Consider the following 71,257-nt stretch of genomic DNA (forward strand, 5'->3'; position numbering starts at 1 on the left):
GTGAAAGAAGATAAGATGAGAAACAAACAAAGGTAAAAATTTTGAAGAGGAGCTCCAGATTACTCTCTCCCTTGTTTCTGCAATTAGTCCCATTCATAACAATTGGGGAGGTCTAAGTAGTTATTTTTGATGATTCCCTGAAACCAGATATTCTCAGTTTATGATGACCTGCTTTTCTACTTCAGTCTTTAGTATATTCTTCAGTGGAATGGAAAATTATGTTCTTTTCTTTTGGCAAATCTTACTTTCTCAGGGGACAGGACGAGAGGGAATGGTCTCAAGCTCCACCAGGGGAGGTCCAGGCTGGAGATCAGAAATATTTTTTTCATGGAAAGGGTCATTGGACACTGGCAGAGGCTGCCCAGGGAGGTGGTAGAGTCACCGTCCCTGGAGGTGTTTAAAAGACGTGTGGACAAGGTGCTGAGGGGCATGGTTTAGTTGTTGATAGGAATGGTTGGAATCGATGATGCTGCGGGTCTTTTCCAGCCTATTGATCCTGTGATTCCGTGAAGCTTTTGACATGGTTCCCCACAACATCCTTCTCTCTAAATTGGAGGGATATGGATTTGATGAGTGGATAAGAAACTGGTTGGATGGTCGTATTCAGAGAGTAATGGTCAATGGCTCAAAGTCCAGATTGGGATCTGTGAGTAGTGGTGTCCCTCGGGGGTCTGTACTGAATCACACAGAATCACTAGTGCTTTGGAGTGCTCCCAGTATGTGACTCAGCTGTTTCATTGAGAGATGATTTCTAGGTACTTTGAAAGGAAACAAGCGCTCAACAAAAGAAACTCAGCCAGACCAAAGTATTTTTAAAGGTAATGTTTACCTTCAGAACGCAGCAATAAAGGTTAAAAAAAACCCAATCAACCACAATATATCTAAAATCTTCAGTTGAGAATGTACAAAACAAAGTCATAATAAAAAGAAAATTCCTTTACAAAGTCTCAAAGTGAATTTAAACAGTAAACATGTATGAAAGCATGGAAAATCTAAAATAAGTTGTTTGCATATGTTGAATAATAAATTACAATTCTAAAAAAAAATAGAGAAATTAAAGCAGTAACCATTCTGACTCAAGCAGAGAATCCTTCATAGCATCTTTCTTTGGGGCAACGGCATTAATAACAACTATAGGTCCTAGCTTAACAATTTTCAGTAGCACCCAGTACTTTCCAGGAGCTGAAATATAAACTGATAAATACCTCCCCCAACCCTAACAGTGACAGCAATTTGAGAGATTTTTTTTTTTCCTTTTTGTTTTTGCTAATGGCTAAGAGAAAACCTATCCAACCCACCCATCAATACAAGCATGTATATATATATGTCTGTTTAGAATGCCCTTCTTGGTAAGTGTGTATTGAAATTAGAAAAAGAAGAGAAGATAAGAGAAGATAAGATAAAAGTGGTTTCCTGCCAATGACCAGATTAGCTCATTCTTTAATTGATCCTATCTATCCTTCTTCTGCACTAGTTCAGAGAAGCCTGATACAACACTCCCTACCCCCTGCAAATTACCCCAAACAACTCTAGCAGGGAAGAAGCTACCCTAAGGTGCTCATGGATGGATTTTTCCCTTGTGCTTCTAACATTGTCAGGGCTCTGGGTTGTGGTGCAGCACAAATCTTTGGGTTGGCCAGGTGGGGACTGTTCTCCTCCAGGATTGCATTTGTCCTGTCTGCATGCAAACACCAAGACGACGACCCTGAGAAGTCCTTGGGGTGTAGACAAATCCCTGTATGTAGTGTGGATAACCCAGGAGACTTTATTGTGGACTTCCATTTTCATCTTATACAGTTCTCCTTTGTTCTCCAGAATCTCCTATTTCTTTGTCTTCGAGTTGCCAAAGGTGACAAAGACTACTCCCGGCTCCTGAAAACTGCCGTTGGTGCGGAAGTCTTCAGCTGGGCTCTTCATGTATCTCCGAAACACCGGTGAGGCAGATACCTCGTATTGGGAATGAGAGGCCACATCACACGTGGAAGAGGTTTGTGTCTCAGATTGCTTGGTGACCGTGGTGGATGAAGTGATGATTTTGTTTCCAAACTGGTCCATTTCCTCATACTGCTCCATGACAGTCCGGGTGGCTCCGTAGAGCTTGGACCCATCGGGCCCTGTCTGCAGCTCCAAGATGCTTTTCTGCCTCCGTGGATTTTGCGGGCTGGGTGAATTCATGGAGCGGTAGTCTGAAAAGCCTCCTTTCATCCCACAGTGACAGCTGCCTTTGGAGTTGTCCAGAGGGCCGGAATTGCCAAGGGTGTGCTGCTTCATTGAGCTTAGCCCAGTTTTTGTTTGCATGGTCTCTGATCTCTTCTCAAAGGAGGTGGTGTCACCCCCAGCAGACTCTGCTGATGAATGGTTAAAGGAGCTACAGCTGTCCTGAGCAAAAGCATCCCTCTTCCCTGCAGTGTCAAGACAGTCTGGTGAAGAGATGCCCCGTGGAGATCGTCCTGTCTTGGGTGATTCTGCTGGTTTCCTGGCAGCAGACTCGATAGAAATGTAGGAAGGTGAGGAGGGAGAACTGACACGAGATTGAACGAGACAGGGGACATCAAGCTCTGCCTTGGTTGCCTCGGGCTTTTCTGCCACCTTTTCTCCCCCCACAGGTGCTGTTTCCCCTGCCTCCAGTGTGCTTTCCTCCTGCTTGGCTTTGCTTGAGACAATACTGATTTTACAGATATTACTGCTGCTCACAGAGCTTTGGGTGTTCTCCAGAGACTCCTTGAACAGCCCTGAGAGCCCAGCGATGTCTGACTCAGACTTGAGACTAGAGACAGAATAAAGAGCTTTCTTGATGGCCTCCTCAATGTCCAGGAGCCGGGCAAGTGTCTGCTCTTTCAGGTGAATGATCTCAGCACTTGCTCGCTCCAGGTCCTCAAAAACCAACTCCACTGACGAGACACTGTCAGTGTCCTCCTTTGCCAAGGTCTCAGCCCTATCCTGTTGCTTGGCTTGCTGGCCTTTATGACGAACAACCCAGTCAGGGACCTTCTCAAAGAAGCTCTTCAGAGCTTTCACATCCACTTTGCTTGTCTCCTCCTCAAACTCCTTCACCCGAGTCAAGATCTCTTGGAGCTCCTCCTGCCTCCTGAGGTTCTCAAAGATCTCCATAGCCTCCTTGACATTGCCTTTCATGATCTCCTCTTTGTGTACTGACAGCCTCTTCCGACGTTCATCTTCTGTTTCTCTCTTGTTTTTCTCTCTCATAACAACTGCTGGCTTCTCCTCCTCATCCGGACATTTCAATTGCCCACTATTCCCCTGCTGCTGCTCCTCTGACTTCATTGACTGTTGGTGGAAGGACACTGAATGACACATTTGTCTCCTCTCATGCACCTGCTGTGTGACTCTCTGACTATTCCATGATCCATAAGAATTAGACACAATTTCTCTTTCCACCTTGGATGAGGCATGTTGTGCAAGGTCATCTCCTCCCTTTGGAAGAATAGTGTGGCCCACAGGGGAGGTGCTTGGCATGGTCTGTCCTGGCACATCAAGCGTCTGTTCCCTACCAGGACAGATTGGGTGTGATACTGAAGAACACCCATTCTTCTCTTGGCACAGATCTACAGGCCTCTGAACCACCTCACCTGGACATCTCCTTGGAGATGCTGCTTTCCCACTCATCATTCCCTGCTCAGCTCCAAAACTAATCACTCCATTTTTTATTGGCTTAGCACTACACGATTCCACTTTTCCTTGTCTTCCTTTGCTTGCCTTGTACCTTTCCTCTGCCATTTGAAGAGGAGTTTTGGGTTTTGGCAGCTTTCTCTCAGGGCTCATACTCTGAATTGCGACAGGCTGGTCCACAGATGTCTCCAAAGTGGAGCATTTTGTCCGAACCTCCTCATGGCCCAGTTGTTCACATACTTCCATGCAACTTAATCCCAGGTCTGTGGGGGGAAGCTTTGGCTTGGTGATCTCCCTCAGACCTGCAGGTTTTGGAGGCAGGGGTGGAGGGATGGGTTTGGTTGATCTACTCACGCTGTTACATGCAGAAGCATAATGTGGCTCATGTAAAAGGTGCTCAGGTTTTGGAGGGGGAACAGGTTTTTTCCTGGGTGGGGCAGTAATTTCTGGTTTTGGTGGAGTCCTGGGCTTCTCTGCAGGGTTCTGATCACTGAGTTTGCAGGACAGAGAAGGAGGGGCAGGAAGAGGGGTCTGGAGTGGTACAGAACTTCCTGGAGCTTCATCTTTGCTGGTTGGAAGGGCACCTTCTTTTGTTGCTTTACTTGAGGGTGGGCAATGCTCTGCTTTCATCACAGCAACTGAGGGAGGAGGAGGAAAGTCATTATCAGCAGGCGAACCTGAAGCCACTACAGCTGTCTGGTTACTAATGACTTGAGCCTCATTTTTCTTTTTATACACAGAATAGGACTGCCCTGCATTTCTGTATATCATAGCGGCTTTAAAATCCCCTCTGGAGATATTAACGTTAGACTTTTCCAGCGACTGAAGTGTGGCTTTTAAATTACCTCGGACAACATCCTCCTTTTCTACCAGGTGCTGTTCTGTGGTGGCACTTTGCAGTGCTCTGATAGCTGTCTGTACATCCCCTCTGACAATAACATCTCTTTCTTCTTGCACTGATTGCTCTTTGTAATCAGACTCAACAAAAGGGTTTATACAGGTTTTCACGGGTGTGGCAGTATAAAGGCCATCCTTAATGCTAAGATCTCTACTAGGCACAACTTGGCTTTCCTGGCTCAACAGTTGTCCTCCCTGTACTTCCTCTGAAGCACTGACCTTTTTGTGTGATGCTATGCTCTTCTGAGACATGCTTGTGTGGGTCTTGGATGCCTCCTGGACTCTAGTGGTGGTAGTCCTGGTGGCAGTACTGGTGCTCTCCTGCATGCTGGATGCAGAGCCTTGTTGGTGTACAGCTGATTGAAGAGTCACTGTCTCCTGTGTGCCTGCTGCCTGCTGCCTGCAGGCCATGTGGACCTCCTCCCTGCTCTTTTGTAGCTTGCTCTGGACATGATGTTGAATGTTTTTTGCTTCTGCTGTTGCTAGCCTCAGGCTATGCATTGCAGCCTGAAGATCACTCCCAAGAGCCTTTTCTTCTGGCTGCATCTGGCTGACTTCCCCAGTGACCAAACGCTGTGGCTTCCCATCCACTTCTTCCCTCTGAGCCATCACTTGGGTTGGAAATTTGCCTTGCATAATAACTTTGGGTTCTTTCAAACTGCCAGTGGTGGGTTTTTCTTTCTCTACCTTCTTGCTGACATCTGCAACCCTTTGAATTGACTTTGCAGTCACTTTAAGTCCTCCCGATAGAATTTCTTCTTTTCCCATCGCTGTGGGCAGAGGCTTCCCAACACATTGCACTCTGGTGCCTGTCATACCTGCTGCACGCACAGCTTCCCTCTCTAACATACTCTCTTTGCCCACGCTTTCACATGCAAATAACTTTTTTGCTCCCTCCATAGCCCCTGCTTCACCTTCTGTGAGTACTTTCTCTATTTGTTCTTTATTTGGCAAGATATGGATCTTAGCCCCCTGCACAAACTTTGAGGCACTCTCATCTGTCCCCTGCTCTGCTTGAGAAGAGATGAGGGACTGTATTTCTGACTCCTGCTGGAGATTCTTCAGATAGTGTAGATCTCCCTTCTCAATGCAGCTTGCATATAGCTGGACATTTCCCTTCTCATTGTCCTCACGCTTAATGGTTGAAGCTGCTTTCTGCTCTTGAGAAGAAGCCAAGAGGTTCCCTATTGTTGACTTCACATCCCCTTTGACAACTTTCTGCTGGATTGAATGGAACAGGAGGGAGTAGAGAGTCATTTTCACTGATCCTGACTTTGTCTCTTGTAAGACCATCCCCTTTTTGATGGAAGTGTCTTGACTGAGGAGACCCTGTAACGCCTTAGCTACATTTCCGCTCAAGTCCTCTTTGCCTTTTACAGCTTCACTCTGGTCCAGTAGCTGCAATGTGCTTACTTTGACCTTGCCCTCTTTGTCTTCCTCCACTAGCACACTCTGTGCTTCCACATTGGTTCTGTGCAGAAGCTGGAGCATTATCCTTTGCAAATGGCCTCCCACAATTTCCTCTTTCAGGATCTCTGGAGCACCTGGGCTGCTGAGCTGGTACTTCACCATTTTCACGCTCTGCATATCATTAGCTTCAATGAGGATCCCATCATGCTGAATAGCCTGGCAAGTGCAGAGTGTCTCTAAAGTCTCTTTCATGGTCCTTTCTTTCAATTCTGTTTCTATACTACCTTCAGAAACGCTAAATTTATCCAAGGGTGTACTCTCAAAAAGCCATGTTGTACTTTTCACATCTGCATGAGGGATCGGTTCTTGGGCCCCGGTGCTGGACATAGTTTCAGGGTCCTTAAGGGTGTCCATTGGTTGGGTTTCAAACAACCAGGTGCAGCGTTTTACATCCCCTTTCTGGCTGTCCTCTCTCTGCACAGTACTGATAGATGAACTTCTTTCTGCATCCCCATACAAGGAGTCCACAGGCTGGTTTTCAAAAAGCCAAGTGGATGTTCTCACATCACCTCGCTGAACGTCACTGACACTGACCATCCTCACATACTTCTTTTGGCCCACTTGCTGAGACTCAAAGAGCTGCTTGTTGGACTGAACATCTCCCCTCTGCACATCATCTACTGTTCTGGGCACAGACATCTTTCCCCCTGTGAAGGAGTCAAGAGGCTCTGTCTCAAACTTCCATCGGGCAGCCTGGACATCTCCTTTCTTGATATCCTCTTGGGTGACAGCCCTAATCACAAACACCTCTTCTTCCTTCTTGATCTGATCCAGGGGTTTAGTTTCAAACAACCACCGGGCACCTTTCACATCACCTTTCATAATTTCTTCTTTCTGCACTGATGTGACTTCATGGTATCGCCCCTCTTTGTCCTGGATTGCATATAATGGTTGGCTTTCAAAGAGCATTGTGCAGGACTTCACATTAGCTTTGTTCATGGTTTCTTTCTGAATCTTTTGGAGTTCTGTCTCATCCACTTTGTTGTGTATTTGGTCGAGGGAATAGGTCTCAAATACGAATCTTTTGCCTCCAACATCTCCTCCCTTGACATCCTTCTCTGGAGGGATTTCCTGGATGCCCTCAGAGCTGTCCTTCAGGGAGTCCATGGGGTAGTTCTCAAAAAGCCAAGTGAACTTGTGCACAGATCCAGCTTCAATCGTCCCATCATCCTTCTGGGTTGTTGGTTTGGTGGCTGTATCCAAGGGCTTAGCTTCAAAGAACTCCTTCACTCTGGACACTTTCCCAGATTGTATCTCCACACGACTGGAGTACCTCATGGTTTTCTTTCGGTCAGCTTCACCAGCAGCAATGCTGCCCAGGGGTTCAGTCTCAAAGAGGTGCCGGACGGTTTTGACATCAACTTCCTGCAATTCCTCCTGACTGTACGCCTTACTGACTTGTAAATACTGCTCCTCTTGGCCTTTCAGGGAGTCCAGGGGCTGAGTCTCAAACATCCATGTGTATGACTTCACATCAGCTTGGGGCACATCATCCTTTTCCTGCTTCTTTTCAGCCTTCTCGTAGAGGGTGTGCATGGGCTGGGTCTCAAAAAGCCACCTGCAGGTTTTCACATCCCCCCGCTGGGAGATCTCCCTTTTCACCGAGGGATGCTCCTCACCTTGCATGGCTTGGTGATGAATGACATCCATGGGCTGAGTTTCAAAGAGCCACTTCGCTGTTCTGACATCACCAGCCACCACCTCCTGCTTTGTGATCCCCCTTATTATATCCACTTTCTTGATGCTTTCATCAAACTGATCCAGGGGTCTGGTTTCAAACATCCATTTGTAGTTCTTGACATCCCCACTGATGATTTGCTCTCTGCTTACAGATGTGACTTCATGGAAATTACCAAAGCTATCCTTGATGGCATATAGAGGTGTTGTCTCAAACAAGATTTGATTTGCTTTGACGTTGCCAGCTGGAATCTTCTCCTCTTCTTTAGTGGTGGGCTCAGCATCAGCCTGCTTGATGCTGTCTAAGGGGATGGTCTCAAACAAGGTCTTAAAAGACTTCACGTCCCCTTTTACTACCTCTTCCATGGCGGTGGCTGGAATTTCTTCCTCAAATATTTTGGAGATGCTGCCAAGGGGACAGGTCTCAAAGACATGTTTTCTTTGCTTCACATCTCCCTTCTCCTCCGCGGAAAGCTCTACTTTCTTTAGCTGCCCCACTTCAAAATTGTCTTTCAGGGTTTCCATTGGCTGGGTTTCAAATAGCCAGAGTGTAGATTTCACATCACCTCCAATGACTTGTTCTTTGGCTACAACACTTTCTGAAGATTCTCCTTTCAGAGAATCAAGAGTCTGAGTCTCAAAGAGGATTCGCTGCTTGCTGACATCTGCCCCTGTGACAAAATCTGTTGAAGCCTTGAAATCCTGTTCTTCAACTGTGATTTCTTTTATAGCATCCAGAGGCTGAGTTTCAAATATCCACCTAGCTCCACTGACATCTGGCCTTCCAATTTCTTCCAATGAAATCCCACGGATTATTTGCACTTTGGAAGTGTCCTTGTTGATAGTATCCAGGGGCTGAGTCTCAAACAGCCAGCGAGCTGTTCTGACTGCATTGCTCTGAATTTCTTCTCGGCAGACGGACTTGATTTCATGCATGTTCCCAGTTTTGTCTCTGATGGCACAGAGGGGCTCTGTTTGGAAAAGCCTGATAGTCTTCTTAACATCGCCTTTTAGCTCTTGGATTTCTGACTTGAGCTGAAGGATGCTTTTCTCCTCCACTGAGCAACAGCGTCCTATAGCATCCAAGGATTGTGCTTCGAAGAGCTGTCTGGCACCTTTCACATCACCTCCTTGGACAGGCTCCTTGAGAACCGCCTCCTGCACTTCAGTTTCATCTGAATACAGTTTGTTTAGTGAGTCTAGTGGTTGGGTTTCAAACAGCCACCGGGCAGTATGCACATCCCCTCTTGCAAGGTCTGCTTCTGGTAACTTGGCTGATGTTAACATACTGTCTCCATTGATTGACTGGCTTTCAAACCTCAGGGAAGTACTTTTCACATCCCCACCGGGAATGATCTCTTCATCTGTCAGCTTCCTTGTGGCTTGATGGTCCCCAATGGAGTCAAGTGCCCAGTTCTCAAAGATCCAGCGCATGGACTGAACCTCTCCTGGAAGAACTTTGTCCAGGTTCACAGAGGTCTGTGCATTGGGATCTTCAGCATTAAGCATTTCTGCCAGGTCCTCAGTCACAGCTTCTTCCAAGTTCTTCCTGAGCTCAGGATGCATGTGTCTGTAGAGCCTCTTTAACTCATTTACTTGACGCTGCTGGTAGAACTTGGAGAATGCTTGCTTTGGAGGAGGCACAGGGAGTGGATTGGGATCCTGGTTCCCTGAAGCGATGACTGGGACTGAGCCAGGGGCAGGAGGGGGAGGTAAGTCATCTTCCATTTTCTTGATGGCAACTTGAGATGATTTCTGAGCCTCTGCCATCTTTAGGGAAACAGTTTCAAATGTCAGCATCATCTCTTACCCCCCAACCCAGTGGCCATTAGTAGTGAGAGCGGCAAAGGAAAATGTCAGCCAAACAAGGGAAATCCATGCATGGACTGAGCTCCATACCTTTGGTTCAGCAGCACAAAGCACTCCAAAGCATCACACCACTGCACACGCTCCAGGCTTGGTGTTAGCTCTGGTTCCACAGCAAGGCACTCTAAAGAAAGTCTCTAATCCAGGCATGTGTGGTGGTTAGTCTACAGTTCCCAGGATTCAGTCCAGCTACAGAGTAACAGAGATGCCCGATTTGGACTGTGTCAGCAAGAGAGAGTGACTACAAGAATAACATGAAGCAGGTTGCCTTAGAATGATGAGATAACAGTTAGCTTCTCCCTCCTGCTCCCCAGTGTCCAGGGCAGCAGGAGGACCTGCCAAGAATCTGTTAACATAGAATATTGGTGCAGAAGAAAGCCAAAAAGCTATCTGTCAAAAAGTTTCAAGAAGAAAATGAGGAGAGGGAACCAAATAAAAGTGTCAGACTGAGCTGATGAGGACAGCCTGGTTTTGGCTAGGCAGCTAACATGATGGGATTTTGGTAGCACCATGGGCTGCCCACTGCACAGGAGTGAGGGCTTGAGGAGGTTGAGTCCCCTTCCCTGGAGGTGTTTAAGGCACGGGTGGACGAGGTGCTAAGGGGCATGGTTTAGTGTTTGATAGGAATGGTTGGACTCGATGATCTGGTGGGTCTCTTCCAACCTGGTTATTCTATGATTCTATGATTTCTTCTGTTGGACTCATGCGTGTGCCCCGTCTCACAATTCATATAACAATAATGCACAGTTATACAATTAGAGACTTAAATGAAGCTCTTTTGACTTGCAGACTTGTACAGGCATGAGGCTAATGAAGGTTTACAAACTGCTGGAATTAGCAGGACAAATTCTCTGCTCTGTTGGGAAGAAAAAAAAGGCTGAGGGACCAGAAGTTGGGGTAACACCCATAGCTGGTCAGCAAAAATTACACTTGTTTAGACTCAGTCAGCCTGAGCTCAGCTCGAATTCACAGCAGTGTTGGCACAGAAGTGAACAGAGGATGCAGTTGTGATGGGATAAACTGTGGTCATTTAGCCTACCTTTGAGCCTCACTTTCTGCATTTCTTTTCTCCTTAGCTTGGGAAGCACTGGGCACCAAAAGCTGAATTGAATACCTGCGACATGCACTGGCTTGGCATTTCTCCCAAGGGAAGGTAGCTGAGGCCTGTAATCATTATCTAAAAGAGACTGTAATCCTGGTGGCTTTCCTTTCAGTAAACAGATCTGCTGACCCTTGGCATGCCTGTGGAGTTACGTCTGTAGAGTTATGCCTGGAATATTATTAGTTGTTGCTCAAAGCACTGGCGCGCGGTGTTATTTCACTCTGTTACACGCAGATTGTTCCGGCTAAAAATAAGTATTGAACATTAGTGAAAAAAAACCCAACATAATGACAAAATCAGCCTAATTTGCTGCAAGTTTTGCAGATCCTTCCTGTGAACAAACATACTTTGAATGTGCTTTTTAAAATAAGGGTTTTTTGGGATCTGCAAAGAACTTCTGAACGTGGGGAAGGCCGACCAAGCAGCTGATAGCTATATTCAGGATGAAAGCTCTCCTCGCTGCCTTCTGTGAGTATTTAAATCACACTCCACCACAGTCCACAAATATTTGGTTAGATAACGGTGCTTATCTTTAACATTTCTTACCTTGCTTCTTTTCTGCCTGTGGAGAGAGTGAATGGAGTTGTCCTTCACAGTACTCTGGAAAAGATATGAGGAGAAATGACATCAAAATGCACAAGAAGACACATTATCTCCAAGTGTGTCTATATATATGTATGTACACATAGATAATATAAGTATATACTGATAATATATGTGTGTGTGTATATATACATACACAGATAATATGCATATGTATACACAGATAATGCATATATACAGATAAAATACATGTGTGTGTATATACACATATCTCAGCTATGGAGACCTGAAAACCATCCTGGGTGAGAGTGTTCTTTTGGTTCATTAGAAGCTCTATACAGCTGGGAAAACCAATCTTATTCCAATTTGATCAGAAATATTTGTTTCCAAAAGTCTCAGTCAAGAAACAAAACCCTAAATAGGTAGAGGGAGGTGATCCTGCCCCTCTACTCCACTCTCGTGAGGTCCCACCTGGAGTATTGTGTCCAGTTCTGGAATCTTCAACATAAGAAAGAAATGGAACTGTTGGAACGGGACCAGAGGAGTCTGCAAAGATGATCAGAGGGTGGAAGACAGGCTGAGAGAGTTGGGGTTGTTCAGCCTAGAGAAGAGAGGGCTCCAAGAAGACCTTATAGTGACCCCCCAGTACTTAAAAAGGGCCTACAAGAAAGCTGGGAAGGGACTTTTTATAAAGACATGTAGTGATAGGACTAGGGGGAATGGCTATAAACTGGATGGGGGAAGATTTAGACAAGACATTAGGAAGAAATTATTCAGTATGAGAGTAGTGAGGCTCTGGAAGAGGTTGCCCAGGGTTTGAGTTGGAAGAGAACTTAAAGATCATCCAGTTCCAGCCCCCCTGCCATGGGCAGGGACAACTCCCACCAGAGAGCCCTCCAACCTGTCCTTGTTCACCTACAGAGATGGGGTATCTACAACTTTTCTGGGCAACCTGTGCCAGTGCTTCACCACCCTGACAGGAAAAAAGTCTTCCTGGTATCTCATCTAAATGTCTGCTCTTTCAGCTTAAAACTATTCCCCCTCATCCTGTCCCTGCAGTCCCTGATAAAGAGCCCCTCCCAGCTTCCCTGTAGTCTGGACTTTTCAGTCTTTCCTTCAGTCTAGGCTCCTCTGGTATAGAGTCCTGACACATATACTCGAGAGATTGTGTCTCTGAAGAGGGGCCCTGCAAAAGACTGAGAGCAGAAGAGAGCATGAACAAGCCTGCAAGAAAGCCCCAGATGTGAAATCATGTCCTACATTGCTCCTGGATCACCAGTGGAGCTGGGTAAAGAGGAAAAACACAGCTCAGTCCCTCGTAGTCCTTATAACATGGATTATCCTGTCACCCAGTGATGGAGTGGGCGATTAAATCCCTGGATCCCAGATCAAGGGCCATAAACAGAGGAACACAGGGAATTTGTGCTATAAAGTTATACCTGAGTAGGAGATATATGGATATATACCTGAGTAGGAGATATATGGACATATATACACACATGTGTTGGAATGGGTATAGCATGGAGATGTATATATGTGCTGAATATTTTCTCCACAGATGTAAATATGTATGTTCAAATAAAGTGGAAATCTTATGCTTGAATAAACTGTTTGTATGGACTAGTGGATCTAGAGGGGTGTGTATATGTGTGTGTTAGCATATGTGAAGCCAGTGTGTATGTATAGAGTGTTTATATATAAGCAGTGTATACATCACACACATACGTATCAGCACCTCTGATAACTTTATGACAATATCTGCAAGTGACAAGGGAAAGCTAAGTAATTTTTGGAAGACCAGATGCTGTGTTTCTCTAGTTTTATGAAACCAGACTTGTTCTCTCTCACCCTCTTACAGCCACTTGCTGGGACAGGACATTGTTGGGATGCCACTGGTGATTTGTGAGGGGGAGGACGGCGGCGCTTACCGGCTGTGCAGAGCTGCTGGTGTGAGCAGCAGCAGCAGCTGTCTGGGAGAGATAGAGAGCTGACAGCTCCTTCACGGAGGGTGTGGAGGTCCTCCCTCGTCCTTGGTGAAGTACGCGGCTAGTGTTGTCTGATATGTCTAAAAACGACCGTGTCCTCTCATCTGAAACAAAGACAGATGTGCGTGGTGAGGCATGTGCCAAAGATGCGAGCGCATGGCCAATCTGGAGTGAGAGCATCGCTTACGGAGAGCTCTGCGATGTCTCTGCTGTCTGCACACCCATCCGTTCCTCTGCAGCCTCTGTCCTGCAGCCCCAAAAGTTAACAACATGCCCTTTTGGTTCAGGGAGAAAATGTGAATATTTCCACCCTTCTCATGGCTGAAATGAGCTTGGAGCACACCTGACAGTGAGCTGATGCCACCGTCTTGCCAGCAGGACACAGAGACAGTACCCATCCCTGCATCCCTGGACCAGACCATAACTAAACAGAAGCAAGGAGGAGGATGTGAAGAAATTATGTGTATTCAACGTGAACCAACGCCCACTTCTTTTGGTCCGTTGACATAATTATCTCCCACTAGCATGTTTCACAAGCAGTTACACTCATTTATCTTTATTTCTTCCCCGGGAGCCCATGTCAAGGAACTGAGAGAAGAAAAAGCTATGAGGCTGTAGCAGGGAGTCTCTGTCAGAACCAGTGGACTGAATCCTGCTCTTAGTTCAGAGATCTGATATTTTGAGTGGCACCAGCTCCCATGGGGCCCCCACTGGGGCCCAGCACTGCATTGCTGAAATGTTCAAGATATCTAGCGTTCCTCCTGCCTTTGTTAAGATGCCTCCCATGGAGATGACTAAAGCTGAGGATATTCCTCTCTGGTTTGTGGAGAGATAGCTATTCTCGGAGGCAGTGATCTGGTAATAGCCAGACCTCCTGAAGAATGCACAGAGGGACTTGATGGCTGGAGCAGTCACACACTTCGGATGATACTCAGGACATGCTGCCTCATTCCCACCTGTGGTCCTCTGTCCCCCTTGGTCCTCATCACCTTAAACAGCAGGGACTTCCCCTCCCTTTGAGGGTGAAAGCTGTGTCTGTACCCAGAGAGAGGTTCATGTGAAAATTAATGGCTCTAACACAGATGGGTTCAGTTTTCAAAGAAAGAAGCAACACTAAAATCTTGCTGAGGAATTTGTTTTTGCATTACTCTGTTAGAAGTGAGCAGGATGGCCATCTCCACATCCCATTGTAAACATACAAAGCTTTACATATATATATGATGCATCTTAGTGCTCCAGGTTAGTCAGGGCTGTAATTTCTCTGCTACTACTGTAAAAACACCAGAAGGTTCTCCTTTTATCTGCAGACCTGCACTGCTGCATTTGGGTTTAGTGTGGTATTTGCAATGCTTTCTGTTTGAACAATGGGCTCTCTCTCCACAAATCCAGCCATTGCACTGCCAGGAAAGGGCTGATGTACTTGTTAATATGTGCACATTAGAAGCGCTGCAGCGATTCTAACATTCTCTGCCATCAAATCTCAGTCCCTAAATCACGAGATCTCACAAATAACAGTGCAAATGACTCTTGATGATGACTCTTTTCTTTGTTTTCTGGGTTTGACTTCAGATTTCCAAGTTTTTCTCTAAAATACTGAAGGAGATCTACTCAGTTTTCATTTTAAAGTGACCACAGTTGATGTCATACACTAGCAGGATTCCAAGAGCTGGTGCTTTGGATGAACTACCAGTTCCTGTGGGGACAAACACACACCAAAAAGCCATCGAGATAAGAGAAGAGGGATGCCAGTGAACTTGTCAGACACTGGTCAATATGCTGCTCGAAGGTGCCAAACCCCAAGGTTTCTTTTGTTCTTGGTTCCAGATGCTCCTGCAGATGTGCAGGCATATCAATGCAGAACTGAGGCTGGATACATGGGCAAGCAGTTGGATGTAATACAGATGTAGCTGCCCAGTTCTGCCAGAGGTCACTGGGACACCAGGGGAGGAAACAGAAGAAATTTCATTAATGCTTTTTTTGCTAAGTCACCATGTAAATACAGGACCTCTCTCTCTGATTTCTGCTGTCTGTAGCTTAAACACTGAGTCAGAATGAATTATCCATCTACAGCCAGTGGAGATAGTGGCACTGCTGGGGAGATTTAGTGCATTTGAATATATTCGCTGCAAGGTTACAAGATAAATCACTCTCTGATTGCATCAGTTTTCCCCCACTCTGCTCAAGAGATGCCAGATGTTGTCTAAATCCCTTTCTGAAATGAACAGCACCCTAGAAATGGGGAGGAGAGAAACAAGGCATCACTGAGATGCTGCCTTTCCAGGAGCCAGTGCTGGTATCTGCTAACACAAGCCCCTCTCTTTCTGCAGTGGGTTTCTCCCTTCATTTGGTGACTTGAGGCACACAATTAAAGGGGTCCACTTGGTAAAAATGGAAAGTAAAGTAATTGCCAGTGAAGGTACCTCAGATTTCATGGTCTTTCCTTATTATGGTTGTGCCCTGTGAGAACTAAAGCATGTGCTGAATTAACTGCAGAAAGCTTTGAAGGGGGCTTTGAACAATCTTGCCTGGGAATCTCTCTCTTTTCTCCTGCATTGCTGAATTGCCTAATGGAAAGGCAAAATTTCAGCCTGGAAAAGAAAAGGTTTCCTCCTTAGAAGGTAATAAGGTCTGGCTAAGCCTCCCAGTAAGACCAATGGGGAGAGCTGAGGAGAGTCAGCCTTGTTGGCTTTAAAGCAGAAAGAAAATCAAGCACAGGTTTGTAGCTTTTCTGGTTGGGAAAATGAGCATAAGTTCTCATCAAGGGCATGACCATGCTGGAAAAACTCCCTTAAAAACTACCTGTAGGAGATGGGAGAACTTCACAGCAAAGCAGGGACCCTGTCTGCGCATGAGTGCTGCTGTGTTTAACCATTTCAGTGCTAGGTGCTTAGCAAAAACATTCCCATGTCCTAGAGCTATGCTGGTAATGTTTAATGGTCTTCTCTGACCCCACGCGTTGGGTATTACTGCTGAGCTGATAAAATTTTTATTGATCAGCCTATGAGTCTGTGGGATGAGAGGCTGCACAAAGAGGAGCAATGTGCCCTTCTGGCCAAGAACAAATAATGTGACTGAAGGAAGATTTCCAGTCCATGTAGTGGAAAATAGCACAGCCTCAGTGCTGCCTAGTCCTTCATCTGTTAGCTTGGATGGATGAAAGGCCACAGGGCTTTTGTTTTAATGACAGATATAATTAGACACAAGGCTTTCGTTGAAGCCTTTCCCTTATCGCTGCCTTTATTTTCTTTCCCTTTTTGACATTTTTGCACTGCACAGGCTGCACACAGCTCTCTGTTTGCTTATCACTTCTCACAAAACCGCCTGCCTTAGATAGGGGCTGCTCAAACCCGCTGGGCTGGCGGCTGGCTCTGCGCTCATGGAAAGTCTGGTTGCTCCATGCAGCTCTGCCTGACAAAACAGGCTGCTGCCACCCTCCAAACTGCTAATTATAGATAAGAGTGAAAGAACAACAGTTCATTCCACTAACAAGAAAGCCAAGCTGTCACGTGTGTGCAGCTAACAGCATCTAAGTGGCACCTAGGACATCTCAAGAGTTGCGAGATTGGTGCTGTTGCACAGCATTCCCTGGGAGGGAAGGAGGGAAAAACTTTCCAGCCCATGATGCTAAAGCAAAGCCAAAGGATGTTATGCAGACCAGGCTTCAGTCGTAATTTGTGTGTAGGAGATTGAAGGCATGGAATCCCAGTTTGAGACCTGTTCCATACTCCACCCTGTTGCCTTGCTGCGCAAAAGGGCTCTGCTGGCACGTTTAGCATCCATTCTAGTGCTGAGCGATGCATCCCGTGTGGTGCTGATTAACTAGCACTGACTATGGCCTCAGGGGTTCTAAACCTCATACTCAAAGCACTTAAGCATCCTCTGCGAGTTAAAACAGAAGAAAAGAGCTCCCGAGGAAACCCTCCTCCCATCCCACCCAGTGCCTGGCACCCCAGTCAATGATGCTGCTGTCTAAGTGAAGGATATGGGGAATGCTACTCCTTGCTGGGGTTTCTCAGCAAAATCTCCTTCATATCAGTGTCTGGTGCTGGATGTATCTGCACATTTTCTGTGAGGGTCTGCAATGTTAGGGCTGTCCATAGGGAGCAACTGTCAAGGTATTGTTAGCTCTTCCCTCGCCCCAAGTATGTGCAGCTCAGGCTCAGTTTACAGCCCCCCTGCCCCATCAGCCGTGCCCCTGGGGAGCAGGAATGGCTGTGGGACCTGGAAACTTGTAGTGAGGGAAAATAATTCCTCATATTCATTTGTACTCACTGATCTTTTCAAACACATAGGGAAAAGGCAAGGTAAAAGGGGGAAAAAGACTCTTAAATATTCATATAAAAATTCACTCACTTCCTCTTCTGTTCCTGCCCATAAATCACTCAAACGGTCTGTCTCCTGCTATAGATAATACTACAGGTCTCTTGAACCTTAATCATGTTACATCTGACAGCCAACTCTGAACAAATGGAAAACAAATCACTAACAAAATCCCTTCCCCCTCCTTCCCCTGAGAAAACCCCATCTCAACAGTAACACTGCGGCTCCGGCTTGCTTTGCTTTCTATTTAAGCCACTTTATCCTATAGATAAACAATGCTACCCACCTGCTGGTGTCCACCACCTCTCCTGCTGGCACTCCTTTGCAGCCTGGCTGCCACCACCAACCCCAGTGAGCTACCGTGCGCCTGAGTCACCTATTAAAAAAGGAAGCTGCAAGCTCAGCACCAGTCTCCCGGGTCGCCTGGCCAACCACATGTCATCAGCTTTACTCCCAAAATCAGCCATCCTGAGCAAACACAGCTGCTAAGCAAAGCCCTTTGTGTCACTGTGCGCGCCCCATGGCGGTCCGTGAACTGGGTGTTGTGTAACGGGGCTTGAGATCAGCCAGGTGCTCGCATGGGGCTTGCGTGAGCTAGAAGGGGAAGGGATAGTCTGGTGGTACAAGCTGTGTCAGGGTCCCATCTATCTCCATTGCTCCTCAAGAGGATCAGTGCTCTGGAGAGCATCCCATCCCAGCCACCTGAATACAGCATCCTCCATCAGCGGCTCGGGGGCTGCCTGACATCTCTCCTCTGCAGATCAGCCATGGGTTTGCCACGATGGCTGCTGTACCTCGCATAGAATCATAGAATCACCAGGTTGGAAAAGACCCAGTGGATCATCGAGTCCAACCATTCCCATCAAACACTAAACCATGTCCCTCAGCACCTCGTCCATCCGTCCCTTAAACACCTCCAGAGAAGGTGACTCAACCACCTCCCTGGGCAGCCTCTGCCAGTGCCCAATGACCCTTGCTGTGAAAAATTTTTTTCCTAATGTCCAGCCTAAACCTCCCCTGGCGGAGCTTGAGGCCATTCCCTCTCGTTCTGTCCCCTGTCACTTGGGAGAAGAGGCCAGCTCCCTCCTCTCTACAACCTCCTTTCAGGCAGTTGTAGAGAGCAATGAGGTCTCCCCTCAGCCTCCTTTTCTCCAGGCCCTCTCAGCCGTTCCTCATAAGGCCTGTTCTCCAGCTCCCTCACCATCTTTGTTGCTCTTCTCTGGACTCTCTCCAGAGCCTCAACATCCTTCTTGTGGTGAGGGGCTCAGAACTGAACACAGTATTTGAGGAGCGGTCTCACCAGTGCCGAGTACAGAGGGAGGATAACCTCCCTGGACCTGCTGGCCACACCATTTCTGATCCAAGCCAAGATGCCATTGGCCTTCTTGGCCAGCTGGGCACACTGGGCATGTTCCATGCTGTGGAGCACGGATGTGTTACGTGGTCTTCCACCTTAGCAGTGCAATGGTTCAGGTGCTGTGAGATGTTTGGCCCGTCCCATGGTGCAGGACCCAAAATCCTCAAAAAAATACTCAAAAAGCACATGGGTGCACAGGAACCTATGTCCTGGAGCTTCTTCGCACTGACGAAAACAGGGCATGAAAACAGCTATTTATTTACATTGTGAAAGGAGCTCTGCTTTCCAAGGGAATGGAGGTGAACCTACATGGAAATGCTCCTGGGTTTGTGGTGCTCTGGGCTGGCTGTCTCCTGGGAATTTGGGGCCTTTTCTACTATTCCTCTCTGCCTGCAATGGATTATGTATTACCCCCAAGCAAACTGTCACTACCAGATTAGTCCCCTGACTCAAGCTGTGCGGTTGGATGTGTGTCCCTATTCCCACCTGCCTGTCCCCGGCATGCATGTTATTGAAATCTCAGCATCTCATGGATGCCCTTCTGAGGCTGAAAGCCCATCTCTACAGATGGTGATCCCATTTCTACGTGCCTCTGTCCCTGGATGTGGGAGCTCCATGCGCTGAATCACACCTACCCCATCCTTCTCCCAGCTTTGTCCCCTGAAGAATCAGTCCCCTGATAAAAGTGGGTGCTGAATAGTGGCCATGGCTGGGCTGGGGGAATTTGTGCAGATGGGTAAGCACCCATAAAAGCTGGCTGGGAAACCAGTGCTGCTGCTTAATCCAGGAGCCTGGCAGCCCATTGGTGGTGCTCAGTCAGCGGGGAAAGGTTTAAATCTCTGGCCCCGATCCCTGTGCCGGCAGCCCTGATCCATGGGGAAGCTCTGCCAGAGGAGATACATGCCGAAGATGGTGTGGGAAGCGGAGCAGTTTGCCTCGCTGCCCCAGTTTGGAGGCTGTTGAAAGGGTGAGTTGTCCAGGAATGATGCGGCAAAGGCTACGAGGGGTAGTGTGGGCCTGGGAGGGCGAGGATTTGGGGTGGGAAGAGCATCTCTAGCTATTTCTTTCTGGCCACATGATCTGCTCTCGAGGTTTTAGTGAACATTGATTTGTTCTGTGATGCTTTTTCCAAAGGAAAGGGGAAAAACCTTGGGACAAAGCTGCAGCAGGGATCATCAATGGGATTTTAGGCAGCTTCTTGTAAAGAGTGAGGACCAGTGGTGCTCTAAAACACCCTGCTTATCTTCACGGGTACTCTCTCCCGAGCCCCAGATCACACTTTGCTCTGCTTGCAAATTATACTGTTTTCTCTCATTTTCAGTTCTACAAAGGACAGCATGGATCTGAAATTCAAGCTTTTTCTTTTTGCCACGGATTGGCCAATTATGTGAGAGAATGGCAATTGTAAACATGTTTTCTTTTTTAAAAGAATTCATCAGGTTTTTTTTGACTGTTTTGGTCTAGGTTACCTTTTTGTTACAGCTGCATGGGCTGGGAATTGACCTTTAAAAGTGAGAATGGAGATTTTCACATGCACATCTAACAAACTCAGATGTAAGAACCACTGATTTCAGTTTGATAACTAACAAAAAATATACAACTTAACAACACTTTTCTTCTGATTCTAAACTTTCATGAGTATCCTTTCAATAAGTTTGTATATCATTACACACAATAGATCCCTGATTTGGAGGCTGAGGGGCATCTCTGATACAGATCATAAATATAATGACTAATGCACATCAGAAAATACATATCATTCTCTTTTGAAAGGGTTTAAGAAAGATTTTGCTCTGGCTGCAAGCCATATGTTGCAATCACTTGAGCAGCTCTGGCACATAGAGCTAATATATGAATTCTGAGGTGGGAAATGGGCTGAAAAGAAAAGCACGTTAATGAGAGGAAAGTGCTAAACATGTAAGTAAAATAAAATAATGCAACTAAAGAGCAGCTACATTGAAGAGAAAATAAGATTTAAAATATCATGTCATGCTTTAGGAATTGTCTACTAAATTATACTCAAATAATTAACATTTTGCACATGTACGGAGTTGCATTTGCAAATCTGAAGGGGTGGAAGGGGTTGAAGGTGAGCACAGCTACTGAATAGTGTCTTGTTTCCTGCACTTGAGTTTCAAAATCAGATCTCTTTACAGTTTCCAGCACCTCTAACCTGAAGGTTCATGATCTTTACTCACTACTGTAAATATTTCTTGGCTCCTCAGTGTCGGCTGGACTTCCTTTGCAGGAGCAACATCACAACCCCAGGTAATTTAAACAGCTCCTGAGAAGAGTCAGGAAAATATAGCCTCAGGCAGAGCTGAGTGTCTGCCCCAAGGCAGCTCGGGGCTATTTCTGGGCTCTGCAAAAATCCAGGAATGTGGAGGACTCTATTCCTGGTACTAAAAAATGCCAAGAAGCTCTGCTGAGAGACAGCTGCGAGTGGCATTGCTGGCCAGGGACGTGGCCTTCCCGAGTGGGCCAACTGCCGTGGGGTTGTCTTTCTTTACATGCCTCCAACATCACTCGCATCGGCTCCTCTGCTTTTGGGATACAAAGTGCTTAGACGAGTTGGATGCAGCACTGACTCTACCCTCAGCACTGCTTCATTCTCCATGTTCCTCTGCTATTTGCAAGGGTTAATAAAAACCCAGTGAATGTTTAATAAATTGCTCCTTTAGGCTGCGTGTTGCTGGAATCTGGGTATCCAGCACTGCCCTCTGATGTGCTGGGGATAGTGTATCATGCACTGTTCTGGTACCCTCTAGTAACTCTTTATCTGTTATTTAAACAGGGGGGTGGAGGGGTGGTTCACTGAAATGATGATAAACACCACTGCTTGCCGTACAATGCCAACTGTTTCTATTTCCCTCTTTCTCTGTTTCTCTCTCCCTGAGTGCTGGCTGGCAGCAGGACTGTTTTATCCCAACACTTCTGCCAAGCTCTTCGTGCCCCGGTGCTCTACCTTCTCCAACAGAACAGCATCTCTGCCCTTGCAGGCTACAATGCACAATGATCATTCATGATAACAGCTTCCATCCTCCTAAAATCCCCTTCCCCAAGGAAAGCAACACTGAGCTACCCGTTGGAATAACCTCTGCCTGGGGAGAGGGCTCCTTCACATACCACAAATACCAGACCTTTTAAGGGAAGCTCTGTCTAACCACCACAAAAAGACACCTTGGGAATGTCTGCACAGGCATGAGACCTGTGAGCATCACCAGCTGCACATCCCACCTGGGATGCAGAGCCCCGGCATAAGGGCTGTGGCATGCATCTTAAAACATTTCTTTGCCATGGTGTTTATGCAGGGGCATTGCGTGGGTACCACAGGGCTCTGAGGAGCTCTTAAGACCCTGATTTTGCTTTCTCTTCTTATCGTGGTGTTTCCATACTGTCTCACTGACAACAAAGAAAACTTAATACTGTTTCAGAAGAAAGAGCCATAGCCCCAAAAATTCAGCAGTATCCTTTAAAGAGTACACCCCAAATCACTTGTAGCTATTTGGTTTCCCTGGCATTTCCATTTGTTTCTGAATGAGGCAAATGGCCATGGGGGAGGAGAAATGACTGACTTTAGAAGACTAAAATACCAGGTTGCACAGTACTTAATGCAGAGATTTCTGCTACCATGTTCAGACCCAGACCTGGAGCTTTTGCTGGTGCTGAAGAAGGATTTTCATGCTCCAAGCACAAGAGTTAAGGCATCCTTGCCTGGTTTCCCCAGAAAGCAAGCTTTTGCATCCTGCAAAATAATGCATCTATTAAAGGGCTGAAAACAGCCTTTGTTGGATGTTCCTATGAATTCCCACCCACACTGGGTCCCTTAATCTTCACTAGTGGCTTATCTACCACTTTGCCTGAACAACACCACAAGGCTTCATATTTTGCCTATTCTAATCAAGTGATACCTGTACCTGAGACATCAACTTCACCTCTTTCCCTTAATTCCTGTTTTCTGATGAAATATGAATCTAGTTCACATAGTTTCCAGCAAAGATTTAGGTGAAAAATAGAGACCTGAATGGAACTAGGGAAAGTTAAGGAATTTCTTTTATTGTCAAGACACTCAGTAGGATGTGTACCTCAGAAGGAAATGTTAACCACAGCCAAAGGCGTGAGCAGAAAAACACTGCTTTCAGCTCAGTCTGTTGGGGTCAGGCACTTCATATAGAGACCAAGGGGCAGCACCAACACCCGGAGTCCTGGCTCTCTTCTGCTAGCCACGACACAGACTTTAGAGCTAAAAGGCTTTGGCAAATGGGTAATCAGGTATGAGACACACATACGCACACACAGGGGTAGGTTTCTGCTCAATCTTAGAGTGGTGCAGGGTTTTGGAGTTACTTTTCATACATGAGCAGAAACAGGGAGTGGTATAGCCATATTAATGCTGCTGACCCAACAGGCTTCTGAAGCCCTTTATATGGGTCAGGGTCACAAACGCATTTCTCAGCCCTCCCTGGAGACCAGGAGAGAAGAGAGAGGGAAAGAAATTCTGTCTTTAACAGACCCTTCTCTGCCTCCTGTTCTATAGGGTTGTAAGATGAAGAAAAGCTCACTTCCCTCTGAACAGTCCAAATTTTGCTGCCCACTGCCTAACAGCTCTGAACACAGTTTTGATCTGAAAAATGTCCCCTCTGCCCCAGCATCCACCCACCTCAACCAAATCCCATACAGATTCTTTCCCCTACTACTGATCACAGTGACCAGAGTCATGGTAAATAACAGTATTCTCTGGGGAGAAAGCACACACTGAGATCTGGCCCCATGAATTTAAGCCTCAAATCTAGGAACTTCAATACTTCGGGACAAGGGAAAAGCACACACCTACAATGCTCCGTTTCTGTCTTGAACATGTCCAAGCACCCTTGATGATGGTGTTGAACCAGACCAAAGCCACCACCTGTGGAACGCAGAGGCAGCACCTTCTGCAGCAGAGGGTGAGATTTACCAGGCTCTGGGCCAACAAAATAAAATTCATGGCTTTCCATGAGCTACAATGCCACTTTCACAACATGAGGTGCCAAGCATCCTCATTTGCCCTGCAGTTTTAGCATCAACCTGATGTTCACATTCACCCAGCACTTCACTCCACTCTAATCTACTTCAAACTTACTTACAGGGAAGTCTCAGTAGTCCAAACAGCTGTATCACGCTGAAGTCAGCCCCAGTAGAAAATCTATGTGAAATTCACGGCCAGGAGTCCTTAGTGTATTCTACGAGGACCCCTGCTCCACTCCCCACACTCTCAGTCCTGTTCACTGCCTCTCAGGGGTTCCTGGGAGCTGGTTTTATCACTGAGTGCTGGGCTATGTTGAGAGTATGAAATGCTTGGGCTATTTTTAGGGAAGAGTAAAATTGCTCTTCCACTAGGCTGAGTCAATCATGAATTTTAGCAACCCAACACAGAGGCTGGGAAAGTCTGGGGGCCTGGCTTATTTTCAGAACTTAGTCATTCAAAATACCTGTTGTAATCCAGCCTAGGATGGGGATGATCCCAGGCAGTGGTGCAGTGGGAAGAGGCATTTTCCTGTCTCACCGTCATGTACTCGGGTTGTGATCTTTGAGGCCAGGCCTCTGGCCACAGCCAAAGTTTTAAGGGAAAAGCTGCAAAGGTGACCGATATTAGCTACATTTTCTCATTCTTTATTTCTTCATCAGTTCCAGTATTTTAGAACCAAGAAAGAAAAATAGATATCTTAGGAAATTAAGAGAAGCGTGTATGCCAAGAAGGACAACTGAGCTATCTCCATGGTCAGCTGGGAATCACCCCCATTCCTGCAGCCCCTCTGTCAGCAATGCAGTGCTGCAGGTAGCTGCTCTGGGTGGGCTTTGGAGAGGGATAACAATAAAACACTCAGCCCTGGAGGGCTCTCAATACCCTCAAAGATCAGTTAGGTAACAGGTGCTATTTTTAGCACGTTAATGGTGGGTACAACTCTGTGCCAGAACTGGGGACCCTGACCTGGACATGCTGATTTACAAATAGAAACAGAACCAATGGCTCTGTGGCTTATGTTAACAGTTTGCCTTTACCAGGCTGGGATAGTGATACAGCTGAGGTACCCAGCAATGCTTGAATCGGGTGCAGCTCTTCTGTCTTTGGTTTACTTTTCTGACACCTTTAGAGAGCATATGCTTGAGTAAATCACCACGTGGCAATGAAAGGAGATGTGACTTGGCTATGACAGTACCAGAAGTCACCATCACCTGAGATAAAACACTCACTCAGAGGTGCTTAGGATCACAAAACACAGGGCGAGAACCACAGGAGACCCATGGTTTTCCCCACCCTGCTTGTTTCTAGTTTGAGTTGCTCCAGTTTTTTGGTTCCCTCCTCCAGAGTATCTTTGCTGGAGATTTACAGGGGCATTCGAAGGGCTCGCTGCCCCTCTCTCTCCTCCATAGGTCTGCAGGTATCAGCCCCCAGAGAGGATGCTACACATCAACCAGGCTGCAGTTCAGGTTGCGATTAGGTTTCCTCACCAACATTGCATCACATCCAGCTCCACACGATCATCTGCTTTTACTGAAGCTCTTGGAAGGGCCCAGCTTCTCCCTGTCATAACCCAGATTCTTTAAACATCCTGCAAGGCTACAAATTACCAGTCCACTGTTGTTTGTATTAAGCCTGGTGCCTACAGGACCATCAATCCTTCTGAAATGATCCCTCAGTTCTTTGTTGCTTCCTTCAATAAGTGAGTATTAGAGAAAAGAGCTAAATTAGAGTGGATTGAAATTTAACTGCCTAGGGTTGGAGGGAAATACAGACACCCTTGTTTCTGCTGCATGCTGAGGAGAAGACTCTACATTATGTATGATGGCTGTGAGCAAGAGAACATAAAACAGCTGAGGAGGTGCAGATTGAAGTAGTCTGTGGGAGTGTATCCCACAACGTGAAGAAGGAAAGTGAGGGATATTGTTAGGAGCGTGATAGATCTTTCGTTGCCATCCAGGCTGTGAGTCAAAGGGCTGGGGATTTCAGGGGCTGTCGATAAATATGTACCTGCTCAGGTAGCGTGAAGTGGGTTGCAGGGGTGTCAGCAAACACAGTGGGAGGCTGGGGACAGAGTTATCATCGCATTTATTCCTTACAGACGGAGGGACACAAAGGCAGGAGGTGAGTGACAGAGCACATTGGCTTGGTCAGGAGCTCACAACGGGCACGTGTGTCTGTGTCCTGTGGAGTGTGTGTGCCCAGCAGGAACACACAGGTGCATGCGTATATTTGTGTGGAGTTCTGTCTTCATCCATAACATATGGACTTGATCCGGTGGGTCTCTTCCAACCTGGTTATTCTATGATTCTATGTTTATTCTATATATCTGCCTCTCTGTCTGGCTAGCTGCAATATACAACACACACGTGCAAGGGTTGTTGTCCACCTGCATGCATGTCTGGCTGTTGATGATCCTGCTGTCTGTCTTTCCACTCCTAGGAGGAGGACCTGGTCTGCTATGGGTTGTGACTTCCACATGTCCCCCCCCATCAATGCCCCAGTAAACAGTTCCTGACAGCACTCTCCTGCAAGCCTCCGAGATCTGAGCTACCCGACACCTCTGCACAGCTCCTGGAGAAGGGTCTTCCTCCTCCTGTCTGGAAGACAGTGACTAATTAGAAAGCAGGAAATAATAAAAAAAAGAAAAATATAATCAACGGGGCCTTGGGCCTTTCTGAGAGGCACTGAGAGTTTGATGGGGGAGATCAGAAGCCTGGGGGCGTGTGGGTTTGGAGCAGAGCACAGACCCTGGAGCTGTGACTGAGATGGAGTTGCTCTTGCTGGGAGCTGAGAGAAGAGCATAGCAGGGGCTTGGCAGGGGAAAGGTTCTTTAGGTTAGATCGAGTGGCAGCAGGGACTAGAGCTTGCAGGTAAAGCTAACTAGACAGGACTAGCCTGTTTTGAATTCTGCTGCCGACCCAGACTCTGGCAGAGCTCAACCAGGCATGAGCAGAGGCTGACAATTCCCTTGCCATCCGTGATGCTCCCACAGCATCTCCCCAGAAGAGGTGCCTGTGATCCCAGCATCCCCAACCAGCTATCACAGAAGCTGGGAAGGTGAAAGGAGGTGGATGCCACCTGCTGCTGCCCCTTCGATCTGGAATGCGTGGTGCTCTAGTCAGGGGAGCAGATGGATCTCATGCTAAAACACCCTAAGTTTCCCGCCTGGCTGAGTAGCAGAGGTGGAAAGCACTTAGAGCTGGACATATCGCCCACTTTTGGGAGTCCTAACATTCAACTGCTGCTTGTCATACTCATGCAAAGAAACTTCTGAAAGGGAAAAGAGCTTTTGAGGATTATTTTGACTGCAGGACCCTCTGTCACTGCAAGTACCAGAGGTGCCATGAACTGAGAGCCATCTGTAGCACATGCACAGCCTTTTCTCTTAAATCAGCATTTTCCCCCATGCCTTTCAGATCTTTCCAGTCCACTAGAGATGTTCTCCTAAATGTGTCTGCTGGACAGGTAGCTGTGGAGGGAAGGATGCTGGCTACAAGGCTCCAAGTCATGGAGAGATGGAGGGCAACAGCCTTCTTCCCACGCTGGGGCTGAGATGTAGTGTCCAGTGGCTGCTTTGCAGCAGCCTTTTTGTGGAGACCAGTTTTGAGACCAAAGAGGGACAGTTTCATTGTCACTAGATGGCACCGCACCCCCTTGCAGGAGAAAGTGCTGATGCTACAGAGAGCAGAGGAAAAAACATCCCTTACCAAACGAGCTTTGCAACCAAATCTGGGTCTCCATGTATGCAGGATTGGGGGCCCCAGCACTTTTTTCTCTCTCCTTTGCCACCTTTACTTGCTTTGAAAGTTCGCTGTGGGTAGAGGTCAAAATGAGTACAGAATAGAAAGGGGAATGGCGAGGAGGGAATTAAATGTATTTTGGAGTCTGTCTGGATGCTCTGCAATTTGCAGTCATGTCAGGCTCCAGTTTCATCTTTGCTCTTCGCTGAGGTAACATCCTCCTGTGCCCTTCAGCTAAAAGCACTGAATAATGGAGCTATATTAATACATACTTGCACAAGCATATGTGTATGAGCTGGGGGGTTGGCAGGCCTGCCCCTGTTTTCTCTTTCTTGACCATGATTTTCTCTCTCTCATTGCCAATATTCATCTAGAAGTTGCAAATTTTAAACCTAAGACTACTCGGGAGTCTCTGCCTGCAGCAAATTAGCTGATGCTTTCTCCTCTTTAATATTAAAGAGCTCAAATTTTCAACCATTTCTCTTTGGGAAGATGCTTCCTTGATTTGCAATCTTCGTTCCTCGGAAGTCTTTTGTTCTACTGTGTAAGTCTTCTACTGCTCAGTTTAATCTCATTACTGCTAACTATAACTGTTTGGACTTCTTTAATTAGTGACTTGGTGATGCTTCTGGTAGCACCTTCCTCTGAATCATCTGATATCATCAGTGTGGCTGGGGATGTAAACTGGATAGCTTAGCTGCCTGGGAAAGGGCTTTTCTAAGAAGCGTAGCAGCCTTCCTTTTTGAGCAACGCTCAGGTCTCCAGCAGTGAAGAAGTCCATAGAAGACTATGTTGTGGCTAGAAGGATGTACAGCAACTAGTGCCTTGACTTCATGTGTCGTTCTTCAGGTCTGAACTGTTGCGTGGACTTGTGTTTGCTGATAAGCCAAATGCCAGTCATCAGAGCTATCTTGAACACTGCCAAGCTGTTGTCCTCCATATCACAGTGTCCCAGACCTGAGAACCGTGCTCTGTGCTTAACCTTACAACATTGTATGGCTCCGGACTGCTCCACGCTGCCTTCCCCTTCCCATGTCCCTACATCAACTGAGTGTCTCCTCCTCAGCCTGGGGGAGGGGCTGTGAGGCAGTCACTGGGTGATGGTGACAGGTATGTCCCAGGCACATCTTGTACCACAAGAGATACAGGACAGCTGTTTCCTGGACTTTTTTAGGAAGCATTACAACTCCTGTCTCTGAGCAAATCCAGAACCTATGCAAGAGGTTGCTATCATATTCCCACCTCTCTGGCTGCTATTGCATCCCTAGAAGGACCCCACACCAAGTAAACCCTAGCCCTACCAACGAAGCCATTCTGAAGATGACAAGAAGTCTTTGCTATTACAAGGCCTTTGAGTCAGGGGCTGGAGAGTGGCATAACACTCTAAGATAGCCCATGATTCATCATACGCCATCCAGAAGAAAAGATATTCCTCACTCTGTAAAAGGCACATGGCAGATAATGCTGTGATCATGTTTAATAAGATAGCATGATGACTTCATGTGCTTTGATATTAAAAAAAGATCCCAGCAACACTGTGGAAATTTCAGCTCCTTCATTTCTCTGTGTGCTCCTGTAAGAGGCTTCTTTTCCGTTGCAGTTGGATAATTAAATATGGTGTCTCAAATCCAGGCAGCATGAGGTTTTTTTACCTTTCTTGTGTGAAAGAAAAGGAAGAAATGGAGAGGAGAGAGAACAAATCCTAGGTAGGTAGTATAGGGGGTCCTTGGATTCCTGATCCAAGCCCAAAGCAGGCAGAACGGTCCACTAATCTAAAATCCAGTCATTATGGGATTTTTGGAGAGCTGTTTCTTTCTGCCCCAAATCAAATAGAGAATTTTTGTAAAATTCAACCCTTTCCCATACAAAGCTCCAGCATGAATCGCTCACTTTTCACAGAGGCCTTTTGCCTTGAAATATCGCTGACCTGCTTTAGTCACAATGATATCATGGAGTTAGGGATCACTTGCATGTCCTATCTTAAGCCAAGGATGACTGTGTCTCATACACCACTACTGACAAATTCAAAAAGGAGTCCAGCCAAGACTCCATAGTAAGGTACAAAGGAACCTCTCCCTTTTCCTGTCCTCAAGTCTGAGGTGCAGGGAGATATTACTCACCCCAAACTAAAGATGGATGTGTTTCTGCCTTGCTATTTAATACCAGCTATTTTTAAACACTGGGACAACAGTATAGGGAGAGTCAACCTGGCTCTGTGGACTCATCACTGGCCCAGATCCCAGCTGTGCTGGGATTTGACAGATCCAGGCAATGGTACTGGAAGGCTGCTCTCTGTGCTCCCTATCCTTAGCCACACTCCTGCACGGCCAGTCCTGGCAGTACCCAAATAATCACTCAGTCAGTCTCTGCTGTGGGATTACATGAGAAATATAACTTTGTGCAAGGACCAAGAAGAACCTTCCCAGTTGCAACTATAGAGGCAACGTCAGAATAGCAATGACAATCAATAACCAAAATAAACCCAACTCACAGCTTCTGCCCGTGGCTGAGTCATTGGCTGTATCCGGCACCGGGATGATTGCCTGTCTGTCGTGGACCAGCTTCCCTTCCTGTGTAGGAAAGACAACGTGTAAACAGGTGTATTCCCATAAACTGAGAGGAACTGCACAGAGCTCCAGTGTAACGAAGACAACTGCATCGAAGCCTTTTCAGAGGCAAAGGTGGTCCTGACATTGCAACTACGTATTGTGTGTGGTTTGAACTATTTTTCTGTAGACCTGACCCAGACTTGGATTTGCTCTGCTCTCTCACAGGACAATGCTTCACAGCTTTTTGCTCCCTCCACTGTTTCCACAGCTAAGTATTTTCTCTACCCATTATTTTTTTTTGGAGGTCACCAAGGTGACCTCTTACCTCTTTCAAGGTAAGGTGATTGGAATCAGTCCGTCCCGTGCAGAAATAGTCACTGGGTTGGTATCATACAGTGGTGAGATGGCCATGACCATTTTGGACAGGATCTCATCTCTAATTAATATTCCAGATCATAACAACTTCATGGGACTCTCTTGTGCCTTGATGTAGGTTTTTCTAGGTTCCATCTCTACTAACTCCTTCCCTCAAGGAAAAGGGTCATGGCAAGGAAGAGTTTGTTGAACATATGATCTGTGGCCCTGATACCATCAAAGCATCCACCGCTGGATTGAAAGAGAGATAAACTTCATGGGAGCAGAGCAAGAGAGGTGTTTGGATTGAGACAACTGGGCCAAGGAGATGAGTTGTTTGGTCTGGGTGGAGTAACAGGGCTGGAAGGGAGTTTAAGCCATAGGTGATTATGATTTTGTGCCTGCTCATAGATGTCGTCTTTCTCCAACTGTTTTTAGCTGCTTGCATGAACTAGCACTAGCGTTGAATTCCAGCTGCTTTGGCGCTTTAGTATTTAATAGTAGGGTCAGGTCTATCTTTCCCTTGTCACTATTCATGGTACCTGTTTTCCCCTGGATGTCGTGGCATTGCAGAACCTGGCCTGAGTGAGATCCAGTATGCATTTGAGGAGCTGTTGTGTCTGCCAGCTTTTAATAATGCAGAAAGAGGTTGTAGAAAGATGCTGCAGGGAGCTAATGTGCCAAGGGGTTTTCTACAGTAGGCTCTGTTGCTCACCCTCACCACATTTCAGAACAAGCTCTACCTTGATAGTAGCTTGATGTCACAACACAGCTCTCCTCTAAACCAGCTCCTCCTTCCCTAACCATGGAAGGTTAGACTTCCACAGGGCAGCCCCCATGCCCAGGGACTGGCATCAGTGGATGTTGAAGCAACGCCATGAAGCCCAAAAACTTACAAGGATGACTCCGGACACCCAAAGAAAATAAATTTCCAGGAGCTTTTGAAGAGCACCTACTAACCTTTGCAGGAGACTCCTTCCATTTTATGGTGGCAGGACTGCATTGTGCCTTCCTCTGGATGCTCTGAAGAGAGGAAGAGAAGGATGGTTCTTTATGGGGTTTGGTCTCCATGCTCAGGGGTTGAAATGTTGTGATTCTGGCATCAGCCACCCTCTTCTTCAAAATACCGTTGGGAGATGGAGTCTTGAGTGGAGCAAAATGTGAAGTCTTACACTGCTGAGTAGCTTTAGGATTGTCAAAGATGGTCAGGAGTCCTTTGAGATTCCTTGTTGGGGAATTAATGTTAGGTGCAGGAAGATCCTCTACAAACTTGCTCCAGGACATATCACTGAAATGGCTTTGAGATAGGGCTTGTTTTTTTCCCGTTGGACTGACATTAGTCTGTGACAGGTATCTTCTCTCCAAGAGCTAAAAATGCCCAAACAAACATCAAAATAAGTTCATATCTAGCTTAAATAATAAATCATCTGAACTTTTTATTTCCTGCTTTGCTACTCCAAGAATCATGTCTATTGACCTTCTAACTTTTGGAATGAAAGAGTGTCCCATTCCTTTCTGTTTTGTGTTCCCTGGAGTAAATGTCAGGGACATGATCTAAACATGCTCTAGTCTTTTCTGAAGTGTGATAGAAGTTTCTGTTTTGCCTGTTTCTAGTGCATCCTCCTAATTTGTCTATGGTCATGCAATGAAGCCTTGGAGTAGAAAAAATATGGCCACTGGTTATCTTCTTACTTTGATCATTGTCTTATCCTCATCTCCGTCCTATTCTTCTGGGAAATTATGTTACCAAACAGTCAGGAAATTCCTCTCTCTATCATGTAATAGAAAAACTCCAGTTTCATCTTAAAAACCTGGAGTGAAAATAAAAAGTTCTAGATTCTGTCTTTTTTAGTGAGGTACAATTCATCTTTCTCTGGTCAGTGGGAATTAACACTGTCTTCAGCAGGGAGATTGGATGAAGTCCAGAGTATCTGGCCTCCAGCATGTGATTTTATCATTGCTATTCCAGGTTGTAGGGGGCCCTTATCACTAGGCAGGATCCAACACACAAATACAGAGCCAAGAGCTGCACCTTAGGCCAATGAGTTTACAACCAAAATATGATACGAGTGACACTGGGAGGTGAACCTTTGCCATGATGTGAGAACTGCAGTCACAGCTTCTAGCTAGGAGGGAACTCAGTCTAAGGTGCTGAAATAAAGACATCTAAATGTAATGATGAGCAAAATATATGTGTCAGTCCATCTGTATATAGAATCATAGAATCATAGAATAACCAGGTTGGAAGAGACCCACCGGATCATCGAGTCCAACCATTCCTATCCTATATATGTCAGTCCATCTGTACTTACTAAAAGGGAATTGGCTCTGATCTGCCCTGACATGTCCTCCGCACCAGATCTTGCAAAAAATGCAAGGTCTCACCTGGTCTGAGCCTTTGACTCTCACCTTGGGATGTTCTTGCTTAGACATGCTGCTTTTGCAGTCCAAGATGCTCTGGTACCTGCAGGAAAGACAGGAGATGATGCCTGTTTAGCCTGAATGAAGTTTTCCATATAATAGATAGGCTCTTTCTACCTTCCCCTACACTCTGGAAAATATCAATCCAAATAGACTTCAAAAGCAAACTTGGAGAGTGAGAGAGATGTGAAAAATCCCCCCAAAAGGATTGATTTTAATTCTAGTGGATTAGTTCAGTGCAGTGCTGCTAGATAAAGTGTGAGCCCTCTCCCTCCAAGCTCCATGCAGACGTGTCCCTGGAGGACCTTGTCTCCTCAGCGATGAAGGATGTGCTGGGGGGTTATACTGAATTCAAGTGGCCTGTTATTTCACTTTGCTGATTTGTGGGTTGCAGCTGAAGCCAGGCTTTCCAGAAGGTCAATGCATTGTTTATTTATTCAACTTTAACCTAACAGAAACGGATTTATCAGGTCAGTACCTGACCTAATCTAACACCTGTGATGAGTGAGACCTTTGCAGAAGAAACCACCTTCCTTCTCTTCCTTGTTGTGGGAAGTGCACTTTCAGCATTCTCCTAAGACCCTGTTAGATTACTATTTACAGTGAAAACCAACCAAGTTTGGGATATTTTAATTGAAACTGTCCCAAGGGGAGGCTCAAGAGACAGTCTTGACAGCTGCTCTGTCACACTCATGTTGAGGTTGATGCACTTCAGGAACTGTTGCTAATCTTATTTGCCTCACTCTTGGCAGTGTTGTGGTCTGATCTCACTCATGGGTTGTAACCAGAAGAGAAATTAGCCCCTAAAGGGCTTGGGTTGAAATATGACTCTCCCTGGAGCATTTTGGTTAGAAACAACGGAGAGGAACTTTGAGGGCATGAGATGCCCGTATCCCTCTTGCCTCCTCATCAGCTCGTCTCTCAGGTATTTGCTGGTTTCCCATGTGGCAACTTAGAGACTATCAAGATATAAAGCTTTAATTATCCATCTGGGAACACTCCAGTCATTGAGGTCGAGGGCAAATTCCTCTGTGTCATTGTATTTGGGGAAGTTTGTGGAGTGGGTCTGTTTTTTAAATCAGGACTTGCCTTCAAAGGCTTAATAATACGTCGGTAACATCTAAGAGCTAAGAGCATTTATGGCAGAAAAGTACTTGTCTCTAGCTCAAGACCTGACACACTGGGATGCTGGGTTTGGGAAAGACCTCACCTGAGTGAGATTTTTTTGTTATGGAGGAGAGAGAAGGAGAGTTCATCCTGGACCACCCCAGATCTAAGGTGAACTGCAACCCTAGATTAACCACCCACCTGGCAACCAGTTCGGAGACAGACACAGATTTTCTCAGAAGAACTGCTCTGGGGTCTGGACTGCTCCTTGGAGAATGACACAGAAAAGGAAAGGACTGAGCTGGCTTTAACTTCTCAGGTTTTTCCATGTTCTCTCTCTGCTGGCAATGAAGCAAAAGAACAAAGGTTATGGTGCTGGATGTGAAGATCCAAGGAAAAGAGGCTAACAATTAGTGCATCCACTCATGGGATTGGTGCATCAGTAAAGAGCTGTGAGACAAATGCTGTTTTTACTGATAATTCTGCAAACACCACCACATAAATTCACTTTTGAAAAAACAAAATGGGTTTAAAGAAGATATAATTTAAATTAGATTACTCCTATGGCAGGGAATGGATCTTTCCATCTCTGCCTACCACTTTTTCTCATTCTTTTAGAATTCTCTTAGTTCATCTCTGTGACAGGGAGAGGGAAAGAACCTGAAGAATTAGCTTTAAATAATTTAATTTTTTTAAAATGCAAATTTTCTCAATGCATCATTGGTTAAAATTTTCTTGTCTTTCCAATGGTGCAGAGGCCTGAATCAGTTCTGAATTCAGGCAGCGACTAGAGAATTAAGCACATCTTGATCTCTTCTGCCAAAAATAATTTCATTTTCCAGGCTTCAGAAATGCGCAGCAGAAGTCTCAGGCATTGGATTTGCAATGACTGATCTGACACTTGGAAGTGCATTTGGTCATCTGAGTTTCATTTTCTGAATTTAGACAGACCTCCAGGGACCAGTAAGTTATGTGTAATTGCTCTTTAATTACTGACACAGACATTTGAACTATGGGATTATTAGCTATTTGTATATAGATTTTGAAAATACTCATTTTAAAAGCCACATTGTTTGCAAAATACATTTCATAAGTGCTTTCTATTGCACTGGCCCAAGTGTTGGGCTGTGCCCAGAGCCATTGACCACCCATGTCTGGGTGTCCACTTCCAGATGCACTCAGGAGGGGCAGATTTTCTGGGGGATAGGAATGTAACTCAGCAGTTTATGAATCTCTGCTTCCCCTTTCATGCCTTTAAGATATCTATTTCTCACTAGTTGCTTTAGAAATTTCCTTTCTTTTGGTTTCCAGGTAATTTCCCATGATGTTAGGGAAGAGGCAGATTTGTTAGATCCCAGGCTCCCACCTCCCACAGAACAGGGATTGTTTCCCATTTTTGCGGTGGTATCGAACATTAAACAATTCCAGGTGAACAGCCCTCAAGGGATTTACTCTCTGTCAGAATGAGCCTGTTAGGAGGGAATTGTTCCCTGATTTTCCATTTATATCCTCCCTTTTCCATGAATACAGTACAGGCAGTAGATGGAAATTCTCTTCTCAGCCCACCCTGAATAGTTCCCACAACCAGCACAGCATCCCCCAGTTGCTAAGCATTTACAGGATTTTTCTGATATTAATTCATTCCATCTTCTGTGATCTGGGAGGGGTTTTGTGTAAAATCACTTACATGCTAGAGTACTTTCTTCTACCCCAGCTCTGCCATTTGATAGTCTCCTTGGGCCTCTTCAGCACCACGCTTCTGACTCCTTCCTCCCCCTCTTCTTTACAAGAATGGAGGCAAAGTCCCTTGGCAAAGCTGCAATTAAATATTAAAAGCTGATGTGCAAATGGGGATGCTGTGAACTGGAGAGCTGGCACTGAAGAGCAGAGGAGGTGAAGTCTCCTTCCTTCTTCTGACAGCCTGTTGCCAATTATTGAGGTCTCATTCTTCCCCATAAAAACCCTGGGTAAATTCAGCTCCCAACAAAGGCACCAATAGCCATCTAAACTCGAAGCTACATTCTGATTTAGGTGGAAATCTGCTGGAATCCGTCTCCCAACTTTGTTCAGGGTGGAGAAGGAATGAGCTCCTCCACATGGGGATTTTGAAAAGGATGCTTCTGGCACAGGTCATATATTCATCCTCTAAACCAGCATGTTTTTTCAGCTCAGCTTGTGGTCCTCTGTTTGCCGGGGATGTTTTGTGTGAACTGCAGAAGAAAGCAACTCTCCAGGGTGTTAACAGCTCCAGGGAATACACTGCTGACCCTGGCCAAGCCCTGAGGAAGGCAGGATCTGGATGAAATGAACCAAAATGCTTCACTATTAGGGACAAGAAAGGGCAGGACTCTCTGAGAGGACTCAATTGCAGCAACATCTAAGTCTGATTAAAGTCAGAGTTTGGCAAAGGTGTCCTGTTAGACCTCTGAAAAAAACATCGTGGCCACAAACAGAGCTGCTTTTGCACCTAACAATAAATGAGTTTTCTATGAAGCTTTTTCTGGGGTTTTATTCTGAGCATGCTGGAAAGTTGAGCAAGCAACAAAGCTAGTGCATAAATAAGAGCAATTGTTTTGGTTTATAATGAACAAGAAGGACTACATTCGACATAAAAATCTGGAAAATCATTTACCCAGAAATGCCTAAGCTAAGCAAGAAACCTTTGGCACAAAGAGTGAATGAGTTAGGGCAAAGCAGAGGTCTGGATAAACAAACTGCCAATCCCTGTCATTGCTTTACAAAATAATAGGTCATATTTCTCCATGTGCTCTGATTTAGTCATTACTGAAGCAAAAACTCTTTCTTGAGCACCCATTTTGTCACCTAAAACTAACTGAAAAACAGTAATGATTTTAATTCTCTGTCCTGTGAGTACAGAGAATCTGATTTCATATGGTAGGCTCTTCTCAAGCTATCAATAGTGTTCATTGCAGCAGCGCCTAAGGATCAACCTAGTCACAGCCCTGACTTTGTACATATTCAGATTTGTGCCAGATCTGAAGCCTTCTTATGCTCCCAGGGTCTCCCTGACCTGCAGGACGGTCCCTGGTGAATTCAGTTTTTGGAGCATCGTGCAGGATGCCCTGTGACTTGAGTAGCTGCTGGACTATCAAGAGACAAGTCCGGTAGAGACCAGAAGGATTTTAGCTGCATGGGCAAAACAAGTTTCTGAAACTGGAATGCATCCTTGTTAGCTATTAAATTATAGGAGATGGATTTGGCTGGCAAAATGAAACAATGAACATTGCAGTCAATCCAATAGAGAGCAACAGAGGCTGCTAAAAGACCCGTGAATTATTTTGGGGACTACTGCTATCCAGCTTCTTTCTCCTTAGCAAGGCTGCAGGAAACAATACCCCGCATAGCTCTAAGGCACACTCACTAGATAAAGTGTGCTTTGAAACTGTTTTTGCCAGGATTACAGTGCCTTAGGCTGGTTCTCCAGCTACGTCTCTGCTGGGGGCCTTGCTCAGCTCACAGTGATTTTAGTCTTCACTATTGGCGGTGCCCTGGGTTTGATCTGTTGGCAAGCATCTGTGGGAAGATGGGAGTGAATTGTTCATGCTGAGCAGTTTCTGTGAGCTGCGAATGGGTGGTTTCCAGTCCAGAGAGAGAGAGAAATTTCTTCTGGGTTAGAGCTACACATGTCTGCACACTGCTGAGCTGCCCCATCTGACCCCCTTGGTCCCTGCAGTCCAGGATAAAATTCCCCAAGTCCTATTTCCTTTCTCCTCTCATTGCACTATTTTAATGCTACTGCAGGTAGCTCACATGGTTTGTGTGGAAAGGTGCCTGAAACAGATTGACTTGCCTCCAGGTACCAAATCATGGCAGTGAGGGACTAATTAGAGAATGAAGGCACTGAATATAGCAGTCCCCAAAACACCTTCCCCCCCACCCCCACAGTCAAGGAAGGGAAATCATTACTCTTGAAGGCTCTTGGGGTTTACGGGTTGCCTTGTGAGAAGTTGAAAGATGTCTCTTGTAGAAACTGGGAGCTTTGATGGGACATGGGTTTTGAGCTTCAGCCGTTTCCCCAGGTGGAGGAAACAAGATAAAGACATGCTGTAAGGACCCTTCTGTTTGTGTTCCTCTGTGTCCCATAAGTAACCCTTGCCCTTTTTGGGGTATAATTTTTCTTTTGGCTGCTCTGCACCTGTTGCCCAAGGGGAGCAAATAGTATAGCACTAACTCTGCTCATAGAAAGGCCTTTCCAGATGTCCTTAACTCTAGATAGAAGAGGAGATAGGAGGCTGAGGGGAGACCTCATTGCTCTCTACAACTACCTGAAAGGAGGTTGTGGAGAGGAGGGAGTTGGCCTCTTCTCCCAAGTGACAGGGGACAGGACAAGGGGGAATGGCCTCAAGCTCCACCAGGGGAGGTTTAGGCTGGACATTACGAAAAAAATTTTCATGGAAAGGGTCATTGCGCACTGGAACAGGCTGCCCAGGGAGGTGGTTGTGTCACCTTCCCTGGAGGTATTGAAGGGACAGGTGGATGAGGTGCTGAGGGTCATGGTTTAGTGATTGATAGGAATGGTTGGACTCGATGATCCGGTGGGTCTTTTTCTACCTAGTGATTCTGTGATTCTGTGAAATGTGGTAGCCTAACATGTCAAGCTAGAAGAAGCAGTCAACCACAAGTACCTCCCCTGTTTCCTGCAGAAAGGTGGAAAGAATCATGTTACTTATGTGTTCTGCCATCCCAAGGACCTTGTATAGGGTCTCACCCGGGAAGACAAGATAGCTGAGAGGTTTTAAGAACCCAGGCTTTACTTTCTCCCCTCATTGTGATAAGCAATGGAAATTCATCTGTGAAGAATGAGAAGGGAGCTAGAAAGACCTCCAGATGTCTCTATGATCCTGGACAGAAAAGTGATGCCACTGGCATGTTTATCTGTAGGGCCATAATTCTACTTGTTAGAGCCATCCACCTTTCCTTGTCCTGTGATTGCAATGCTGACCTTCTCCAGGCTAGGGACTGGAGCTTTATTGCAGGCATTACAAGACGTTTTTGCCTGGCCAGGACATCTGACTACCACACCAGGAACAAATAAGGTCTGCTTTTGTTTTATGGTCTTGTTACTAGTGGGTAAGACCTTGTGGGTAGCTGTGGGACTGCAGAGGGCAGGGATCCAGGGCATGCGCTGCTTGGTGTCACATCCCCTGCTCTCCAGGTTCTGAGCTCTCCAGCCTGGGCATGAACAGAGGTAAGTAACGCTACCTGCACCTTGCCCGGGCGGTAGGCAGCAGGCAGGCAGCTGTGTGAGGCAGGCGTGTGGACTACAGGCAGGGGACAAAGGCAGCAAGTGGGGAACTTTGAACTGGGAACTACTAATGGTTAACACAGACAATTATTTCTAGCTGCGTGAAATGGACTGATCTAAGCCCACATGAGATTTGTGCTGACCAGACAGGGACAGAGGTTTATATAACCACCTCTATTTTTTTTTTTTTTTTTGCAGTTGTATAATGTTGCTTTTATAGCTGTATCCCCACTAAAAATGTGTGTGTTTGTCTTTCTTTCCCCCCATGTGCCCAGCCTGTGTTGCTTTCCTGCACGCACATTTGAGCCCTGTTTGTCAGATGTCTGTGTGCAAGGGATGGTGGGGTGGTACAGGGTGTGAGTGAGCATGAGAGGGAATAAATCAGTTTGAGTGTGCATAGAGATCTGCTATTTGTTATAAACAGATCGGTGCATAAACAGTTTTCTGAAAAATACTTGTTGTGGTGCATGTCTCCTCTGGATTTGATTCCCCGTCATGCGGCTGCCACTGGCAAAGTGGAGGAAAGAAACAGATTTTGCATTCTCCCCAGGTTGTTCTCCTCATTTTTTCGGGGGAAAGGGGGGTGTAAGGAGAACTGTTTGCTGTGTGGCATCAGGATTGTGTCTGTGGCTGCACAGCAAGTATTTAATCCTGTAGCTGAAGGCTATGGGGAGCTGATGTTGGCAGAGCTGATTTCTCTCCTTTGGTCGCTGGGTAGGGCTCTGCACCAGCAGTTTACTGAGGATGGGTGCATTAGGGGAGAAAAAAATCCCTGCAAAGTCTCTGATATTGCTTTCTCTTCACTCTCCTTCTTTTTCTTGTGGAGAGTATCTGGATCCTCACAGTCATTTCCATAATTATTGGTTTCATGTTAAGTAACCAAAAAATTATCTATCAAAAGCACATGTGGAACTAATGGGGCCGATTTAAAAAGACATGTCTTTGCATTTACAGCTGCCACTTCACTCAGTCCATTTTAATGAGCTTCCATGGCATTGGCACGTGCTGGGGAGGGAGCTCACACTCCTGCTTGCCTCAGGCTACCCATTTTCCCTGTAACCGTGGGGCTCCAGTTTCACCCCTGCATGCTGAAATACAAATGCGTGGTCTAGGGGGCAAACATGGTAAAACTGCTGCAAGAGCCCCTGTAGATGCACACTCCCTTTGGGTGCTCCTTGCTGCAGATTGTCAAGTCTTTTTTTCCAATTTTTTTCATTTAGGGTGGAAAGTTTGGGACAGTGGCTTTTCTTGGGAGACCTCTTGTAGTGGGTGGATTTTGTGATGGCTGGAAATCCAGTGGTAGGATATTTGGTAATTTCCACTACAATAAGTAGGATGGCCTCTGGCTTCCTTAAGGAAAGAAAAAGTTTTTGAGGCTACATAGTCTCAAGTTCAGGTGGAGGTTGAGTTGCAGAGACAGCCAAAGTTGTAGGGATCAGAGTGAGGCCAACCCCAGCTCCTGCTTAGCTTCAGCTTTCTCAGAGACCTTGGTGTGAGATGCAGCAGATCTTGGACTTCAGTGGAGTTAAGATGAGGCCCTGAGGACACCAGTATTGCCATAGGCAAGCTGACTCACTACCACAGGTTGTGTGAAGGTGAAGTTCAGCTTGGACTGTAAGAAAATGAAACATTGGACCTTGTATAGTCAAAAGAGAAGGTTTCTGTTGGCTTACGGTTAGAGTTTTAGGGTCTGATTCTGAGAATAGCACTGGCAGAGCCTTTAGGACTTGGATGGGTTTTGGGAGTAGAAAACACTCTGAACAGCTGCCTGGAGATGACTGTCTTGTAACACACAGGGGACAAAGTTGAGGTGTAGCGGCGGGGCTGTTTCCTCATTTGAGGTTGCACTCAGGCACAACCCATCATCTCCCCAAGGAGCAGAGCATTCCTCCAACAATACATGATGACCGTCTCCCCATGAAACACCACACCATCTCCACATGCACGAAACATCCTGAAATCATCTCCACCACAGCCAAATGCTGCACCCTGATGGGCTCCTCTCAATGTTCACAGCCTTTCGAGGTGCATCTTAAACACAGGGGTGTGAGCTCCCCCATCTAGGATATGACTCTTCTCCTCAAAACTATGCCATTTAAAACCTGCTTTACCTTGTTCTCAGTTGGATTCTGTGCCTGTCCCCATGGCTGTCTCCATCTGCAGGAATCCTGAGCTGAATTTGCCCCTCCGGGACCAAGTGATGTGACCAGCCACACTGTGGCCCCATGCTGATGCTGAGGAGAGGGACGAGGGATTTCCCCTCAGAGCAGGATACGCTGCAGCAGCTGTGACAGTGGAGTGATTCTCCAGGCTTTCCCAAGCTGCTCTCAAAGCCTGTCCCTCAAATCCTCCTGATTTCTCCCATGCCTTTCTAGAGGTACAAGACTCATCCTCTAATTCTTCATTTCACTTATTTATTGGGAAAGAGAAACTGCCCAGTTATGTAGCAGTAAAAAATGAATGCTGGAGTGAGAGAACAGATGTAAATGGGGAAGGAAGGAAGGAAGGAAGGAAGGAAGGAAGGAAGGAAGGAAGGAAGGAAGGAAGGAAGGAAGGAAGGAAGGAAGGAAGGAAGGAAGGAAGGAAGGAAGGAAGGAAGGAAGGAAGGAAGGAAGGAAGGAAGGAAGGAAGGAAGGAAGGAAGGAAGGAAGGAAGGAAGCTTGTGTGATGCTCTTCACCCTAAGCACTCTTCTTGTCCCATGCACTGCTTCTTCTCAAGGAAAGACAGGAAAGACTTTGTTTTTTCAGTCTTTAGTGCATAAACCATCTTATTCTGACCTTAGGGGAGTGTGGTGTACCGTCAGGCTGGTCATGTTTTTCATTCACAGACTTCCCTGTGAAAGGGAAGTGATTGCTTGCGATGGTTTTATGAAAGTGTTTGGAGGTGGATGTTTCTTCCATTCTCCCCAGCAAAATGTGAAACCTCAGACTCTTCAGGCTTCAGTTCCTCATTGAAAAGTATCTTTCCTTCCATCCCCTGGGAAGCTCTGAAAATTAAAACCATCAAAAATACATTTCGTGTGAGAAGGAAATATTTCCTGGCTGTCTCTAAGACACCGTGAGGCTCTGTGTGTGTGTGCCTGTGTGTCTGCAAACTACCCAATGTGCATGTTCTGTGCTGCTCTACTCTGTGGGCGCACTTCAGAGCTGAGAGCAGGCATGATATGGGGCAAAAGCTTCTGCTTTACCCCGCCTTTTTTTTAATGAGTTGGAGAATAAACACTGCACTGATGCTAAAGACAGGAGAAAGGCAACAGCAGCCTCTCAGCATCTCTGCTCTCTCCTCCCTAGCAAATGCATGCTGGCACACAGTTTGCAGTGTATTTTTGGGCTGTTTGAAAGATGTGCAAAGGTTTGGTAATCGTTAGGGTGTCTTTTTTTTTTCTCTGTGCCTGTACTAGAGGCCCTTGGCACTACAAACTCTACCTGAAAGTGTTGACCCAGAGGAAAGCAATTGCTGCGTAGCAGCCCAGGTGGAGCTGGCTGAATGGCCCTGCTGCTGCCTGCCAGCTCCTACCACAAGGCTTGTGTCAGATATATGAGAAATCTGTTAATATCTGTCTTGGAAATGTGAGTGTAAAAGTAGATGATGGGGAGGTGCTTCTTGCTTTAGGTCCAGCAGAATAGGTAAGAGGTCAAGAAGCAGCTCAGGTCCTACATCAATGCACTGCTGCCAAAACCCATGCTGGATGTAAGCAGCAAGTCTGGCTCAGCTTGTCTCTGATTCTCAGTGGAAGAAAATACGTATTGCTCCACTGCTTTCAGCTGGGGGTCTAGCCTTGAGTGTATCTGGAGCGTAACAGCTGCACAAGGACCCAGTAGTGCCAGAGGGCAGTGGGACATCTCCCCATGGCCCAGCCCAGACAGCCCTGCTGCATCTTCAGTCTCTTTCCAGCTGGCTGGAGTGCTTCACAGCTGTAATTGCCTCCTCTCAGTGCTTGGGCTGAGTTCCCTCCTGGTACACAGTTAGAAGCAGGGAAAGGAGTATGGGCCAAGAGTTCAGGAATGGGGCAGAATTGCTTGAGTCCTGCATGTGTCAGGACTTCAAAGTGCTTTTGCTAGCCTCAAAAATAGTATTTTTTTTTTTTTTCACCAGTCCTGGTTTGATTTTCAAGATCAGATACCAGAGTTAATTGTAGGTTGAAAGGTGCAGTTCTGTGCCAGGTTTTTCACAGAGTCACAGAATTGTTTGTTTGGAAAAGACCTTTGAGATCACTGAGTCCAACTGTACCTGCCCATTACTAAACCATATCTCTGAGCACCTCACCTACCCATCTTTTAAATAACTCCAGAGATGGCAATTCAGCAACATCCCTAGGCAGCCTCTGCCAGTGCCTGATAACCCTTTCAGTGAAGAATTTTTTTTAATATCTAATCTGAACCTCCCTTGGCACAACCAAGGCCATTTCCTTTCATCCAATCACTTATTACTTGGGTGAAGAGACCAACACCCACATTGCTACAACCTCCTTTCAGGTAGTTGTAAGAGAAAAATAGTGTCTCCCCTCATCCTCCGTTTTTCTAGGCTAAACAACCTCAGTTCCCTCAGTTGCTCCTCATAAGACCTGTGCTCCAGTCCTTTCATCAGCTTTGTTTCCATTTGGTGGTCTGCAGTGGATTTCACAGTGGGCTGCAAGGGCTTTCAGACTGCAGATGAACTGGCTGGGTACTTTAGTGCCTTCAGTTCCTTACTGAGGAGCTGTGCTCCCAAGCCCCACGTATTTGTCTTGAAGGTCTTCACATTGATATGACTGTTAAGAAATAGGTCTTGCTTCATACCTGCATGATCCTTTAGAAAGATGCAAATAAGGAGGAAGTATTTGCTTACCAATGTAAGATTCAGGTGACATTTATTCAGTATTATTATTATGGTTACTATTAACAGCGGTGTGCTTCTACTGGTCTTTGAAAGTCAGGAAAGGTAAAAATAAGAGATCTCTTCCAGCCCTTCTCTTCCTGTAAAGAGAAGGATTCATGAAAGATTTGTGAAGCATCCCAGCACATGGTGACACCGTTTCTGATATCAAAAGTGATCTCCAGCTATGAGAAATGATGTATTAAAGGATTCAGAGGCTGCTTGTGTGCATGCCACAGCATTGCGTGTCTGTGGCTCCAAATATGCTCCTACGCAGCTGCGGAACGTGCGGAGCCCCGGGGACATCCCCACCAGGAGAGCGGTCATCTGTCTACAGCAACGTGGGGACATATGGAACAGTGTGTCAGCAGGCGCACTACTGCATGTGCCCTCAGGAGCTTAATGTACCTCTGACAAGAGAAAACCCCACGGGAACTGCAGGCTTTTGATGGAGAGGAGTCAGCGAGCACAGCGCACACATGGTAGTAGTGGAGGAGATAGGATTGGTGATGCTGCTGTCGGCTCAACCAGATACTTTTGCTGTCTGTACAGTAAATTCAGGGTTACTTATGGACAGATGCTGTGTGAATAAACCCTCAGCTGCTGTGGTCTCTTCTCTCCTTGCTTGTGACCTCCTTTTTTCTGAGCTCCATTTCTTTGTTTACAACCCTGTTCTCCGTCTCGTCTTCATGCCTTCAAAGGTAAATTCTCTAAATACAGGAGTTGTCAAGCAGCTTGAATGTGTTTTCCATAATCAGTGCTTTTATCCCGTATGGGTTTCTTTAATCCCTCTATCCTGAAGGACTGAGCATTCGCTACTCCCCTGACTTCAGAGAGTCTTGTCAAAAAGGTCTGAGGATACCCCTGAAGTGCAGGGAGGGAGTTTGTCTGCCCAAAGAAGGCAGTCCATCAAGGATGACAGATTGGGGTAGCTTTTGAATTATTGTGTTCTGATGGTTGTATTCCAAATGGATCTTTCTTCTGTGGGGGCTATCCTAAACCACCATCCCAGAGCTGCCTACTGCCCACAGATGGAGACCTGCATCCACCACATGCTCTCCCTGCTGCACCTCACCCACAGCTGGGTGAGCAAAAGGGACAGAACCTGAGAGATATTTCTTCTCTTGAGGGTCAAGGGTCCTGCTTGCAAAGGTGTGGGTGTCCACATACAAAACATTTTCAATGGATTGATGCATACGATTTTCTGCTGCCCTTGTCCTTGGAGGAGGAACATCAGACAGAGGACAAATCACTGGGGAGTGGGAAACACCAACGTACCTTGGCTTGTTCAGGTAGTAAATGCTCCTTGGAAGACGTTCTAAGCCAGTCTCTCAATCACATCCTACCCTGGGAATTATCTGGAAGGAGAAAAATATGCTTTTAAAAAAGCCCCTTCCAGTTAATTTTATTAATTTTATTTTTAATTTTAATTTTCTGTGCTGCTTATTTTCCCAAATCCCCTCACTGCTGTCCTTCATTTGGCAATTTCTTCCCTGCACCTCTATGCTTGAGGATGCATCGATGAAGCGTGGTGGCTCTGTGTTGGATTTCCTGAAGGTATGGTGTGATTCAGATGGTGTTGCTTCTGCATAGTCCTTTGCACTGCATTTATAGACAGAGGTGATGCTGTCACCCTGGGAGAGCTCCCTGTTCCCCCATCTTTCGCCCTTTAGGGCAAAATGGTCTGAAGAGGAGCCTGCACCCCTTTATTTTCGGGTAACAAACCCACTTGGCCTCCTTCGAGGACACAAGAGGGCGCCTCCACCTTACTTTTGGGGAGCATTTCTTCATTTGCAGGCATTTCTTCCCACTCCACCAGCTGGAGAGGGGCTGGTGAAGGTCTGCAAAGTAGGAAACTTGTCTCCCTATGTGTTTGCAAGGCGTTTGGCTGACGGGAGCTTCATCCTTGCAGAATTTCCAGAGCCTCTCATGGAGTAATTAAATTGTATTTATTTATACAAAATATGGGGTGTCTCCACCTCAGGATCTGACGGATTTTCAGATGATGCCTCAGAGGAGCTTGGCTCTGAGGTGTGTTATTGATTTTGATGATTCACTGCCAGAAACATGGACATATCAAAATGCCATTGCTGGGATCCTCTCTGACTGTAACAGAATGGATAGATCCAGGGGAAATTTGGTATAAAAATAGGTGGGAGCCTGTGGAAGAAATATTATACACACTGCCCCAGTGGGTACTGTGGGACAGGGGATACAGTGGTCACAACAAACATCTGGTCTTCCCACCACCAAAAAGAAGGCAGAATAAGTATGAAAGGTGTTGGATGTTGGGAAACCGCGCTGTCTAATAAAGGTAATATCCTCTCTAGTGAAATTTTCATGAGAAGGTTGTTACCTGCTGTTGGCTGCATCCCAGCCAGACTCTGGAAGCAGAGACCACAGGACTTCTGACCTCCAGGCTGACCTGAAGTGCAGAAAAACATCATGACACTGGCAGTAAAAGGTTCTTTTTATTCACTACTATTTCCAGGTGCTCCATACCTGCTGTCTGAACAATATCCTGGATGTCCAAGCAGCATAGCAGTGATAGTATACAGGCAGTCTTGATATTCCCTTCCTGTGTTGGCTCACTCTTGGGACTTGGATACAGTCTCCTGTGTCAGAGTCTGGTTTCCTTCCTCCACCTCACTTCAAGGGATGCTGTAAGGCCGTTTCCAGACAGGCTGTCCTCACAGGAGCACAGAGTGAAGGGACATCCATGCAATGGGAATGTTTTGTGTCTCATTACAGCTATGAGAGCAGGGAGTACTGCAGCTGTACCTAATTACCCACTCATAAATAGAGCAAAATTAGCCTGTGTCCAACTTTTCCTGTGCATCTTTGTCCCATCACCTTTGTTTCTACATGGGGAAAGCAATTTTTTTTCTCCATGAGCATGGACAAGGATGTTTTTACTACAGAGCTGGCAGGAAGGGGTAAAATGTGTATAGCAAGGGCAGGGTTGACCTGGAGAAGGGCACAAGGCATGTCGCCACCAATGTGTTTTCATACAACCTTCAGGAGAAAATGAAAGCACTGGGGTATTTTTCATCACAACAGTAAGACTTTAGGTTTTCCTGGGGCTACACAGTCTCTTTTTTTTTTGTGTGTGTGTGTGAGTGCTGGGTGACATTGGGTATGTTACTGCTTGTTTTTTTTTTTTTTAAATGCCTGTTGAATCAATATGCTTTTCAGACGCCTTTCTTTCAGAAACTGCTATATAGGAGGAAGGTCTTTCCTGAAAATCACACCATTTTCTGGTGTATAAAGCTGTGTTCTGGAACAGGATGTTTCCCAAAAACTACTTACACATTAAAGAGTTTTTTAAAGTGTTCTGGTTTTAAAAGAACAACAAACGTCATTAGGGGAAAAAGAACCTAAAGGTATTTGGCAGCTTTGAAAATCAGGGTGCCTCTGTTTATGTCCTTAAAGATGGAGCTTGACATAGAAGAACTCTGATTTCCAAAGCATCCACAACTTCTTTGGGCTGGAGTTGGTGAGAGGGCTTGGGAACAACGCTACCAGGCTCTGAAGTGCTTTCTTTTCAGCCAACCACAAATGACTTAAGCAGATTATTCTTTACCACCATCTCATTGCAGGTCAAACCCAAACATTCATGAGAAGAAAGACATTTGGGGCAGTTGGATTGAGGTTGTGTCTATGTCCTCCTGTCCTTCCTCAGTCCTATTCCTCAGTCCCAGCCCAACCTTGGCAACCTCTCATGCCAACCTGGTCCTTGGGCCTGGAGCATCCTCTGACAGTGCTGGAGATGGGAGGCAGGAAGGAAACTCAAGGTGTTTTTAAGGCCAGCTTGTGGCCCTGAAGCCTAACGGTCTCCTCCTTGCACCATCACCTTGGGAGAGTTTGGCTGCAAAGCCAAGGCCAGGGTAGTAAGAGGGCAAAGCAGAACATCTTGTGTCCTAATAAAACCCTTTCTCAAGACCAGTAGTTCACAGCCAAGCACAATTTCATCGTCAGCATCCACCCTTGCATTGCTTTGTCCTAGGGTAGCGTGACCCCAGGAAATACTTGAGTCTGGTTTGGATGTGGCCACATTGCTTTGGGTTTCACTATTTGGATGCAATACATGCCATGTCTTAAGGAAAACAGACTGACTTTGTACTAGCCCAGAGGCCCCTCAGACTTGGGGATTATGCTTAAAAACATGGTTGGTTCTTCTTAATGTGCATACAAGGGTTCTGCAAAAACTTAACTGTTGAACATCTGATCCTTTCTGAAAGAAAGCAGGACATCTAGGTGGAAAAAATCAATATGGTTAAGAACTTTATCACTAGACAATCCCTGCCTGGGCAATCTTTCATATGGGTAATAATCTTGTGCATGAGGTGGCACAGGTATTACTATTTAAAACTCCCAAATTACATTTAATTCTCCATCAGCAGAGAAATGTGACAACATCTCTCTGTAGCTCTAATTTTATATGCTGGAAGGATCTTCCCAATGGTCTTGTCCCTCTTTTTCTCTCAAGAGCCTGTCTGAATCCCCCCTCTCTTCTAAGCATTCACAGTTTAAAACCTTGACCTTCCTATCAGGCAAGAAGATGTTGAAGAATTTCATTAAGGGTGAATTTGCACCTCTTTGTCTTAGCAAGGAGGACTAGTGTTCTTCTGGGTTATTTGGGGGACCACATGCCCATTTTAGTTTCCTCTCCAGGGCTTGGCATTGCAGCATCTTCTTACATTTGGGTTTTTTTTTTCATGTTTGCAAGTTGCCTTTTCCCACTGGGCTCCAGGCTTGCACAGGAAAATGTCCCAAGTCAGATACCATAAACCCATGAGCAGCGTTGCTTAATGCAATCCATTTTGCAATGTTTTCAGCCATATCCATTTATCCCCCTTGCCTGCCTTTTCACAGCAGGGTGGAGGCATTTTGCTCCACATCTCTTGGCAGTTACAGCCTCTGCATTCACAGGGACATGCTGGCCAGGCTCAGCTGAGCACAGATGTGAGAATGTATTGCAGATATTCTCCACTTTTTCTTGACCATATAAGGGAATGTCGCCCTTCCTAATGCTGGGGAATGGGGGTAGTATGAATAACTTGAAGGATTAAGAATGAAATCTTGAGCCTTTCTCTTCTCCTGATTGCAGGCTCGTGGGCTGGGAAGGATTGTTACCATCTGAAGGCTGGTGAAATGGGTTGGCTCCTCACTGTTCAGGTCCCTAAGCTCGTTCCAGCAGTTTGTTGGTGGGTCTGAATGGGTCTGCAGATCCAGCCTGGACAGAGTCCTCCACATCAGGGCTGGAGAATACTGAGACAGCCTACACAAAGAAATCTGCAGCCACTTGCTGCGTCCCCACTCTGTGGCTAAGTAGGGCACTCAAGTCTTCAGGCTGAAGTCCATCTGGCTCTTCACGGTCACTTAAACAGTGTTTTCAAACAGCAGCTGCCAGGGCACCCTCCTCTGCTGCTTTGTATGCCAAGAAAGAGAAGACCATCCCTTGTCTGCAAGGGATACGAGTTCAATATCTAGTAACCATTCCCAGCTGCTGCTTTCAGCCAGGGAAGCCTCATGGGTGCAGGGGTAGAGTGGGGAAGGTGGTCCTGTGGTCCCACTTCTGCCCTGAGAATTTTTGTAAGAAGGAGTGATGATTTGTCCAATGGGGACAAGGTGGGAGACGATTTTAACAGCGTCTTGGAAGTGAGGGAAGTGCAGACAAGGCTTCTTCCCGTGGAATATGCAGAGCTGTTGCATTGATGAGAGAGGAAACAGAGCTCTTAGGCACAATGTTAGGATGACTCTTCAAAATTACCTTCAAGATGGCCCAAAGGGAACAGAGCTCTTAAGTAGTGTGTTGAGTTGACTCCTTGAAAAGGCCTCCAAGGTTGCCCATGGCAATCAAAAAGCTCAGCTGTGAATTGTCTGTGCTCCTAGTGCAAACCCTCAGTGATGTTAAGAGGCAGCCTGTGGCACCTGGGTTCAAATTGCTATATTTACTCTGAGATTGGCTGCGTGGCTGCCGTATCCATCCTGCATGGTGTTGGTAATATTGCCATTTCATGGTTGAAGCTGGGCCACCCTCTTCCAGTTGTATTTTCTGTCCCCTTTATTCCCCAGCCTTGTCTTCTTTGTCCTGTCAGTTCCCCCCTGCTGGGAGCTGAACCTCTTTCCAGATGCCTGGCTGCTCTCCCAGAAGCAGCACAGCACCATTGTGATGGGTAATTAGGCTGGAATTCTCCTTCAGCCCCATCTTTTATTTAAATTACATCAATTGTTGAGTATGCAAGATGTTATAAGCCAAACAGATCATAGTCCTTGTGTTTTGCCCCTTCTTTACCCAAGATGTAGCCTTTCAGCATTTCACATGACAATAACAGGAAAAATAGCAACAAAAATAAAGCCTAGCACTGAAAGAGGACACATCTTGGAAAGATGGAGTAGTGAAGTCTTCATCTGGTGAATAAGACGAGGTAGAAGAAGTGTTGATAGAGTTTACCAAGGCTACTTGGCACAGTAACAGCAAAGACAGATAAAAATGTAGCATTTCCAAGGCCAGTCCTAATCCTCCATCCAATGGCCAACACCAAAATAACTCTTACATATGCTCAGGGACGTGCCTTTCGTGAAGAGTTTTTGGAAAAGGACTGTAGTCAGGTCATAGAATCATAGAATCATAGAATCATAGAATCATAGAATCATAGAATCATAGAATAGTTAGGGTTGGAAGGGACATTAAGATCATCCAGTTCCAACCCCCTGCCACGGGCAGGGACATCCCACTACATCAGGTTACCCAAGGCACCATCCAACCTGTCCTTAAACACTTTCGGGGATGGGGGATGGGGCATCCACAACTTCCCTTGGCAACCTCACTGCCTCACCACTCTCATGGTGAAGAAATTCTTCCTGATGTCTAGTCTAAATCTGCCCTTCTCCAGTTTATACCCATTCCTCCTTGTCCTGTCACCGCATGCCTTTACGAATAGTCCCTCTCCAGCTTTCTTGTAGGCTCCTTTCAGGTACTGGAAAGTCACTATAAGATCTCCTTTGAGCCTACTCTTCTCCAGGCTGAACAAGGCCAACTCTTTCATTCTGTCCTCATATGGAAGGTGCTCCAGCCCTTGGATCATCTTTGTAGCCTCCTCTGGACCTGTTCCATCCGTTCCATATCCTTCTTAAGTTGAGGATTCCAGAACTGGACACAGTATTCCAGATGAGATCTCCCAAGAGAGGAATAGAGGGGCAGAATCCCCTCCCTCGCCCTGCTGGCCATGCTTCTTTTGATGCAGCCCAGGACACAGTTGGCCTTCTGGGCTGCGAGCGCACACTGCCGGCTCATGTCGAGATATCAAAATAAAACTCAAAGCAGTACAGTAGTGCCAACCTGGATCTTCTCTTTAGTGGCTTAAATCAAAGGAAAGCACAAAAGTCATTTTGGAAGCCCAGATCTGACAAATCCTGATGAATGGACACTTTAGAGATGACCATCTTTGATAAGCTCTTCCACCAGCTGGGAGGTGGCAGCTGTGTCTTCAAGGCTGGTTACTGCAGTCAACCTCTTTAGAGGTTTGATCTAATGTCGGATCGACAGATCCCATCAAAGGGTCACTTTTAATGCCTTAAAGGAAATCCGCCTCCCTCTTTGGTATCCAGTCCTTGTGAATTTACTGTTACAGGTCAATCTCTCTGGCATTGAAAGGGCTCAGGGTTGCATCTGTAGTAGGATATCTAAGTGTATTTCCATCTCCTCCAGCTGCTGACCCTCGGCAGGCAAAATACAATGGAAATAGTGATCACATTTGTAAGGTGTTAAAGGGTAAGAGGCATTTCTAGGAATTCCTCACTTTGCCTGCAGACTTTAAATGAACATATAAGTGCATGGGAGAAAATACAGATATAGGTAAAGATGCTTGGAAATCGCCAGGTCTCCCTTATTCCCATTTGCTTTGGGTTGGCCCTGTCCTCTGAATTAAACCAAAAACAACCCCCAAGAAACTCTGGACTGGGTGGTATAAACATCAGTAGAGCAGCTCTTTGACTGTCTGACAGTATTAGACTCCATCATATTTCTTGTCAGTGCTGATCTAATCTATTCTAGCAGATAGGCAAGTTACTGTGAAGATAAAGCTAAAGTGCTAAAGGGTAACAGCCGCATGACTTTTTTCCTGTGTAACAGTTTCTGTAGCAGTGACAGCTTTTGGATTACAGGCCCAGCTCAACATCTGTCAAAAGGGTGTAGTTTTCCAGCATTGCCAGCTACAGAGCACAGTTGAGATCCTCCTGAGTGCCTGAGCTGACCCTTGGTTTAGATGTTCATGCATCTTGACTCCCTGAGCAGACCCTGCTGCTCACCAAGGAGATGGCTACTGCACCAGTCAGGACTATTCAAGGACTCGAGGTGCTGTACCCCCTGCTTGGTGTCTGCTAACAATTTCACCTGTGTCCCCTTTGCCAAGGATGCGAGCCTGTTATGGTCTCAGTTGTTTAGCTCTTGCTAGAAAACTTCGACTAAACCCACAATTTTTATTTTATTTTAAAAAACTTAAGGCAAGAAACAAGCAAACAAAATAAAACCAACTTTATATGTACTCTGATTGAGTGGATATCCTGGGCTGCATCAAAAGAAATGTGGCCAGCAGGATGAGGGAGATGATACTCCCTCTCTACTCTGCTCTTGTGAGACTTCACCTTGAGTACTGTGTTCCATTCTGGAGTCCTCAGCAGAACAAGGACATGGATCTGTTGGAGCAAGTTCAGAGGAGGCTGTGAAGATGATCAGAGGGCTGGAGCACCTCACATACAAGACAGGCTATTAGAATTAGGGTCGTTCAGCCTGGAGAAGAGAAGGCTCTAGGGAGACCTTCTAGCAGCTTTCTAGTACTTAAAGTGGGGAGGGGCTCTTTATCAGGGCGTGCAGAGGTAGGATGAGGGGTAATGGTTTTAAGCTGAAAGAGGGAAGATTTAGGTTAGATATTAAGAATAATTTCTTTTTCTGTCAGAGTGGTGAGGCACTGGAACAGGTTGCCCAGAGAAGTCCTGGATGAGCCATCCCTGGAGGTGTTCAAGGCCAGGTTGGATGGGGCTTTGAGCAACCTGATCCAGTGGAAGGGGCAGTGGAGTTGGAACTGGATGATCTTTAAGGCCCCTTCCAGCCAAACAATTCTATGATTCTATGAACTGTATTTTATTTTTGAAACTATAAATGGTTTTGGACATGAGATGCAGTTCTTCAGTTCTGGGAAGCTGACCCACGACAACCTCAATTCGTATGGCCCAAGTAATTCTTACAGCTGATGCAGTGTACCAGGATATTCTAGACATGTACCTAATTTCTTGAAATTCTTGGTATTTCCAGGAAATCTGAGAGAAATAGAAAGCCCCATCCTGCCTATTTTTTTTTCTTCCAAGCCATATCTGTTACAATTTTCTCTGATACAGCTCCTGCTGCAACATTTATGATCATGTCATAAATGAGAATAAGCATTTATTACAGGGCAGCTGTACATCCTGATTTGGCTGGATATTGTCTCAAGAGATGGAGGGCATTCCCATCATCCTAAAAATAACTCTGAAGGGCCTTGGCTTTAATTAGGACATGATCTTTCTCCTGTTGCTCTTGAGATTGTCCATGAGAACCTGTTATCCAGAGGGATAGAGAAGTGACAGAGCTCAATGTTGGTGTTGGCTCTAGTTCCAGGGCACATAATTTGTTTAGTTGAGTGCCCCATTTCCTAGCATCCAGTATAGATGTCGTGGTTCTTGTATCACCAATTTTAAAACATTTACTGTAACTTGTTATACACCTACCTAGAGAGATTAAACCATTTTGAGACTTCATTGCAATTGGCACTGCTTGTAGGGTCTGCCTTGGAGCAATCTCCCTAGGCAGATGAGGCAATTACCTATAGCTTTTTTACCTGTGTAGATTGGGAGGTGGAGAAGAGCAAAGTGCCCAAGGTGGAACTATAATGTCCTCACACGTACCTGCTGAAGTGACAGAAATCCTAAAGCCCTGACAGCTATGACAGAGTTCAGTCTGTTCACAGCCACGGAGAATCCATCACCTTGCACTGAGGATTTTGCTGCCATTCATCAAGTGATATCTCAGCTGTGACTACTTGTCAGAGAAATTTTACTGTGGATGCTTTATCTGCTTACAGCTTCCAGTGGACACCTTGATTTACAGCTTCCAGCTCTCAGCCCAGATGGAGCAGCACAGCAACATATCAGGTGATGCAGCCCATGCAAGCTGGGGAAATGCTGCTGTGTCACCCAGTAATGGAAAGGCAACAAGAACCAGCTGCTTTCCTTTTTGCCTGTGAACACGGTGACACAGAAGTTCTGGTCTATAACAGGAGGAAAAAGTACTAGATGTGCGGACCAGCTCTCTGTGCATTATGCAGCAGGCACTCAACTGCCCATCAATGTCCTCTGTATGAAGCTACAGTGAACTGCCCTAGTGGGCTCTGGAAAAAGTCTCTGTCTCTCTTTGCTGACCACATTCCTTGTTTCACTGTCTTCTTCTTGCTCTGCCCTTTAGCAGAGAGGAGGAGGCATGGAGTGCATGACCCTGGCTCTGCCTCCTACAAGGGCTGCTCGGCAAGGCTCGGGCTGCAAGCACAAGGGAAGAGACACCCTGTGTCTGAAGTGGCTTTCCCCTTGGGAGGCAGAGGCTGTGTTGACGTGGGCTGAGGCATGCCCACACATCCGTGTGCTGGAGTGATGGGCTGGGGAGTACAGACCCACCACAGGCAGCAGAAACCTCTCTCCGTGGCTTTGCATATCCACAAACCTGATCCAGCTCCCTCCCCTCTGGCTCTGGCACAGTCAACCCTACACATGCCTCCTCTGTCACGTTTCCTGATGGATGTTGGCTCACACAGGGACTGGAGCAGACCTTGCAGATGTGGTTAGCCAGGGCAGGGAGGGAGGGCGACACCACCCGAATCCATGGTCCTCTGGAGCAGGTGAGAAGAAGATGATGTTCAACAAAAGGGTAGTAAGAATTAACCTTTCATCTGCCAGCACCCGAGGCACTAGGCATTAGCTATTCAACATGCATCTCTAAAACCACAAGGCATGGGTCAAGCCCTTGCTAATGCCTCTAGCAAATATGCCTGCACAGCTTGCTGCAAGCCAAAACAAGTCAAAAGCCACATGAACTCTGCAGAGAGACAGGATAAACTTATTCAGCCTTTGGGATTCTTGCTCGGGTAACAGTGGTGTGCTGACTGCATTTGCACAGAGCTACTCAGCCCAGAGCATGGGCTGCGCTTTCTGTGAGCTGCTTAGGAAACACTGTGAACCTCTGCCTGCAGGAGCTGTGTTCAGCTGTACTCATGTCATTCCTGATGGAACTCTTGAAGATCTTTTAAGATAGGGGCTAACCCAGAGAGCAGCTGTGTAGGAACTAACATGAAAGATCAGATTCTATTGGTAATCTGTAAGCACTACATCAGATATCCAGGATATGGAGAGCAGAGGATGGGTCATTATTAAAAATCCCCGACTTTTTATTTCCTTATCCAGCATAATGTTCACACATCTTGGTTCAGGGCATGAGGAGGTTTTTATTGGCATGTGTTTGGACAATCTCATTATTCATGAATGACAGAGCGAGGGGAAGGGAGTGAGTTATGTTGGCCTTTGTAGACAAGTGGCAATAAAATAAGTTTATGGTACCGCCTCCTGCACCATCACATATTTATGTCCCATATTTATCTTGCTTTGTTAGCCATTTATACTTGCTTGTCTTGCAAGGCCATCCTGCCTCCATTCCCCCGAAGGGAAAAAAAATGGATTCTGATATCTCAGCTCATGCTGGATAGCAGTGACTCCACTCCAGCTCCCTGAACACGTCCAGGTGAAAATCCTTTTGGCATCAGTGGGGCCAACCCTACCAACAACTAACTTCCTCCAGGCTCAAGCCAACCATGTTTTGCCTTCTGTGGGGTTGACCCCAAACTCTCTCAGCAGATCAGCTGACGGCTGAAATCTTGGACCATAACTGGTCCATCCCATAGGTGCTGCTCTGGTAAGCAAGGGACTTAATTCTAGATTCAAGCTTGCACATCTGAGAGGTTCCACATTTCCTCCCACTGCAGTCTCTATCAAGGGAAGGAGTAGAAGCATTTTAGAGGAGGAGCTCTTCCTGTGACTGCTAATCTCTGTTTAGGCTGTGTAACTTCTGCAGAAAGCAAGAGGAGGAGTGGGAATAAATTCTTTTTCTGGAAAAGAAAGGACAAGACTTGGGGTGAGGAGGATAGATGCTCACCCAGGAGGTCAAGAATCCTCTTCAGTTTTGTAACAAGGTAGGAAAGAAGTGGCTATAAAGCTAGTTGTGTTACAACTTGCAGACTGCACAATGGAATATTTGCATGTTATTATGTCCCTGTGGCCAAAAGCAGTTTGGTTCCTTGGTATCTGATTACACCAGAGTTCCTGCATCCTATGGAAGATCCATCCTATGTCAAAGATGGTAAGAGGGAAGGGGATTAAGCCCTGAGAATAGAGGGCCTGATTCTGTTGTCTTTAAATTAAGCCACCAATGAAATTTAGACTGCAACTCCAGCCAGAGAGACTAAATGCATAGTTTTCATTACAGAGCCCAACTCTGCATTTTCCCCATTTCTCTGTTCCCTGGCTGGCCCATGATGTGCACCCACAATACAAAGACATGAAAGCGTAACCCTTTGTAACATCTGACAGCAGCACACAGCCCTCCATCTGTCCCTGGGGTTTATTCTGTTGTGGTCCTTCCATCGTGCTCCAGCCCCGTCTGGAGGGCAGTGATTTGGCTTTGCGCACAAGAATTACCTGTGAAGGGACAGAAATCTGTAAGATACAATGTAGAAGACACTAAATTATGATAGACAGAGCTTTCTGTTTCACTTCATGAGGGTGTAGTGATAACTCCTCTCCAAGTCATCTCTGCTTCCATTTTCTGTGTTATTGACACATATTCCTTTTTGCTGCCAGCTGTGATGGGTGCTGCTAACTCAGCCAGAGCCTGTCTTTCAGCCCTGAATAATCAAGAGACTGGGACAGCTAACAGAAGGACAGTCTCCCTCTAGGACAGAATGGTCCTGGTGTAAAAACAGGTTCAAAGACAATGAGGTTGAAAGGAGAGGGCCAGGTAGGCAGAATGCCTGTTGTATGCTGTGATTTTAAGCACATAATAGCAAAGATAACAACTTTTCTACTGCAATACTAATCCTATGTGACTGCCTGACTCAGCCACGCGTGCTCAGCATGACTCTGCTCTGCCCGACCCATCTACTTCTCCCCTACAGCCCTCTACTCCAGCAACCAGGAATGGGAGAGGCTGCAAATTTCTCCACTCTAACTGGAAGTGCTAAGGTGCTAAGCTGAGCAAAATTTTGGAATCCCAGTTCCTCAGCTTCCTAACAAGAGGAAAATACCATCCAACTAGCAAAGGTAAGCTCCTGAAGAGCAGGTGTTTATGAGCATTCAAAGTAGAGACTGCCTTCTTCCACAATAACAACCCATCCTAAGACCTCAGTCCTGCTAATGTCTTCAAAAGTTTGAATGATAACCAGACAATTGGAAATATCGTGATATTTCCTTGGCGTTTCTACTGTGAAAGATTTAAAGGGTGTCACTAAAAGTTTTGATACACTCTTGATCTTCCCTCAATGCTATCTCTTCACACTTCGCACTCATGTCAGCTGGCCTCAGCAAATTCTCCCCTAAAAGAAGTTGTGGATGCTCTCAACAGGGCTTGCCTACACACAGCAAGTGTTTATGAGTTTGCAGGACCCAAGGTAATACCTTTCTTACCGAGTGCTCGAAGCATGAACTTGGAGATCACGTCTAGGCAGCCTACCTGGAGCTCTGGAAACTTTTAGTGTGAAAATGAAACGCACTGATTTGGGGATGGAGAAAGAAACACAAAAGGTCTTAAGATTTCACTGATTTCTCCTGAGACCCTTTTCTGTACACAAAGTGTTTCCTGCTCTGTTCTTGGCAGCATTACCCTTGGCTGGGCCTGCCCTTTAAAACATTACCAGCTGTATGCAAAACAGAGTGCAAAGTGCCAAGAAGCCCTGCAGGCTATTTACATTTGGCTGGAGCTTGCTGTGTTGGCCAAGCTACAGAGATACTTTGTTCATCGGCCTTGCAAGGAAAGCAGCTACTTCAAGCTGTTTGGTCCTGTTTATACGCAGAGTTACCATGGAAGTCCCCGTGCCTTACAGCTTTACACACTCACATGTCTGGGGTGTATTTTTCTGAGACCTGGTTTGTCTTCCCTCTTCCCTCTCATTTGACGGGGTATAGGTAGGAAATTCTGGGAGAAGGTTCTTTGGTAGGTGGTGGGTGCAAACTGATTTATGCTACAGTTATATAGTTATAGAGGCTGTTTGGTGCTGTGTGGATCCCCCCTCGATGCAAGCAAAAGCAGCTGGAGCAACGGAATACCTGCTGGGTTGATGAGAACTTTTTCCCCAGGGTGAACCTGGGGAAAGTAGTATGAAACAAGAGGCAAATCCTGCAATGACAGGTGTAACAGTACCTGGTTTTTAGAAGACTATAGGGAGAAGGTAACAACTTTTGCAACACTTCTGGTTAAGAGCAATTGTTTGAATCCTTGGGCTACCAGCCCAGCTAATAAGGATGTGGATTTCTTGCTGTTTCTTTCTTCTGTTGTTTGTTGGTCTACCTGTTGTATTAAAAAGACTTCTCACAGCTGAAAACTTGTCATTAATCACCTTTTGCGAACATGTCACAGGCAGACTGATTCATGGGCATGGCATAGCTGGGTGGAAGGGTGTAGCTGGAGGCCCTCTTCTCCTGGCTGGCTCTAGGTCTCCAGCTTAGGGCAGTTTACATCTTTGCCCTGGGAACCAGTGCTGAGGCAAACTAACACATTGCTTCCTTGGCCTTGTACCAAAGCCCAGGATCACCTCACATGCTTGATAGAGTGGTTTGAACATGGATTTCTGTACTGCAAGAAATTGTACTCTTAGTGAGTGTTCAGAGCGCCCACTCTGCTGAAGGAAGCGGAGACAAATGGACTTCACAAGCTGATGGTGAAACACACGTTCCTCTCTCTGAGATATGATCTTAGAGCCTGAGTGATGTCAATGGGGACTTTCCCCCACCCATTTTAGCAGAGCAAAGGCTTGACACTGAGAGGTGCTGCAGTTGTAAGTAGGTGGAAAGGGAATGAGGCTAAGACTTGCAGGGTGGCCAAAAGTCTCCAAGCCTAGTTGGCTGGGGTGGAGTCTGGATAATGCATCTACATGAGTGAAATAGATGTTCTCCTGCTGGCTATGAAACATCCTCATTCAGGAGCAGAAATGCTTGGGAAGCAAAAGAGCAATGTGTCCACTCTCTGTGCACTTGCTCTTTACTAAAGAGGGAGTCAGCCAAGCCTGGAGTTCATTCTCTCTTGGCCAACAGTTAATCATAACCCTGCAACAACTATTTTTTCATTGCAAATTAAGGGTGAATGAAGGGCCTGGGTAAAATTAGAAATCTCTTCCTCAAAGGCTGAGTTGAGTTTACAAAGTTATAGCTCCACAGACATCCTGCTGCAGCTGGGGAATCCCAGCTGCTCTCTGAAGGGTGTATAGATGATACGTGTGTGTGTGCTGCACGATCTGCGCTAGAGATTCACATCAACAGATCAACAGCGACTTCGAGGAGGTTGATGAGGCAATTCCTGATTTCACTTTCTCTTAGTGCTGAGACAGATAGCTCAAGTCTCCCTTGACCTAGCAGGCAAGACCCCCAGAGAATGTTGAAGGGTATGGGCTGATGGGAGGTTGTCTGGGGTTGTATGATGAATGTACATTGAGGTGCATAATATGAATATGAGCCAGCAGTGTGCCCAGGTGGCCAAGAAGGCCAATGGCATCTTGGCTTGGATCAGAAACGGTGTGGCCAGCAGGTCCAGGGAGGTTATCCTTCCTCTGTACTCGGCACTGGTGAGACCGCTCCTGGAATCCTGTGTTCAGTTCTGGGCCCCTCACCACAAGAAGGATGTTGAGGCTCTGGAGCGAGTCCAGAGAAGAGCAACAAAGCTGGTGAGGGGGCTGGAGAGCAGGTCTTACGAGGAACGGCTGAGAGAGCTGGGGTTGTTTAGCCTGGAGAAGAGGAGGCCGAGAGGAGACCTCATTGCTGTCTACAACTACCTGAAAGGAGGTTGTAGAGAGGAGGGTGCTGGCCTCTTCTCCCAAGTGACAGGGGACAGGACAAGAGGGAATGGCCTCAAGCTCTGCCAGGGGAGGTTTAGGCTGGACATTAGGAAAAAATTTTTCGCGGAAAGGGTCATTGGGCACTGGAACAGGCTGCCCAGGGAGGGGGTTGAGTCACCTTCTCTGGAGGGGTTTAAGGCACGGGTGGACGAGGTGCTAAGGGGCATGGTTTAGTGTTTGATAGGAATGGTTGGACTCGATGATCCGGTGGGTCTCTTCCAATCTGGTTATTCTATGATTCTATGATTCTATAATGCCTAGGTACCTGCTAGATAGGGCGCATAACAGATGCAGATAACCAGGCAGGAACTGCAGGGGAAGGCCGTCCCTCATGCTCTTTGCAGCTAGGTGCTATGCCTCTTCCAAGGACCTTCTGTGTGACTCTCTGTTCCACCCTGTCCATCCATCCTTGAAGTCGCATGACAAAGTGGCACCTGTGTTTTGGGGAGCCCTGAGCCTGCCATTGATGCTGATTTGTGAATAGAAACTCTTGTTTTCTTGGCTGTGAGATTCCAAACCCTCAGAAACCCACCCAAAGTGAAAGATGCTAGCAGCAAGGGTCAGTGTCAGGGGAGGTTTGTTGTGGTAAAATCCACCTTTATTTCCATGCCCTTTGTGAGTAAGGAGTGTAAAGACGTAGCGGGACACAATGAAGCTGCTCTGACAGACCTGATGCCCCCGTCAGTGGAGCCCATTACTGTGTCCCAGTGTTGAGGTTGAACCTATGAGCTCACATCACCATGATGCAAGATGGACAACAGTCAGCAGCAGATGCTTAAACCATGGTAATGCACATTTGATTGTGTCCTCACAGTCTTAATTAACACGGACTCTGAGCCATCGACTTATATGCGTTATTTGGATTTTGCTGGTGTCTAAAATGATCCACTGAGGTCGGTAGAGATGAGGTGCACCAACTCAGTATTAGACCCAGCACTTTCTGCCCAGTATTAACATTTATATCCCTTTTAGAAAGGCTGGAGAAAGCACAGGTTACTTTGATAATGAAGTATTGAAAAAATCCCCAAACAAAGGAATATGTGTTTGATAGCCTAGAAGTTCTGTCTATTAGTTTTAAAAGTCATTCTGGGCCCTTATATAACAGTGTAGTTAGTTGATACTATAAACTTATTATGTTCCTGCTGGAACACAACAGCTCCTTTGAAACAATTTGGATCTATTGTGTAATTATATAATTAGGCCACATGCCATATTTGGGACATAGTGCAAGGGGGAAAAGCTTTCAGTTTCAAAGTGAATGGGAACCTCAGTGTCTAAGGACATATTTTTCCTGCTGCCTGCAATTTAGAAAATGCATAACTCTTAAATCCATTACTTTTCGTTCACTGGTTTAAGCACCCCAGGGATCTCCAAAGGGATCTGTAACATATTGACAATAGAATCATAGAATCATAGAATCATAGAATCATAGAATCATAGAATCACAGAATAGTTTGGATTGGAAGGGACTCTAAAGTTCATCTAGTTCCAACCCCCCTGCCATGGGCAGGGACATTCCACTAGATCAGGTTACCCAAGGCCCCATCCCACATGGCCTTGAACACCTCTAGGGATGGGGCATCCACAACTTCCCTTGGCAACATGTTCCCGTGTACCATTGCTAGGGTCTTGTGAAACAATAAGCAAACAAAAAAAACCCAACTTGGGAGCATTAAGGAATATTTCTGCAAATTCTCCACAGCCGAGATTGATTTTTCCCTAGTAACAGCTACTTTCTTTTCCTTGTACTTAAGCACAATATTTTCTGTCAAGAAAACCTGTGCAAATTACTCATGTAAAGAAATCTGACCTGGCTAACAGACAGGAACATAACATGGCACATATACACATATATACATATCTACACATGTATAAATAGCGACACCACAAAAAAGACGCTAGTTGGGAGATGATACATCTGGTTTTTTTCCCAACTCAACTTCTGCCTAGCTAGATTTACTGAAGGGTTTTCCTCATTATCTCTTGGTGAACTACTGTGAAAAGAGGACCTTGATGATGAAGTCAAACCTGATGTTTAACCGTACCCATTTTTGCAGCCCTATAAGGGTCTTCAGTGTTTTTCTGGAAGCTGTTACTACGTTTTCTTCTGCCTCAGCAAGGGAGTCCTGCAGAAGAGTAAGGGAGTTTGAAAACCTGTTAATGTGGAATACACAGAGGAAATGGAAAGCACAAATTCTGCAATATACTGAATCTCTGCCTGGTGCAGGAAATCCAGCCCAGCACTAAGTAGTGCCTGCATCATGCAGAGCATCTCCAAACTACTTAAGAACCACTATGTAGGACACCCCTACAAATAGACCAGAGGTCTAAAAGTGAGGACTCTGACTCTGAGACCACACATGAAGGGAAAGTAAAGGTTTAAAATAGTTAAAACAGTGAACACTGACAGTAGCAAAAAATGACAAGTTTTTTTCCTCTTTTTTTAAATTCCATAGTGATGGTATAGCCATGTGTTTCTGTAGAGGATGGATCACCCTGTGTCTATGTGTGATCAGGGATGGGTACAATCCATTTCACAAGGCACTGAACACCTTGACGTTTTCATACCAATGGTGTTTTCTGCTAATGCAAGAACAAGGCAAGAGCTGCTGCCTGCAGGTCACAGCAGGCACTGACGGTGTTTCACCTGTGGGATGGATCTCTCCCCGATGTGCATCCCCTGAGTACTAACTGCAGCATTCCCCTTAGTGGGAAACATGTAAGAGGCACAGATGGGTTTTTTTCCTCTACCCAGCTGCATGCTTTCATAAAAAGCACAAAGCTGTTGCTGTGCCTGAGATCTCTTTCACCTCACACGGGCAAAGGCGACATGAAAGTGCAGGAGAAATGCATGGTGTCATCATGTGGGTACCATTGCAGGCATCCCAGTGCTGTGCAAACTTGCCTAAAAGGGCAGGGTTTGTATTTTTTTAAAAAGAAAACCTTCCTGCTCTTACCCCAGAGCCTGGTCTTCTGCAAACTGAAGGCCAGAGTCCCTTTGTGATGTGCGTGATGCCTTTGTGTTCTCCACTGCCACCTGAATGTTTGGGTACAGTCCCTGGGAAGGAATTTTCCACCTCAGTGATGGGGATCCTTTGTTTCCTACTGCTTTTCTTCCTGCTCCATTGCCCTGATCAGCTGAGCTGGCATTAAGACGAAGCTTGGCTGGGGTGCCCCACTCGGCGATGCTCCCCCCACTGCAGGGGCTGCCATCGGCTCTGCAGGGTCTGGCTTGGACTCATCTGGAGGAGCGGAGAGCAGCTATGTGCTCCCTCCGGACCCACCACACTGCTGCACCGAGCAAATCTCAGCTCAGCAGAGAAACTGGCCTGCAACATGGGCTTCACAGTGCTCATGCCAGCTGAAATACAGCCATTAAGCTGCTTGTTTCTTGTTCGCCCAACAGGCCCTGCAAAGCTGGAGGATGCCGTTAGAAAAGCTGAAAAATTACAATACTTCATCTTCTACCTACTTCTGCTGTCAGCCTCTAACTCGAGGCCTTAGTATCTAAGGACAGTTACAAATGCTTGGTTTCTATGGAGCCAGGCAGCAGACACGGGTTCCTTTGTGCTTAAACAGCGTGGAGATCATGGGATGGAGATTTCGTTTTTGGGCTTCTAAGAACTGTAGATCCTGCTGGTGGTGATAGAGCCAGCACGCTGTTGTGCAGGGCAGTGGGACTGGTGGGTTGCAGAAGCACATGAATGACATGCTACTGCTCACTCGGAGCAGACGCCCAGACTGGGACCCCAGCATCATGTTCTCAGGAAGAGGGAGGATGCATATGCTTGGATGTAGCTACAGTAATAATAATAAATAATGATTATTGTTGTTGTAAATTATCGTATTAGTCTTACTATTTTACTATTAATTACTCTTACTCTTACCCTTAGTATTACTGTTTGGATGGTGAGATCACCTCTGAACCTCCTATCAATACAAGCTAAAGGCACAGGGTTACAGTAGCTGCAGAGATAGGTATGAGGTAGGCTTCCATCCAGAGATGGGAAGCTTTTCACCATCTGCAGTCTGGGGTCTTGAGAAGGACGTTCCCTGAAGGACAGTTGTTTAAATTCATGTTGTGACACTGCATCTATTTCATATTTCTCCAAACTCCCAAATACCAGGACTGGTTTTCTACAGCAGCATTTCTCTGCTGAATAGGTCCTTGGCTCCTCTAATCTTTTCTGGGTGGCAGTGGCTTGGTTTTGTAGTCCATATTTCACCAGAATTGGCTCAGCTGTTACCCCTCCATCTGTTTGAACCTGTTCTTTCCTGGGGAGAGTTTAGTTTTGCTTGCCTTAAAAGGAGAAAGCCTGCAGCACTGATATATCTTCTTCCCTTGCTCATCACTGTAGTTTTCATCAACCGATGGCACATCTGTATTCCCAGGAAACTAAGCTGTCCTTAACATCTAATTTCTCTCTGTCTCCTACTCTGCAGGCAATGATGTATCTTTGCCAATTTACTGAAGAATTAGCTGGGGATAAAGATCTGTGTACACTTTATACTTTACTTCCAGCACCCACTATTAATAATGAGCATGTCCTTTATGACCTAAGTCTTGGTTTAAGTGAATGCAAAGTATTGGCTCTTTTCTCAATGATCCATAGCCCTTGCAGCCATGCACCGCTACTTGGAACATTTCCAAGTGTTTTGGAGCAACGTGCTGGAATACATCACAAATGAACCAGTTTCGCTTGTCTAAGTTTTGTCTCTGGGGATTTGGGAGGGACAGCAGGGGAGGAAAGGGATGAATATTTATTAGCTTTTAATCAAAGAAAGTGCTCTCAGTAACCAGACAAGCTACTGTCTGTGTCTGATCGAAGAAAGACATCAAGGTCCTTGGTTCTTTGCTATGCTGCAGCGTGTGCCCCGCCAAGCTGTGCACGTGGGTTGTAAAGCACTCCAAGAGAGGTCTGTCTCTGTTTGTATTTGCATCCATCTGGATTTTCCTGGCCACATCCACCCAGAGTTCACCTGAAGAAAGCGGTTACTGAACAAACGGAAATCAAAGGCAAAGTGCCAGTGCCATGACCCTGATAGATGGGGTGTGTTTTGAGTAAGTTTGCATGCATTCAGGTGATTTGTACATGGCCTGTGCACCTAAGGTGTCCCAGATAACCCCTCCAAACCCTGTGCTGGATATCCTGAGCAGGAAAAAGGAACTTCTCTCGGGCAGAAAGGAGAGCTCATAAGATATAAAGGAGCAGAGACCCAGAACCGTGGCGCGGAGCTCTATACCCTGAGCCAGGAGGCAGGGAAGACGCCGAGTGGTTTATGGAAACATGAACTGATGCAACTTTTTGCAGTTTCAGAAAGAAACCAGAACCCAAAATTTCCCAGGGAAGAGCTTCAGCCTTTTAAGTTTTGGGATGTGTCAGGAGCCTGCAAGTCCAATGCAAAGAGTTCTAACTGTGGCTAAAGCATGGATCGCTCCTGTGATGAGCACTGCTTATGTTGCATCCAGCTCCAAGAGGCTCTTCCAGACAGATGTTGCACCTTCTCATATGGGTTTGCTTCAAGGTACAGGATTCATAGAATCATAGAACCATGGAATGGGTTCTATGAAGGGAAGGGACCTTAGAGATCATCCAGTTCCAACCCCCTGCCATGGGCAGGGACACCTTCCACTGGATCAGCTTGTTTGAAGCCTCATTCAACCTGGCCTTGAACACCTCCATGGATGGGGCATCCATAACCTCATCCACAGTTCCTGAGTTTGTGTTGGGAGTTCTGACACTCATGGTTTGGGAGTGAGCAGCATGTGCACAGCAGTACTGGTGACACAAGATATGTCACCTGCCAGATGCCCAGCAGTGAAGAGATGGCTTTTTTTGGGAGCCTGTCCCCTTGGAGGCTGGGGTTTTTTTCAGAGATTTTGATCAAAGTGCGGTGATGTGTCATCCCTCTGTGCCCCGTGCCAGCTCCCGTCTCAACAAAGCCCTTTGATACCTGCTTGAGATAATCAGCCTTTTAGGAGCCATAATCTCACTGAAAGGCTTTTACCTCCTATTTTACTGGAGGGATGAAACTCAGGTGTGAAATGTCAGACATGAGTGCGAAGCAATTTAAGAAGATGGTGTAAAACCAGCTGGATTTTTTGCTGTTGCATTTCCTTTATGCGCCCTCTGATGTACTGGTGTGGCTCAGGGGGCTTTTGTGGCCTCCAAGGCTCGGCCTTATTTCCTAAACACTTAACTACATTCTCTAGACATTCTTGATAAGGTTGTTTTGACTTCAAAATTCTTCAGCCAAAAACTTTCCCTGAATAAATATAGGCTTTCCTTAACAGACCCTTGAGAAAAAATATGGATATTTTGATGCAATGTTTTGACTTACCGAGTTTTCTAAGATGATAATTTGGACTGGGATGAATCGGTGATGCAAAATGCCTGAGAATGAGCCTATGCAAATGCTACAAAATGCTTCACACCTCCTAGAATGACGATCCCTCAGAATGACCCACAGACAGCAGTGCATCCTCTGTCAGGGCAGAATGGCATTAGAAATGCAAGGCATGTACAGACGGCAGGACTTCAATCTTGCATAAAGAATTTGCAAACACATCCTCATGGTGAAGAAGAGGCGTCATGTCAGCCAGGGAAAGGAGGGAGGCAGGATGGAGCCAAAGCAGAATAACAGATCCCTCTTCCATCTGAGACTGCTCTGCGTTAATCCAACACAAGCACGGACACAACAGCACTGGGCAGCCCAAACCAAGCTTTTGTATGGCCTGGCCACCAAGATTTCATCACTTGTCATCTCCCCCTGTGTGAGTGCTCATGCTGTGTTACTGGCACAGCAGCCACAGTGGTAGTCACAGCAGGGAAATGTTAATGAAAAATAATCTATCACAGCCAGGGCAGGACTCGAGGTAGGTCGATGTGGGCACTGTGAGAAAGAGTGCGCTTCCAAGTGTGGGAGCTGCTGCGTGAAACTCTTGTGAGAAGTTTGTTTTCACTGAAAGGCTTTTGTCCTTGCAGCCTATAACTTGATGGAGATAATGGTAACCCAGCAGTAGGGTTTGGGTTTGGTGGTGGCAGGTTTAGGCATGGACACTACTGTTTTCCAGCTGCGAGGATGGGGAAAGGCTGCATCCTTATGCATCCTTACACGGGTGCATTCATAGAATCATAGAATCACCAGGTTGGAAAAGACCCACTGGATCATCGAGTCCAACATTCCCTACGTGTGAAAGATTTGGCCTCCAGTGCTCCACTTTCTACATCCCTTCTTGCAATAAACTGGTCACTTTCATGGAAATGCAAATGCAGCCCAGGAGTTTGCTGAGATCTCCTACATGAGAGTTGATGCCAGCCACATGATTTTCAAATGGAAAGGAAATGGTGGAGACAGAGGCATGATCCACAGCCCATGGCTTTCCTTGGACACCATGTGTGTTGGCACAGCTTTCTCCATTAGTGGTGAATGGACCTGAGTCTGAGATGACTGATCTCTTGCAACATTGAACTTGCCCTGAAAGGGTGTCAAGACCTTGTATGCATTGTATAGTGACACTCAGACAGCCTTTTTTCTCAGGAAAACTGAGGATTTTCGTACCTGTGGGGCCACACGTGACTTCCTCCTGTTGGCTTTGCACCTGAGTGTTGCTCGGTGTCTTTAATTGGCAGAGAGGTCCTGCAGCCTCTGCAGCCCATGTGCTTCTGGATGGACCCTACTGGCTCTGCAACCAACCAGACGGAGGAGTAAAAGGCCGAGGGGGTCCTGCCCCTGCCTCAACTCCCCAGGTACTTTATCCCACAGTTCTTGTAATTGAAACCATAAAGATCAAGCTCTGCCAACCCCAACACAAAAGTCTCACCATGATGCTAATACCTGAGCTGATCTTATCCATACAGAAATATTCCTCACCTCCTAGGCTACATAACCTGCATCCAAAGGCTCCCAGACTCCTCAACGAGAAGTGGCTGCCTTATGATAGCTTTGAGGAATAAAGTTAATAAAGAGGCTTCTTTTTCTTTTTCTTTTTCTTTTTCTTTTTCTTTTTCTTTTTCTTTTTCTTTTTCTTTTTCTTTTTCTTTTTCTTTTTCTTTTTCTTTTTCTTTTTCTTTTTCTTTTTCTTTTTCTTTTTCTTTTTCTTTTTCTTTTTCTTTTTCTTTTTCTTTTTCTTTTTTTTCTTTTTCTTTTTCTTTTTCTTTTTCTTTTTCTTTTTCTTTTTCTTTTCTCCTCCTCCTCCTCCTCCTCCTCCTCCTCCTTCTTCTTCTTCTTCTTCTTCTTCTCCTTCTGCTTCTGCTTCTACTTCTTTTTCTACATCTGCTTCTTCTTGTTCCAACAAGCAGTTGTACTTTCCTGAACTCTAAGGGGCTTTAAAAGGTAAAATTAGAATTACCTTAGAAAACATCAGCTTTGGTAGAAATGTTTTAGCACTTTTGAAAACAACAAGCTTACAAACACAGGGGTTTTCCCTTCTCTTTTCTCCCTGCTTTCTTCCAAAAACAGGTGGGCAGGAGGGGGAGGAAGATGAAAGATTTTATGTTCTCATAAAAAAAAAGGAAAAAAAAAGGAGAAAAAATTAACACATTGCCAATAAAAATGCTATTTTTTTGTTATTTTGTTCAGACTTTTTTTTCCATGGAAAAAGACTATCTTTTTTAAACCAGCTTCAGTTGCTGTTATTCTATAATTACACCCCAAAGTCTGGGAACTAGGGCAGAGGAGGCAGTGAGCAGAGACAGCACTACAATGTAGACAACTCATGTAATGAGCGCATTGCAGGATTTTGCAACTGTCCTGTCTCAGCCATATGGTACATGGGGTTTGTTCCAGGGTAGCAGTAGTTCTTTTTTTTTTTTTTTCTAAGTACCCATCAATTTTTCTGCTATTTTGCTGAAAGATGTAAAGAAAGGAGGAAAAAAAATCATATAGCTGCCATTAGGATGAACTACCTAATTAGATTGTGCAAAAATGCTTGCCTCCTGAAGGAAGAATGAATTAAATGACCTGTGGTGGAGGATGATTCATTTGTGCTTTGCATTTCCCCTCTCGTGACATGAATCATTTGGCCACCAGCACATGCAGGGAGGTGGGCAGAGCTCTTCCACCAGCCTGTGGGACCGGTTTGCAGGAATCAACCCAAAGGGCTGTAAGCAACCAGCCAGGTTTGCTCTCCTTTAGCAAGCAAGCTGTTCATACGAATGTCAGCTCTTGTTGAGGCTTCCCATAGATTTTTTGCCTTGCGGAGGGAGTATCAAGTATCTCATGAGGTATCAGCTCTGACTGAAACCTCTCCAGAACATTTTGTATCTCTCACCCAAGAGGCTTCTCTGCTGGTTGCTGGTACCTCTGTGTTTGTGCTTCAGGTGCAGAGATGACCCTTAACTCCTCTATCTGCCCACCCACATTCACAAAGCAAGTAGCAATTAAACACGTTTGAGGATTCATATTCAAACTGCCAAAATTGCCCTACAGGTTTCGAAGTTCTTGGAAAAGTCAAGTCTGAGACTCACACAAGCAGACACTACAGTAACAAAAGACTCATTCCCCTAGGGAACCAGACTAAAACACTTCCTAATGCTGTAATGAAATGTCCTCAAAGCTTTAAGGCAGGGTCATCCTGACATGACTTCCCAAGGCAGAAATTGCAAGCCAGATTGTCATCGGTGCCTCCACTCTTTAAGGTTGGCAGTAGGAGCAGAGGGGTGCCCTGTCTTTTTGGAGCATTCAGCGCTTTTCCTGGAGCTCTGGGTGTGTGACTAGGAAGGAGAGGTGGCTGTGATGTCCAAGTCATTGCCCTGGACACAGATAATTTCTGGACCATGGGTGTTGACTCAGAGGGAAAAACTCAGCCTACTTCCTCCCCAAAGCTGAGCTGGGCAGCCACCATCGTCCTTCATAACCTGCAACAGGCAAAATATATCTGCATGGAAATGGGTGCTCTAACCCTGGATGAATCACACCAGGTGTAAAGGGGATATTTTAAGCTCCTTCTGAGTGAGAGAATTAATTGATCACTAGAGAAGGGTACAGTTTAAAAGAGAAAGTCAAGGTCCTTTGCTGTCTGCTGGTGTTGAGTCTTGCTTGTACTGTTTCAAACCAGGAATCCGGTAAGGATGGGAGAGCAGGGAGAGACTGAGCTCATGTGGTAGGCTTAGGCAGAAAATCTTAGCATCGCTTTACAGGGAACAACTGCTGGGCTCCATTTCACTGGCCAGAGGCACATTTTGGGGCTGCAGAATTTACGTTCTTCCCTCACCATGGCAGTGTGCCCAGTTGAGAGGTTGAAGCTTTAGGGTCACTAACTGCAGTTCCCAGGTATGTCTTAAAGAAGTTTCTTATTTGTTGAGAGCCTCCCCAGTTAAACTCTACCGTTTCCATTTCTGTTGTAAAACAAGTGTGAGTTCAGCCCCAGGGTACAAGGAAAGAGAGTGGATTTGAGGCTTTGACCTGCAGGCAATCCTGACACCAGGTGAGTGATGGTAACTCAGAGAGGCAAACAGCATTTGTCCTGAAAGCAACCTCCCTGTATCACCCACCTCTAACCTGCCTGGCTCAAACTAGGCAGCAGTTAAATGCTCCAGATGGGGCCCTGCTAGCGTAACGGGCTCAGCTCAGCTGGCTTCAACCTACTCCTTTCTTCTAACTCAGCCGACCTTACCAAACAGCCATCGCTTCCTTTGAACATCAAAGGTCTTCATTAAAACCTGTCAACCACAGGGCTGAGCTTCCCAGTTGGGTGTTGATGTATAACAACGAACACCGGGGGATCCCCAGCCTGCAGTGGGAGGCCAGCCTGGTTTCTGGGGTGGGGAACTATTCATGTCATGCCGCTTTCAATTTAGGATGTGCTCCTGGAGTCAGCGAGGTGGAAGAGGAGTCTGTACCAAGCCTGTGAGGCGGATGCTGCAGCTGTAGGATCCCAGACATGGTAAAAGGGAGCTGCTGGACAAAACAGCCCCCATGTGCGAAAAGGCA

At 46.1% G+C, this 71,257-nt stretch overlaps 1 protein-coding gene across 4 annotated transcripts; it reads right to left on the minus strand.

The window, feature by feature from the left end:
* Positions 1 to 807: 807 nt before the first annotated feature.
* Positions 808 to 35,810, minus strand: XIRP1 (xin actin binding repeat containing 1). 4 transcript variants are annotated; one of them, XM_069859249.1, is made up of 8 exons: positions 35,708 to 35,810; positions 34,222 to 34,361; positions 32,902 to 32,956; positions 31,453 to 31,860; positions 30,081 to 30,159; positions 13,114 to 13,274; positions 11,189 to 11,242; positions 808 to 9,444 (listed from the first exon to the last, which is right to left on the minus strand). In XM_069859249.1, the coding sequence occupies exons 2-8, from the start codon at positions 34,347 to 34,349 to the stop codon at positions 1,822 to 1,824; spliced, it is 8,508 nt and encodes a 2,835-aa protein (XP_069715350.1). In that variant the 5' UTR covers positions 34,350 to 34,361; positions 35,708 to 35,810; the 3' UTR covers positions 808 to 1,821. The 4 variants fall into 4 exon arrangements, with proteins under 4 accessions (XP_069715350.1, XP_069715351.1, XP_069715352.1 ...); XM_069859250.1 differs by having other exon boundaries at positions 34,222 to 34,358; positions 35,708 to 35,804; XM_069859251.1 differs by lacking the exons at positions 30,081 to 30,159; positions 31,453 to 31,860; positions 32,902 to 32,956; positions 34,222 to 34,361; positions 35,708 to 35,810 and adding an exon at positions 23,971 to 24,130.
* Between the last annotated feature and the right edge of the window lie 35,447 nt (positions 35,811 to 71,257).

The sequence above is a fragment of the Phaenicophaeus curvirostris genome, chromosome 6 (assembly GCF_032191515.1).
Source record: "Phaenicophaeus curvirostris isolate KB17595 chromosome 6, BPBGC_Pcur_1.0, whole genome shotgun sequence".
Lineage (NCBI taxonomy): Eukaryota > Metazoa > Chordata > Aves > Cuculiformes > Cuculidae > Phaenicophaeus > Phaenicophaeus curvirostris.

Bases quoted from the DNA above. Each gene is read 5' to 3' on its own strand.
- XIRP1 (XM_069859249.1), bottom strand. From the start codon at position 34,349: ATGGAAAAACCTGAGAAGTTAAAGCCAGCTCAGTCCTTTCCTTTTCTG. The intron at 32,957-34,221 runs GTGGGTGGTTAA...TCTTTCCTGCAG, and splicing joins GTCTCCGAACTGGTTGCCAG to GTACCAGAGCATCTTGGACT. The intron at 11,243-13,113 runs GTAAGCGCCGCC...TATCTTTTCCAG, and splicing joins CCAGCAGCTCTGCACAGCCG to AGTACTGTGAAGGACAACTC.